Source organism: Galendromus occidentalis, unplaced genomic scaffold (genome assembly GCF_000255335.2).
Source record: "Galendromus occidentalis unplaced genomic scaffold, Mocc_1.1 scf7180000077497, whole genome shotgun sequence".
Classification (NCBI taxonomy): Eukaryota; Metazoa; Arthropoda; class Arachnida; order Mesostigmata; family Phytoseiidae; genus Galendromus; species Galendromus occidentalis.
The window spans coordinates 1868622-1940710 of NW_003805485.1; the positions used below are offsets into that span (position 1 = coordinate 1868622).

General features: G+C 51.5%; 2 protein-coding genes across 2 annotated transcripts in view; one reads left to right on the forward strand and one right to left on the reverse strand.

Annotated features, from left to right (window-relative positions):
- Window positions 1-9102: 9102 nt before the first annotated feature.
- LOC100905735 (homeobox protein SIX6-like) lies at window positions 9103-40946 on the forward strand. Its single transcript, XM_029112394.1, has 2 exons — window positions 9103-9929; window positions 40667-40946. Exons 1-2 carry the CDS (start codon window positions 9103-9105, stop codon window positions 40944-40946), a joined length of 1107 nt encoding a protein of 368 aa, XP_028968227.1.
- Window positions 40947-71954: 31008 nt separating this feature from the next.
- mRpL9 (mitochondrial ribosomal protein L9) overlaps window positions 71955-72089 on the reverse strand; it is a 1870-nt gene continuing 1735 nt past the window's right edge. Inside the window, exon 7 of the mRNA XM_003746580.1 lies at window positions 71955-72089. This exon is cut by the window's right edge and continues 60 nt beyond it. Within this exon, the coding sequence (XP_003746628.1) occupies window positions 71955-72089 (135 nt within the window).

Genomic DNA, 72089 nt, shown 5'->3' on the forward strand with positions numbered 1-72089 from the left:
TCATCAGATGATTGAGCAGTCCTCAATCTTGGCGCCTACGACGATGTGCGCCCAGCTGGAATATCGAACTTTCGCACCGGGAACCCCGAACGTTCGAATTATCGAGTGATTATTAAGGAATGAAAAATTCGTACAGGGAGAGCCCGTATGCAGTGAGACAAATACCGAAATTGCCTGCCACGAACTCATACCCGGTGATTGGTGTCAAATGCACTTCGGCTGGCTGAGCCATTAGTGCACCAGTTGGGGCAATTCCACCGCTTTGTCAAGTTCTGCAAAAGGCAGTCAAACGAGAGACTTCAGAGGCTTCTCCAGATTTGTCGAGGGGTAAATCCTGAGCGTGATTATATTTGCTCATCTCGCTTCGGTATTCATGATTGAAGTGGTGGGTAGGCACACGCGTCGCGCATAATCTGTGGATGTGTCCCAACAGTGTTAACTTTGTGACTGACGTGACACGCGACCATAGATTGAGTCTTCAAAATGCCGAGAGAGACAAATCCAGGAGCTTGGCACGAGTCGTTCGGCCCCCCTCGCGAGAGTCGACAGCATTGAACATGCTGCTGAGAACAGTAAGTCAAAATAGGAGAAGCATGTCTTCCAATCCTGGACACGCTCCCCGTGTCACAACTGTTGTGCTTCACCTTCCCCTTTGCGAAATTCGGCTCTCAGGGCACCCGCGTGTCGGCGCTCAACCAGACGAAGAATTCGCAGGCTAGAAACTAACACCGGTCGTACCAATCCAGGAAGCGATACTACGAAAAAGTTCCTGATGGAAGGCATTTCTCTGAGTTTTCCGCAAGCTCAAAACTGCGGGATCCACCTCTTCTTTCGAGTTCGCGCACTGGTACCTGACGGGAGCTTTGGGTGTATGCGCGAATGAACGATTCGAAGTCGATGAATTGTCAAACGAAGGTAAGTCAACTCGAAGTCCTCATACACGACGGCCGCTGTCTAAATGAGTGGCGAGCGGCGAGTGGTGGCGTTGGAGCGTTTTTCACTAACGAAGCCTCTTCTCATGTGTACACACGAATGAGTAATCAAGCCCCTGAGTCCATGTCACCGTCGTCGTCTGCCGCCGTGTGGTTTGCTTGCATGCTCGCCCGACGCTCACCACCATTCGTTCACTGAATCTCTCTGTCCGTCAGTGCGGTCCGTCGGAGCTGAAGGGCCCCTAATCTGCAATGTAGATTGACTGCTCCTGCTCCTCCTTAGCAAAGTGAAGCCAGCCAGGCAGGCAGCCACAGACAGTCAGTCAGGCGGGCAAGCTAGCTAATTGTCGACTCAACCGGCCGGAAAGGTGGACTTACTTCGGTCTTCAACATATGAGAAAAGGAAGCAGCTCTGCTAAACGGAAACTTCTCCTCCCCTCAACTTCCACCGGGTCGACGCGTCGACTCGGTAAATCGAATGTATACGGCAATACAGCTCCATCCGAGAGTTCGCTGATTCCGATCCCGAGTGCCGATGGTTTTCCAGGCAATGACGAGGAATGAAAGAGAATGTTAGATCGGAATACACTGGATTCGAGATACCGAAACCTTCCTCAGCGTGCAGCGCCGGCAGATCGGGGGAATACGCAAAGGACTCAGGGCAGACAAGGTGCTTCGGGGGTAGGTATTCAAGGCGGAGGAGGAACGCCCTATCAAATATATCCTAGCCCATTCGACACCGAATCCGCTTCCATCGGGAGCCAGAAAGATGTTCTCGGTCGCCGTACCCCGTCGCCTGACGAGGGTTCCGGACTTCAATTATCAATGACTAGCAGAGCCGAAGTGCCATTGCCTTCATGAGGGTTAAAAGTCGCGTCCACAGGTTCCTACAGAGAGAAACAGTAAAACAAAAACCGGCAAAACGCGGACTGACGAAGATCACGAATTTCGAAGGACTGAGTCTCTATGCATCCTCCATCCTGTCCTCGATCGCTGGTTGCCCCGCGAAAATCTTTTTTAACAGGCATCAATATGAACGTTTCGCATCAATATCCATCTCGCACGGCAGTCGATAGAAAAAAATACGAGAAAAGAAACCCGAGTCTTTTCCAGCACGCTGAGGGCTCCAAATGGAATCATGGATGACTCTTGAACAATTCATTATTACAACCGAGTCCCTGGACACTGCGATTCCCGTGCGTCAGTCGCTCCGTCAAAAGAGAGGAGGCGAAGCCGTATCCAAAAATCTGGAGCTGGAATCAGCGAGCGGATCGAGAACCCAAATCCATGTCATCATCATCATATTCGGAAAAGTTTTCAATTACGTATTCACAATCATCAATTTCCCCTAAAACTCCATGATTCTAGAGTTGGGTGAGAGTTCTGCTGCTGTTTTTTCCTCGAATGACCAGTCGACCAAACGGTGGATCTGTGAATAAATGAACAATCGGCGATTGGGAAATCCTACAATTTGTTGCAGAATGAGGGTCATGCCACAACTCAGAGCACCGATGATGATGTCGAGATGAGGGATCCGGTATGAATTGACAATAGCTCTGCGATGATGGCAGGCCTTCGTCGGCTACCCAGGTACCTAGCTGGTTTCCTGAATCGCGAGGGAGCAACGAAGCACAACGAAGGTTAATCATACAGAGTTGGAAGATGTGGTTTGTAGGAGGGGACAAAATTAACGAAACTTCTTCCTGCTCATAAGACAGGAAAATGTTTTCACTCTGTCGGTTCGTCGAGAACTGTCTTCTGATTTGGACCAGGCGAAGCCGCTCGGTTATCGTTCGGTGGCCTTATTAAATCATCGAGGGTCCGCTCGTGCCGATTCTCACATTGCTTGCTCTCAGGGTCCCCTCCGATGGATTCTTGGAGAGCGCCTATTCTCACATGAGAATCCTCCTGGATTGACAGAGCAGCGTGTGATCTCTACACTGAGGGAGCAGGAATATAGGTGATGAATGAAATGATAAACCCCAATTCTAGAGCTAAGAAGTTTAGGCACTAACGAACATAGAAGGAGGCAGGCAAGAAAGCGCGGAGAAAGACCGTATAAGGGGTCAAGTCAAATTGAGGCGAAAATGCCAGGCAGTGGACAAGCCGAATTTATTGGATAAAAGTCCGCAATATACCATTATTCACTCGGAATCTCTGGGATACGACCGCCCGAATGCCGGAATAGGCTCTTCAGTAACCCAGAGAACGTTTACGACAAATATGCTCGAAAAAAACAACTCAAAACGCAGGCCAAGGCGTTCATGGTCAAACGCCTAACCTTCCTAGATAAACTAGACTCATGACCAAGCCGATCATGTCTCCGGGCTTATGGCAGATGAAGATTTCCTTTTTCCCAGTATATTCTGACTGATATTCGTCTTAGAACAGATGAGATACCCTAAACTGCGAGCTTTCCGATTTGCGTATCTGCCCTCAAGCTTGGGATCCTTAGTGCCGTTGTTCATGATCCTTCCCGATTATGGCTTGTCTCTTGCACCGGCAGGCTTCGGAATGATCATGACTCCAAGAATCTATACTGAAACTTCTTTTCAGAATCCCCCTCGTACGGGCACGGGCGGGCTTCCCGTTGAGATGAGCCCAGCAATTCGAACAGCTCCAGGCGAAGCTTCGGATCGCGTCCGAGGAGGGCGCCACCGGATTCACCAGCTCCTTTTCCGGGGCGATTGAGAAGACTCTCCATACTCCCTGAGACGAATCGATCGCGGCGACGGGACCTCGCGGCAGCATTCGAGAGGGAAGACCAGTGATGGGAAGCCAAAAATAGTTCTATATCTCTGATTTTCATACGAGTGATTTCTATTGCGGCAGACAGCGAGATAATGGTGTTCCGATAATTGGCGTCGATGTGGCCGGATCCGGACGGCCGATAGAGTCAACATTTGGCTGAAGCTACTACAGGGCGAGATCCAGCGAAGCGTCGACTTCGAGGAGCAGATCCGATCAAAGTTTTCGCCCTACCAGAAACCTCCCTGATCTAGCAGCGACATTGTAACCGCAGTCGAAAAGGACTCTCGTAGATCTACATTCTACAACGGACTCCACTGGATTCTCTCGGTTGAAGCGGATTCGAAGTCCGCCGGTGTCGACCGCAAGGGAACGTCCTGACGATTAGCCGAGTAGATCATCGAATATCCGGTTTCCGTGCGGGAACTCCGATCCCGAGAGTCGGCAGAATACTCATTACTCGGGGCCCGTTCAGTCCCTGTGGATACGGTCGCTCTCCACTTCTGTGCCTGGGAGCGATATCCCGCGGAACACTGCCGTTCTGCTTCGAGGCCCAGCGGGGGAGAATGAATCGACTCCACATTTCTGCTTCTCGTCGCCCGGGCACACTCGAAAGCAGGAACCACGGAAATACTGTCTGCCATTCCTCCACGAATTTCTCTTTAAGAAATCACATGAGGGAAATTTCCCCGCAAGCCCAATGCGACATCGATCTCTTCAGAGCGTATCCGCAACTCAGTCATCGGATTCTCGAATTACGCAGCGTCAATCTCGGAGATGTCTGACAAGTACTGAATCTGGCTGAATGAGTTGAGCGTAACGTCCGGCGAGCGGCGGGACAGAGGTCCTTCTTACCACGGACAGGACTCCGACTACTCGGAGGGCATCGCGCGAGAGTTTTGGAACGGAATGATAGAGAGAGGGTTCGGGTAGGTGGCATCGAGTCTTGAGTCGAGTGAACGTCAGCGCAACGTAGGGGAGGAATTTCGTGGGATTCGGCGACATTGTGGTGTGAACATCACCGTCCTGGATCGGGATCGATCCCGCTGATGATGGGTCATGCAATGATGACGGGGAAGACCTCGATCTCGGATGAGCAGACTTTGAAAGTTCCTCCTTATCAGACTCATGGGCTCATGGGCGCAAAAGCGCCTTAAACTGATAGGAAAGCTAGTTTCTTATTCGCGCTCTATGTAGATTTCGCTCCGGTAGGGCGTCGCCTGCAACCTCTATTTACGGTCAGGAGCTTAAGATACTGTGGCCGGCCGATATTCCGAGCCCGACAAAACGGAGGGATGGGGAAACAAAAACACTCCCACCGATGGAGGTAGGGCTGACGAATGGCTCGTGTATCGCTTGGCTCTAAGGCGCGAGGATTTCGTCAGGGACCGCATGGGGACATCCGAGTGGAGTTTCCACCGAGACTTTTCGCTGTTCCATTTTGAGATACTTCGCGACAGAAACTTCTCAAAGCAAAGTCACTGAAGCTGGAGCTCGATCCTTGAGCGTCGCAGTCGAACTCCAGCGGGACGAAACTTTCTTTATCTGGACTCTGAGGACCAGAGAGCGGAGCGGCAGTGGGAGCGGCTGAATACCGATCCACAGTAATGATGCATGCGTCTATACGTACAGCAGATTCTGATGATCAATGAGTTTTCTCAACCGAACTATCGCTGCGAATCTGAGTCGGAGTCGCTAGTAAAGTACAGGACATTTCCGACAGACTTGACGACTTCTGGAAATTCGGGAGATCTCGAGATTCTCGGGGATTAAACGTTATAGCGGGTGTAGCGACCCGCTTGTGCTGCCACGGATCCCTGGCGAGTGCCAGTTTCGAGACTAACTATCTCATTCTGTCGAACGCAGATACCCGCCCTTCGCAGAGGAGAGCTCCCCGTGGACCGGCGTCGCCGTCTCACAGAGATAACGGGCCGTCCTCGATACCTGATTTTATCGAATCTCTCCTGCACTTCGTATCGATCTTCTTCCGCCCGTTCAGAATATCTCAGGGAGTTCCCTACTGGTTTTCGCTGAGGTGGTCAATTGAAGTTTCTTCGAGATCAAGACAGTCGGGCCGCAAGGCCTCATGCATCGCTAATGCCGATCCATCACCCATTTTCTCGAGCACTTCACCAATACAACATTGAAACGGATGGAGTTGTGTTCGACGGTGCCCGAATCCTCGCTCGAACCATCCGTGAATGGGGCAGCGTCGGGGGTCATTCTGTTAAGAAGATTCGGTCAAGTGGAATAATTCGCTGCTCCAGTGGAATTCGGATCGAATTCCGTTACCTTCCATGGAGCTCACTGACGGGCTCTCGAAACGGCTACCCTCCGCATTGCACTGAACCGATTTCCTCCAAAACAGGACGTTTGCCCAGAGCTCTGACGTGGCTCCAATATGAGAGCAGTCGAGCTCGAAGTTTTGCGTATGCCGAATCGTTCTAATAGATAATAAGTGATCAGTGATGAGTGATAAGCAGTAGTCAGGGGCGCAGAATACCCGGAGAACTACGTCGTGATCGGTAGACGAGTGTCGGACTTGTTCATAGCAGAAATATTATTTATGGATGGCTAAGAATTGAAATCTCCCATTTTTCGTGAAGACTGTGATCGAAGCTAGCGAGAAGTCTCTGATTTCCCATGATCAGTGCAGTCCGAACCCGTCTCAAACGGAAGAATTGGGCGAAATTGCAGTGGACTAACACCAAAAAATATTTTCAAGGGAAACCAAGCCGATGCTCAAGACGGTGGCGAAGCGTGTGAAATAATCTCCACCTCGTCTGCCTATTAGAGGACGGTCGGTCTTATCCAGAGGCCTCCTCGCGACTCGCGAGTCAGCGCTAGAATACTTCGTCTTTGGAGGATCCAGGATTCCGATTCCGACGCCCTAATTGGAATCGCAGACATTATCATAATGATCGGTATTCGCGATGATGCTCATTCCGAAACCGGAAACCACAAGTCAACTCGCGGTCGATGTCGCAGAGGGGGATATGTTCAGCTGATCTGGATATGACCGGAAAATCATTCTCCCGGGAACGATCGCGCTAGACTGCCTCCGAAAAACTCGGAGATCTCCTTCCCCTCGCTTCAAGCCCTCGGGCACACCGGTCCTCTTCAGAGTTCGGGATGGGAGATGGGAGTCGACATCAATGTTGGGACTTCGATTGTCTTCCGCTGTTTCTTCTCTCGGATCGGAAACGGGAGCCTCGAAGAGGAAAGTCTATCGAAGCTCCAACGATCCCCCGCCCCATAAAAAGCAAGAATACAAACTCGTCCGCCGGCGTTTCCTTCTCAATCGCCCAACCACCACTGGATGATATCGACGACGAAAAAAACCGGAGGGTTTGGGCCGGGCAGCGGGAAAGACTTGGGGGAACTTTGGCGATTATACGCCGATCGTTGCCTCCCTCCAATAGATACAATAATGTAATAATGGATGTCTGATGAATAGATGAATAATAAAATAAATATGGAAAAAAGTTCATGGAATGATACCGTTGTTGTGGCAGGGATCAGAATATCCTTCGTTATTGATCATTGCTGCCGAAGTTCTCACAGTCTCCAATTGCCATGTTTATTTGCTTCGAGGAGCTTTCGCGCTCGTAACTCTCCTCCCTCATCGCTCCCCTCCATCTGTAGGCAGGTAGTAGGTAGAAGAGGCTTTCACTGCCGCTGCGGTGTCGGTGATGTCGATAGACGTCGAGGGACGGATGGATAGATGGATGATGGCATCGGTGGTATGGTAGTGGCGGCGAGCGCAGCAGCAGCAGAAGAGGAAGAAGGAGCATCAGAAGAAGTAGCAGCAGCCACCGCGGTGGCGGCAGCGGCGGCGGCAGCAGCCAGGTTGAGTGTCTGCTGCTGAGCCAAGCGAGCGAGCCAGGAACGGGGTCCTTTCCCAGAGGCGGAGTTTGAGCTGCTTGCGCCATTGGCCGCTGCCGACTGGGCGGTCTCAGGGTGCAGCTATCATTGTGGGCCTATCGGATTGCCGTGTCTTTAATGCTGTTTTATCCTCCCTGTCTTGTGAGTGAGTGAGCGAGCGGGCGAACGACGAACGAGTGTGGTGTGGGTCTCCTGCGTCTGCTTTCCTGCCCGGCTGTGTATGAGAAGCGAGTCGGTCGGTCGCCGCTCTTTCGACGGACACACCGACGAACGGCCCGGCGGCTATAGATAGTTTTCATGCGGCTCCATTTCAACGGTGGTCGCTGGCCGAGCCGGCCATCCGCTCCTGCATAAGCCCAGCCGAGACCCACCAGCACCGGATCAGTGACCTAGCCAGTAACGGAGCTAGCCTATGCTTGCGACTAGAGCTCTCGAGAGCGACTCGGGAGAAAACTTCCTGCCGTGAACTACCGCCGTAGTGTCATCGCCCGCTACCGTCCCCACAGTGACTCGGAAGGTCCCGAAACAGTTCCGAGGGGAAACGTCTACGGAGTGGAACCGTCCTGTGTTTTCTCCTCGGACGTCCACAGACGGGGGACCTTTCGAGGTAAATTCGTAGTCGCGATCGCATCGCGTATGGCCAAGTGAGACCGCTGGTCTAGGTTGTGTAAACCGTCGGTACCGCGACGGACGTTCGAGAGGAACTGTCGAATTTCGTGCGCCCTCGCGGCAGAAAGAACGAAACTGCTTCGCGAGACTCTATGGGAGAAATCCGGGAGTGACTGTGCATCCGACAAAATAGTGCAACCGTGTCCCTAGCTGTTTGACAACGTCATTCCCTCACTGTTCCCACATCATCCGCACATATTGGAGCAGAAAAACCTCCGACCAACCCAACGCTCCGTCCGAAGTGTGACTTCTTCCCATCACCGTCATCGTCTAGAAGATCATTATCGTCCTCCAGCTCAGCGTCCAGGGAATCGTTCCCGATTCCCGTTCCATGAATTGATTGACCGTCACATGACTGATTCGCCTTCCCGCGGATCGATTCTGCGATCGGTCGGCTGAGCAATCCGATTGGTTGCATAATCAATCGCGGGCCGAGGCCGACTGTCCTCCCCTGGTCCCCCGCCCCCCTCCAGTCTCCCACGGGAGCAGACAGGGGTGAAATTGACTGAACGTCCTCGACCCGCCAAAGGAAAAATTCCCTGTGAAGGTCGTTCGGACTCTCTGCATTGCAGCGAACAACGTAACGGCGTCGCTGGCTCTCATCGATTCGTCGATTGACCGATAGATCGACGACAGAAAGAGCGAGAGTTCAGTCCATTGGTGGATGTTCGATTGAGCGGACAATCGCCCACGCACTCATCCGGGATCAGTCTCTAGCCGTGAGAACAATCAATCAATCAAGCAAGCTATTAAGAAGAGCGAATATCTGCTCGCGACGAGCACACGAGAAACTAGAACAAGCTATCGAAACTAGATGATGGAGCCACCCGCACGTAGTCCAAGTCGTCTTCTGTCGACAGTCCCTGGTATGGTCGTACCCTCGCAATTGAACCTGGCAAACGTAAATGCCATGATGTGCGCGGCCCTTCAGGGGTCCGCCACGCAGCTGGCCCTTGCGGCCCTGACCAACGCAAACGCCGTTAGCAACAACTCGAATAACAACAATCACAGCAGCAGCAACAACAACAACCACACTCACAACAGTGCGTCGAGTCCTCCGTCGACACCTCCGAACGCGCCCGCGTCCCCCGCCTCTAGGGCATCCCCTTCGTCTACGACGGGCGCCGCGGCCTTACCGACGTTGAACTTTTCCGTCCAGCAGGTGGCCGCGGTCTGCGAGACGCTCGAGGAAAGTGGAGATATCGAGAGACTCGGACGCTTCCTGTGGTCGCTTCCCGTGGCTCATCCGAACTGCGCGGAACTCAATCGCGACGAGAGTGTGCTAAGGGCCCGGGCCCTTGTGGCGTTTCACAGCGGCAATTTCCGCGAACTGTACGCGATCCTCGAGAGCCACCGCTTCACGAAGTCGTCGCACGCGAAACTGCAGGCAATGTGGCTAGAGGCACATTACCAGGAAGCCGAAAAGCTGCGTGGCAGACCTCTGGGGCCTGTGGACAAGTACCGGGTGCGCAAGAAGTTCCCATTGCCCAGAACGATCTGGGACGGCGAGCAAAAAACGCACTGCTTCAAGGAGCGCACCCGGAGCCTCTTGAGGGAGTGGTATCTGCAAGATCCATATCCAAACCCAACGAAAAAGCGAGAACTCGCCCAGGCAACTGGGCTCACCCCGACCCAGGTAGGGAACTGGTTCAAGAACCGTCGCCAAAGGGACCGAGCCGCCGCCGCCAAGAATCGGTGAGTACTGAGACAATAATCCTCACAATTATTCCTTCCTCTAGCCTTCGAGTTCCTATTCTTTTCGGGTCGGGGACTTGCAGTCCTCCCGCAGAAAAAAATCAGGTTCCAGATATCCACCGATATCGCATATCAAATGTTCGGTTAGACAATTCATCTAGGTACAAATATCAGCAATGGAAAATTTATTTTTCATTTTGTGCTTGTTCCAAGGGGGTTGAGTGGTTCGATATCGAATGGGAGCACAAAACGGATTCGTCAGTATGCATAACCTCTTTGCGAACAACGCATCGAGCGATCTGAGCAGCTGAAATGCTCAGATCACCGATACGCTCCGTTCGTTTATTCGTTGGCTCGCTCGGACGGTCGTTTGCTCGCTCGCTCGCTCGATAGGTTCAATTGCAAGCGGCCGCTAAAGTATACATGGCATTCAGGCTCGGTTTTGTTCAGTGCGTCCCTTTGGATCTCGATGAATGAAAGAGTGAATACCATCACGACGATTTAGCTCCTGTGATCATATTGACGAAGCAGATGATAGCATCTCAGTGGGGCACCTGAGCCAGAAGTTGCTCGCGATTGTAAGGACTTCGAAAACGGAATCAAAACGGGAACAAGACGACGAAGAGGATCGGATGTGAGTTTTTTCTCCATCTAATTGAATTTGAGACTTCCATTTGTTCGGCTGACCTGCTCGACGCGACCGACATGGTGGTCTAGTCAAAGTTTGTTTTCGGAGCGACCAGATGGACGTGATCGTCGTCCGACAATAATTCGTCACTGGGTCCTCTTTCCTCTGCCGCTCGAATAATCCATCTCGCCGATGGGAATCGCTGGGAAATTCTCAGACCTCCCCCTCCCCCCTACTCGGAGGAGTATCCCTCGCCTCTCGCGTCAGTTTCCCTCGATGGTCGATCAACTAGGTATGGACCTAGTTCCCTCCCGAACTCCCGAGTCGTCATCACGTCGCGACTTCGAGCTCCCAGTGAGCGAGGGAGCAGTCCGTCGACGCATTCGTCAAACTTGAACGTGACAAAAGGCCCATGTACGACGACGGTCCGCTGTCGTCGAGTTCGTCCGGCTGCGGTCGTTTTCGAGGGTCCAGCCCATCCAATCGAACCTTCCGGGGTGTTCCGTGATTGATGTCTATTTGAACGGTAGTCGGAGCGAGTTGCGAGATATCTCCTCGCGAACGAGACAAAGCCTTTGTAGACAGCAGCAGCAGCGGCAACGATGACAACGGTGGCGACTCATCACGAGAGTATCAGATCTCCTGCTTCTGGAGAAGTGAGTGCCTGCCGACCGACCTGATCCGTCTGATGCCAGCTGCGCATTCAGTTCAGAATCATGGTCTTGTTGCTCCTTGTTGTTGTCGCCGCGACGATCGCTGCTACTGTTGTTTCGGTGGCGGTGGTTGTTGTTGTCGGTGATGCTTCCGTCGTTGTCGGTAGGAAATTGTTGTTAGCTGATCTTCTGCAATGAAAAAGAAGATGCGATCAGCACCGAACAAGTCGGACTGAATCAGACGAACGGGCGGACACACCGACCGGTCGTCCGTGTGTCTGTGTAAGGACGAAGTGATTTTAAAATGGCGTGATGTGTTCGTTATCCGCGTCAACTAGCAGTGAGACTACGAGAGGAAAAAGAGCCATTCTTTCATCATTCCGTTCTCGTCTGCCGTGTTCTGGCGCGGCGACTTCAGTCGCGCTTCGAGAAAACAGCAACGAACCCATATTGAGACATCGTGGAATCATTCGCGAACCTGAATTATCATGAAACCGACGCCTTTCCCCTCACCAGAGCTTAGTACCTATATGGGAGACGGGAGTGGAGGGAAAAAGCGAATACCTGCCTCTGACGAGGGCAGCGGTTCAAGACATGACCCTGAAGAGACTGAGAAGTTTTCGGCTGATGCTCGGACTCGGCGAAAAGTCAGAGGCGCCATGCGTCACGCTCGTTGGCTGCTTTTCCGAATTCTGTTGAGCAGCTCGGGGACCGAAGGGAGCTCTGGATGAACGAGTGAATCCATGAATGGAGGAGGGCACGTCTGATTACAGAGCGAAAAGATGCGTATGGGGATGTTGAGAAAAAGTTTGCGCTGGCCCATAGCGTTCCGCCTTTTCTCCAGAGTGCTAGTTCCCGCAAACACGGGCGCGCGCGCGCACATCCGCACAAAAACACACAAATGCACACTTCAATGAACGTGAGGTCGAAGAAGAATGCGGCATTATTTGATGACTGTATTGTCTTCTTTGTGGTCAGTCAGTCAGCCAGTGCCCGGCCTGTGAGTCCGTTCTGAGGACCGATCAGAAGAATGGATTTGGTCGTGGCTTACCGTGCGAACTGAAGAATGCTCTTCGCACTTGTACATGCTAATTCGATTTCGCGCTTTTCGACAACCCGCAACAGCCATGTCACACAAGACAAGAGCCGCGATAGAACACTTCGCCGTTCTCTCACACTCCACTTGAAGAACGAGCGCGACACTAGAAGCACGATGACGACAAACGCGCAAAAACTTGTTTTTAACAATCGTTCCTTTTTCATTCGCGCCCATTCGGAATCGACGGTTGAGTCCATTAACCCGGAACGCTCGGAGTAGTTGAGGAGGAATCGCAGTCGTCTAACGGTTCCGAGGACGCTTTGTGGAAAACTCAAGAGCTGCGAAGAGACTCCGGACCGACTCTGAATCCGTGAGCTCATTGGTCTCCATGATTGTCTTGAGAGATCCTGGACGGTCCTCGAGGTCGTGACTCCCCTGCCCTGCTGTTCTGCTTCGCTGTCCCCGAGCGCTTCAGCGAGGTGTAGAGCTGAGCTCCGAGATCGCGGTTCATGTCGCCGGCCGACGACGCCGGCTCTACCGAGTAACAATCGATTGGGGATCATATCATTTTCGGTCTGCTGGTCACCATTAAATGGTGCAAAGTGTGAAACCAACACCATCCTAAATGGAGCGAGAGTGTTTGTATACTGTAGACGAGTAGGTGCCTGTTCTCATGCTCGCCTGCGTGAGTGGGTATCACGAGCGGTTTTGGGACGATTATCATGCGATGGACAGAACCAACGGAGCGCGCGATCGATCGCAAGGTCGAGCCACTCTTTCAGAGGTTCACTTCGGAGGCGTTAATCTAGTGATAATCCGGATGTCGTTGTTCCCTACCACTCAGATGTTCACAATGTACCAGTCGGACACGCAGGCAGCCATCAGCCATGCTGCCAGCCAGCCATCCAGTCAGTCATTCAGTCAGCCAACTCATCTAGTAACAAAAGCCGACTGAAGTGGTTGCAAACGACAAACCGAGGGAGGGAGGCGGTTTCAAAGCAATTTCTAAAGCTCGAAACGAGTCGTCGGATAAATTCGAAGCGCCTTGTTGCTGCATCTATGGGAAAAACGCTGTGACAATCTGAGCGGGTTCGAAAACCTCGCTCGAGTACCTGAACCGCGTACTCCGGATGAGTAACACGGATGCAATACTTCGGGCGGACCTCCGATCATGAATTCACTTGAAGACTCGGCTCCATCACACCGGAGCTGAGTGCGTCAGGTGCTGTTCTGTACGGAAAATGATGGACCGAGAACGTTGAAATTGGTTCCAGGTGGGTGACTCAAATAGATTTTTCTCCTGTTGAGAGCGGGAGCGGAGGAAGAGGCCAGACCGAGAGTTGAACAAGAACATCGAGACCATAGAGCTTCTGAGAACTTGTGGAAAGCGCCGGCACTTGTTACGCTCCCGTGGGAATTCGCACCCTTTCGATCTATTATTCGGGACTTTTTTCCATTGAGCTCGATTCGAGGGATACGATGCTCATCGGGCGAGTATGGAAAAATTCTCGGTCGGAGCTTGAGTTCCGAGAGGGATCGCATCGATTCGGCGGTATGGAAATGGAATGGATCAGAGACTTGATCACGCCTATTGATGACGACTAATTCAAATTCAGATACTCGTTCGCGTTTCCTCCGTCTCGACCGTACTCCGATCTCTGAACAATGGGTTAGGAGGCGGCCCGGCACGAAATGAATCCGAGAGGTGTCGGGTGAAATGAGTAGTGGCCGTTCCACTCGAGCGATTGCTGGGACGTCACGGAGAGGATGACGGAGCAGGAGTAATTCAAAGAGCTCGGTCGAGAGACTGAGCCAAGCCTTTGAAGTGTTGCTGAACAATATGGCACAAATATTCATTCCTTTCGACGGCCGCCGCTCAAAGTCTTGCCCGACGACGTTCGGGATTCTTCGAAATCCTCGTGGATTTCACTCGTCAGCCTCTTCCGTAGATTTAACGTCCGCTGAAACATCGACGACGAGGTAAAGAAACTAAAATCAAAGATCCGATCCGACCGAGAAAAAAAGAAAAGGCCACACCGCCTGTGCAAACAACGCATAACGCCGCCGCGGAGCGTCAGACGACGACGCAACACTGGCTTTCATTTTAAGATGAAACGAGAGAAGTGTTCGTCATCTGCACCGGCACTGTTGACTTCAAGTTGGGCTTCTTCATGTGTCAGATGTATTCCGACTTCAGACGAACGGAAGACCCTCGAAACCATCGACGGAGGAATCATCGAAGAGGCAAGCGGAACACCGGTGAGCGACCAAAACCAAAGCAACTGCCGGATTCTGAGACCAACGCGCAACGTCTCTGAGGACGAGGTCTCTCTCTCTCTGTGGAGGGTTTCCATGGCGTAGATTCCGTACGATACTGGTTTCACGAAAGTCCTTGAACAGGAATCGAAGCTCTTTGTTCTTTGTTTGATCTAATTATCGCCCAGGTACATCCGTTCGACACGGCGTTTCAGGGCTCTCGTTGACGTCGACAACGATGACGTCGTCGTCCATCGAGGCTCGCAATATAGAATCGTTGAAACGGCTGTCAGTAGACGGGAGATATATTACGACGTCTCAATCTTCCAAATGTGCTGAATAGAACCGTGCTGATGCTGTTGCAGCCGCCGTCGCTGTTGATTGGAATATTAAATCTCGGCCGATGACAACTTAACGAACTCGACGAAATATACGGCCTCCCGGACGTTTCCTCAACTATAAACGTGTTGTTCTCGTCGTCGGAGAGCTCGTACACGGACACCCACCTAAGCTCGAAGCCTGGGAACAAAGAATGGTCGCAGTTCCTCCGATCGGCGTCTAGAGCGCCGAAATTCTGCGGGCTGGAGAGTTTTGGCTGAATTGGGAAGGTCTTCTTGCGCGAAAATCCCAATCTGTTGGTCACATCGAGCGGGGAGATCGAATTCATAGACGTTAAGTGGAGCTTCAAGTCCGGTACCGTGTCGGAACACCAGCGAAGTCCCGACGGTACTCGATTCATCGACGGGGAAAACGTTTGAGAAGAAAATCCAACCCAAGCAGTAGTTCGAAAAGAGAAAAAGAAGAAGTTTCGTAGGCAAGAAACGTCGTCTCAGACGAGCGATGATCCACCCGCTGCGTCTTCGAAGCGAAGCGCATCTTGGCAGCGCATCTTCCTGTGGTTTTGGAGGAACGAAGAAACACTTTGAATTCGCTCTCGGTCACGCTACGTTCACTGTGTGTTCGATCAATCACAATTCAGCTGTGGCCATTTAAAAACGAGCAACGATCGCATGCAACCTCCACCCTACCCTCATTCCCCTGTGAAGTGTTTCCTGGCTCACCCAGATTTCGAGCCTACGCGAGTGAGTGTTCGCTTCCCTCGGTTTCCCGCGAGTTCTCAAAAGCCCCTAACGGCGTTCCCACTTGCTATCCATGGCGAAACTCAAGCTCGACAGTGCCGTCGTGTGGCGCCGGGGAGGACGCTCACTGTTCTTTGCTCACAAGCTCGAAGAGGGTGAGCGAGCGAGCGATCGATCATTTCGAGAATTGAATACCATACCACACTTCAAGAGCGTACAAGGATGCGGATCATGCAGTCGGTGATTGTGCAGATGCTTCTCATGATTTCACAGGTAGCGGCAACGCCGACCGTTTTCGAAGGATATAATATTTCGAGCAGAAAATTATCATATAGTGGAATGGATTCCACCTCACACGAAGAGAGGTGTTGCCACGGATGACCTGTTCCACTCTGGAGCGGTCAGCGACTCGGGACGATGATCGTACAGGTGGTAATAGAGAATAATGAACAATGATCGGCCTGCGTGACACATATAAGAGGAAAGTAGGAGTCCCGCAAGATATAGGAACACAATCGGTAACAAAAGCCAGTTCGCTGGCTGGATAGCTTCTCGCGTCGGAGCGACCCAAACCTGGTCAGAGCGAGGTCGGACTGAAATCATCTTAGCTTCGGGGAGGAAGTAGTCGAATGAAGAAATGAAATATCGAAGTCATTATCGGACGGGACATCTCGAAACTAGCCCAGAGGATTCATCTCGAGGAAAGATGTCTCCGCGACAGCACGCTGGCAGAAACGTCGATTTTCGCGGGTGTCCGTGATCCGGTCGATGCTGATATTTCATTTTCTCGCGTCAAACGTTCAGTGTCTTCAAACCCAATAGATTCGATCGCTCGACAAACGACCATGGCGGAAGGTATACCCAAGTCAAACACACGATTATGCGAACGCTTGGGAATCGGATGCGGGTAGGCAGACCGATGGACGGACGAGCGGGCGGGCGGTCGGTCGGTTAGCCGAGCGAACGGCGATCCCGGCCGAAAGTTCCTGCGCACGTCCCTCGTGTCTCGACGGGCGCGCCGTTCAGAAGCCGCCGACCGCCGGTTGACGAGGAAGGGTATTTCATTTTTTGATCTTCTGGTCCCTCGCTTTCTCAGAGCCAAGTATGAAATTACAACAGTCTTCATACGTCTTCTGGCTCGAGTCCCTCGATTGAAAATTCGATGAAGCGTCGACAGTTCGAGTTTCTCCGTCTTTCCGTCATTCCCAAGATCGGATAAGCGGGTTGATATCTCGCGTCCAGCATGGGAGCGAATCGAGGATTGAGACTCTGAAGAATCGCGTCGAAACTGCGAAGGAGGTTCGACCGTGGAAACGGTGGCAGGTCGCACTCGGAGTCGTTGACCCGGGCCGAAATTCGCAGGTCGGGGCTCGAGGTGCCCACCATCTGAGTTTTAACGGATCCGTAATGCCCCGTCGTGACGCGGTCCAAGAAGATCGCGGATGTATGCTCCAATGTCGATGATTGTCTCTATAATAATTGGTCTCATCTACTCTCGCTTTAGCCTGTATTCTTTTTCCGGACTGAGTTTTTCGCGCGAAAAAAATTGTCCGGAAAGAGAACGTGACTCAAGCGAATCGTTCTCGTCCGTGTCGGGCGCGAGCGAACCCGGAAATATATTCGAAAGCGGCATTATCGTCAGTTGCAATGCTGATACACATTGGATATGATTCAATAAGCCATTGTACAGTAGAGCACTCGGCAGTCATCCGGACCAGCTCGAATAAGAGGAAGGCAGACCCAAAGAGGAGGGACTCTATGAAGATTCCTGCACTATCGCCCGACTCGCTGCTTGCTGGCTGGCTGGCAGGCAGCCCGCCGGGCCAGCTAGCTTGCCGACTGACTCCCATATCAAAGCTATAGAAAGCACTTAGGGCTGCTGACGACAACACCACTCTCTTTGTTCTAGCGAGAGGTGGATGTCGGGCAGGGCGGAAAAGGTGACAAATGAGATTTACTTTCAGACTCTCACATCGACAGAAAGCCCGGCGGCCGACTGGTCGCACAGACGGGAAAATAGAGCGCGGGTGCGCGCCCTCGACTCCGTTTGAACTGTTCGGAGTTGAGGTGAAGTGAAACGAAGGAAGAGGGGAACAAGAGCAAGGGAGTAATAGCGGGACTCGAAGTCAGGGGTGAAAAAAAGAGAGGCTGTAGCGGCGCGGAAGAGATTGTGCTCCGGAGGAGAGCCGGCGGACAAAGCGGAATGGAAGAGAAAATAGGGAGGCGTCTCTCGATCCCTTTCAGGCACCACGGCGACACTTTTCCTACCGAAGAAGCTCATCGGGACAAGAATAGCGGGATATTAGGTTTATCTCTGATGAGTTGACTGTGAAGTTGAAATCGATGTGATCTCTCATCAGTGGGAACAGAGGAAGCGGAGACCCCAGAGCGCCTTGATTTGTTCCTCCTCCCCTGGCCCCATATTCCAGGCTCAGAAAGTTCTCTGGAGTGGCGGCTGGCACGGTGTCGTGACATAGTCTCACCTCTCAGAGTCGGTCGCTACACGGAGCTGTCCGTACGATGATCAGAGATGCCCCCACTCTATCTCTTTTCTGATTCTCTTCTCCCTCTCCTCGTCCAAACCAGTGCTCTCTTCTCTGGAACCGACTCCGGCACCTCCTTTGGGAGGGGAACGTTCACGAGAGCTCCTGTAGATATTAAGCTCCTTCTGAACTCCCGTGTCTCGCTGCTCTCCGGTGAACGGAGAGAAGAATCAAGAAGCATTCGACCCACTATTCCAGTGAGGGATATCCGATGCAACAGCTAGATGAATAGACCATGCTCCGATTTCGTAGAGGGCTTTACAACGGGAACCCGAATGAGTGACTCAGTTGGTTAGTTGTTGGCCCTGCTCGCCAGATCGGCTGTTCCTGAGTGGGTGGGCGTCAAGATTCTCCCCGCTTCTTCTTTTTTCAATCTGTCGAGTTGGACAGAATTCCTCTTCTGAAGAAACCAGAGCCCTGTGAAGCCATCACATTGTTACGAAAGTTCAGCCTCGCCGGTGATCATGTCTGCTCCTGCGAGTCAACAGGATTCCGTGATTTGTTCGGAGTTTCACGAGCCGGCAGTGTTTCGCTCGTCATATGAGCCCGCTAGTGTTTCACCTCCATTCAGCGATTGCACGGTATCCGTGGGACTGGAAGAAGCAGCGAGACCAGGGCTCGGACCTGAGATCCCGAGGGGAAAAGGATGAAGGCTCCACGAAGCTCCATGATCCAAACCCATTTTCAGGAATCGAGTCTTCTAAAATCTCGATCCACTCTGCCTGCAGAACATATCGGGCGTTCACACACTGGAAATGAAAAAAAACAACAGATGAAATCCCTTCAAACAGTGGATCCAAACAGGAGATAGACGTACCTACATATTATGAACGCAGTGGGGACTAGGCGGTGCCGTATTGTGAAATCGAATGGCGTGTTTGTTCGCCGCCTGATTTTTCACTCTGATTTGGCGTTTCGACGCGGCGTAAGGCTCTGATTTGCAATCATCCGCATCTGTAGAGGTCTATCGATAGAGCCTTCAACGACGTAGCATGCGCGTTTGTCTTCAGGCGTCCGTACGCGGCTCCTCGTCGGTGAGTGTGTTGGGTTACGTAACTAGAAATACAGCATACGGCTGCTCCCGACTCCAGTCAGGCAAACCGAGATGGGCAATGAAACAGGCATCGAAACGTTCTATCTTCCTTTCTCTCGTGACTCCTCACCGTGCAGCGCAGGCTCACTCACGCACACACAGGTGAAAACTGTTCAAAGTCACAGAATATCTCAATTACTGAAGGCATTTTTCATCTCAAATCGTCGATGTCGTACAGCGTCCGTCCGAGCGATAGAGAGCGAGAGGCTCGGTGCGTTCGGCTCAGCAGGAGTTTCAACACGATCATTGGCTTCCTCCGAAGCATCACTTTTCTCCGAGTCCCCTCTCGTTTCGATTTTCAAATTGTGCTCTTTCGCCGAGCTCATTCGATCATCGACGAGAATTTCGACCGATCACATGACAACTTACCACGAGTCCCGGTCGGAGAGCCAAACCTGTGCGTCCGAGCGCTCCAGATGGGGCAGAGCCCAAGACCGAGAAATTAGAGATTTAGCGACGCGAGAATGTGATCCAGATCCCATGATATCGATTGAGTGAGTGAAATTCCGACCAAGATCACACAAAGAGAAAAAGCGGAGCTCCAAAACGGGGGAGAGTTGAGAGCAACCGATGAAAACCCCTTGAGAGATGAGAGGACACTCATGATACGACTCTGTATGGTAATTCGATTAGAAACAGCGACAGCGAACTCTTTTCGTTCAAGTGATCGCCTATTCTCGAGTTACAAACTCGCAATATGTTTGTTGTCGATGCTGATTCCGGCGTTCTCGAGAGAGAGAGCCGGGGAGCCACAATGTGAACGAATGGCACAGATTGGTGAGGTATGGCGCGCAACTCCAGGCTCTTTGTACGCCGCTCAACACCGTTGCCATGTGGTGCCCGCTGATTCAGAGTGTCATCATCCGATCGCATCCGCTGAAACGACAGAATGTCCACGACCATGGGTCTAATCGACCTTGTCGCGGAGCCTGTTGAAGTCCGTACAGTCTCTCCCCGTGCTCCGAGTAATTTACTCGGGTTTCAAGCATGGATCCAGCATAATTTGAGATGCCGTTCAAGCTTGCCCGAGGAATGCATACCGATTTCCCGATCGGATCGCTGCGAAGTCTCTGAGAGATACTCGCAGCCAGTGCTCGAGATATTTTCCTCCAGAAGCCTCTACTTTAGAACTAATGAACGTCAGCTCCGAGTAAAGCTTCATGAATTCGTTTTGAAAAGCACAATGGTCGCTGCGGTCGGGGGCATCGGAAACGCTAGGATCTGGACAGCGGAGGATGATCGAGACACGATTATGTCTTTGTTCGATCGCAATTCAATAAAGTCGAATCGACCCGACGGAAGATCTTAGCGGTGAGCTCTCTGACGTGGACGGTCTCGATGAGCATTGCAGCCGAGGCGCCCCGGACCAGAATCGCGCGCGACGCGTCGATGCGATAATCTAATAATCCTGAAAGATCTTATTTATTCTTATACGAAGGCAAGCTCCTTGAAAAATTGTTCTCTCCGCCGAACGAACCGACACCACTCTCCGCCTATTGTTTAATTTGAGAGATTTGTCCTGCATGCTCAAGTCTCTTCATACCGCTCGATTGTGGATTGGGGACGCTTTCCCCCTGAGCGGAGTTATTCCAGCGGACAGGATCCGAGGTGTGCACTTGCAGTGAGAGGGGCGCAATGAGGATCGTCGACCGCTGCATCCGAATGAGAAATGTATCGGTGTAAACGATCGCAGGTGCGTCTCCGTAAATTCCGCTCCGAAGCAGAAAATAAGGAATAACATCTTAATCGACTCCTGCTCTACTGTTATGTCCGCCGATCGATTGGCAATCGACAACTCGTGTCGATCTCGTGGTGAGATCTAGGGAACACTGAAGTTGACGGACGGACTGACTGACTGGCTGGGGCATCCTCGACACTCAGTTTTCTACTGGCTCGGCTGGCTCACTCACTCGCGCGCTCGCTTAGTGGTCGGCTGGCTGGCTGGATAGCCAGCTCGCTAGCTAGCTATCGAAAGTCGCTCATGACCGCTTGTGGCGTGATTTATAGTTGTGAAACATTGAAGCTCGGCAGAAGAAATACGGCAACACAGATACACATACACCGATGCGGTCGGATCCACAGACAGACCGAAAAACGCGAACACATTCGAATTAGCGATCGTTCGGCTCCAGGCGATGTCTCAATCCTGATCGGCAACGACTTCATCCGTATATAAGTGCACTCGACTTTGTTCTGTTTCGCTTGTTTCGTCTGAAATCATTCGCCTCATCCCTTCATTTAATTCATGTCCGATCTGACGTACGTTCTACATTATCCATGTTTTGACTCCCAGTCGTCAGGACGACTATTCGACGCCGACAATGGTTCCAACTCCACTAAAAAGATTTCCTTTTCCACCATCCCGCGGCTAACCAGGTTACGGAGAGGGTCTGTTTGTCTGTGTGTATATGTGAACGTGTAAGTAAGCGTTCTTGTGAGTGTGTGTATTCAGTCAAAAGACAGTGCAATTGTTGGGATTCCCATGAGCATTACGATGGCTGACAGACGAGCGGGCGCGCGGTCGAACGAGCTCGCACCGGGACCAGCCGAATCCTGAAGGAGCGAAACAACTGTTGGCTTTGCGAGTTACCCCATTGCTTCTTTGACATCATCATCAACATCATTTCCTTCTTTCCTTCGTTGGTCGGCAGCTTGGTTGGCTGGCCGGCTGGCTGGCTGGCTCGATTGGTGGGGGCGTATTTCAATGAGAGAAGAGGTTGGTCGAAGCCTTTTATTCGAAGTCTTAATCGTGTTATCTTGTTCGCTCCGTTCACGCTCGCTACCTCATCCACCCACATGCTCACTCTACTTATCTCTTGCCGAATCTCACGCAGTCCTGCTCGGTGGCTCGACTCAGGGTCGGCCCGTGAGGTCCGGAGTCTGTCGAGTGAGAGACTATTTTGGACAAGGAGTCTCCTGGGACAGCACTGTTTACATCGGATGAGTTCAGGATGTTATTTCATTCCATCGTGAGGCAGCTCCGGAGTCAGCGACTCTGTATACGGCTGCTCACCTCGCAGATAACCAGTGGCCGAATGTGACTGATTGAACTCTCTCAGGGCCATTATGCTCGTTTTTCTGATTCGAAATATCGTATCGTGCCTTTCCGGAATCGTTCAGGTGGTAATTGGGTACCACGATCGTGCTGGAGACGATGCTATACCACTTGGGGTTGGATCCCCATGTTTGTGTGGGCAGAGAGCAACGATTGTTGTTTCTCCGCTCGATGAACGTACATATGCATGCATGCATGCATGTATCGCGTTCAATTGTCCTTCGTTCGTTCGCTCGTTCACTCACTCAATCACCGGCTTTCTTCGTCAAGTATCCTTCAAGGTTGAATCTTCATCTATTTATCCGACAAAGAGTGTGTATGTACACACGCGGTACCCACCGACAGATAGGTCTATCCGAGTTCCTGCCGGAGTGTCCGTTTGTCTTCGGCTTGGCTGGCGGTCAATGGAGTATGTAGTCTCACGAGCTGCGGAGCGAGCAGCTACTACTGTTGAACGAGTTGATCGCGGCTGGAGTCCACTTGTGCGAGAGCACAGGACGAGCGGGTGCTTGTCTGTCCGTTTGTGTCTCTCGCTCCAGAATCAGTTGTTCGTCAGTCGATGTATGCATGCATGTGGCCGCTGACGCCGCCTCTCGCCAGTGACAGTCACAACATCGTTCCGCTTGTTGAGGACCAAATGGTTCGCGAAATGAGTACCTGACTGACTGGCTGACTAGCTGAGCTGCCGACGGAGTAATTTATTTATTCGGTGATGAGGAGCACACTCGTGAGGAGAGTACAAACAAGAAATCACCTAAAACAATGACAGAGCTACGTCGGCTCCCTAAATATCCTTCGGAAGACAGAGATGTTCAGGAACGGACGGGGGGAAGAAGGGTCTAGCTCTCCGGCAACAGGGATCAATTTCCTGGTTTCCCGTGAAAAATAGGTGAGCTCAACTCGGATTCTCGCAGACCCGGATAGGGAGATCATCCCTTCTGCCGTGTACTGTCTCGAGAAGTACTTGGACCTCCGATCCTAAGAAGTCCCGAGATGTGCTCATGCGGATCCCATGCCTCCGACAGCTCGCTTCGACAACGTCGGACGACTAATCTCTCGAGCATATTATCACAACAATTCTTTCCTGGAACGAGCTGGTCCACGTCTATCACAGAGAAGCGACGCTTCACAACTATTTCTGATTTGATGGGTCGTTGCGCCGCGCCGCTCGCTCGGTCGAGAGCTGAATGACTGACAAACAGATCGCGGAACAGACAAGCGGGGCTGGCTAGCATTCAAGCGTCTTGCCAGTTTAAAGCTATGAACCTTGGTCCGAACGTTCGAGCTCGAGGTTCACAAGCCCTCGGTCCAGGCTGCAAACTGAAGCTCGACAGTGGAGTCTATCGGAAGCCCGAATTCCGGACTTCCCCTCTCCGGATCTCCGCGAGCTTCGACTGATTCCGCTGTCGTGCGTCGTACATGATTCGAGTCAACAGAGTCGGAACAAAGGCGAATCGCGTCTAACTACATTTCGAGAAGTGACTTCTCGACGGAAGAAGCGTCCACGACGCGGCTCTTTGTTTGAGACTTGCGTTCTGAGTGTCGATAACCAGCCATGATAATACCTAAGCTGCGTGTCGCATCATATTATTGTCAGGTCGTCAGAACATGTCGCCAACGACGGTGAGGAATTTCGGCTTCGGCCGCTGACAGCGGCTGGCGCCGATGATCGCCGAGAAGAGCCAGCGCAGAACATGGTCGCGGAAGGTGAGCGGCGGCCTTGCCAGCTTTTACCCACCAAGCGCAATGCTACGTCTTCGGAAGAGTGACAACGAGTTGTCGCTGATCATGAAGAAGAACAACGGCACCGAGCCCGAAGACGAAGACCAGGAGAACCGAAGAAAAAACGTCGCCGCTGACGTATTTTCCGCCGACGGAACTTGGTTCCCAGCACGCAACACCGTCTAACTCTGTTGGCTCGCTCGTTCGTCCGTCGCTCTGCTGACTGGATGTGTTTTTGTGACAATAGCCTATTACTTCGCAGGCTTGATTCCCTTCATTCGGGCATCGTGAAAACGTGTCGTCGCAAAAGCGGTCGTCCGGCAATCTATTCATAACGCAAGCCATTAATTCAAGTCCTCGTTCCAGTCATGTCCGAGCCGGTGCGCAATGTGGAACCGTTCCTGTGTACTAGAGATTATGTCGTTCTTGACTGCACTTCGTTCACGCAAAAATCATTTTGGGGAAAAATACGCATCGTCGAGACCTCCTTCCATCTCCTCGGTCTACATTGATCCGTCACCCATTCCTCTACACAGATGAGAACTATTGGGAGCGCCCTCGACTCCGAAAGATTTCTCAGGGGATCTCATCGGGCTGGAGTCCATGAGTCGCGGCCAGCGAAATGGACAGCCCTCATGGAGAAGCTAACTGCCGGGTCGTCATCCGCCCCCTGATGTCTCAGATGTGCTCTGCGGAACTACGCAAGTCGCCTCCCGGACCCGCCCGTCAGACTCTATCCGATCGGCGCCAACAATCGATTCGCCTGCAATGTTCACATCCTTGCCATATCGACTATCTCGCGATATCTTCCCCTCCCCCTTCCTGAGCTCATGAATAGATCCCCTGCTCGCCAGAAAATCATAATGCCTCCCGGCCGTTAAAACATTGACTACATGTCTCATGATCCACGTCTTCGCGTCCGTCTCCATCTTCAACAGACTCATGGATTCCTTTTCCGAGTTGGACATTCGCAAATTTTTTTTTTCATTCGGTCACTCCTTCTAGCCTCCCTCGGCTCATTCTGTCTCGGCATACCTCGCGGGTGTGGAAGCGAGCCTGAGACCTGAGTGTTTTGACCCTCGTTAAGCGCGTCGGACCTTTGTCACCTTTTCGGTGAGAATCTGATACGAGCCGCCGTTTTCGACGTCAACGCGTTCATCGCACTTCTCGATGATGAATACGCTGAAATGGATGATGAATCTGAAGACGACGGCTACGGAGGAGCAGAAACACAGAATGAATACGAGGCCGACCGAGCGGGTCGGCCGACACGAATGCTCGACTGAACAAATACAGCTGCTAATTGAAACTCGCACGAAGAGATCGGCCGCCGAAGATTGATCATACCCGGTGGTAAATGGTTGACTCGATTCGTAGAAGAACAACTTCGAATGTATACAGCCTGCGTCCGACTCCGTATCGACGATTTAGCGACGCTCGGATCCGGCCGTCGAAGTTTCTGTTTCCGACGCATTGTGTGTTTCCCGAAATCCCGATGAGTCGCTCACTTTACCTTGATCATGGGCTCGTTGACGGCTTTATTTGAGCTCACCCATTAGGCTTCAGCACTTACGGACAACACTTACCGCGTCGCAGAGGTTCGAGTGTACGAATGTGTTCTCAAATGTCTGTATGAGCAGAGCTCCTTGATTGAGTTACCTCTTTCATCGCATCGAATGCTCGCTCACTCTCTACACCCTTATCCGGGGACCGTAATTGTGATTGAGAGCGAACACAGGGCCGGGATTCGCTCCTGAACGGCCTGTGCACGGCAGCGGCGACCATCGCGAGGTCTACAATGACAGCGAGCCGTGCGATCGAGCCCCGGCTAAGTTTAGACTTAAACTGAAAAGTTTCAGAGCGGAGCAAACGAAGCAGCGGCGGCCACGCGAGCAGCGCACGAAGCGACTTATTCCACGGCGGAGAGGGGTCGAGTTTCGGGATGCGGTTACTACCTCAAATTAAACTTCGGAAATCAAAAGGTTCAGATATCTTCCCCGATCTCCACTATCGGAGGGCTCCAACTAGCGGGGTCGGGACTCCGACTAATCGCCCATCTGACAAGAGTGTACTCCCGACTCGGTCAGAACCTTGACCTGCGGGTATTTTAGGATAACTCCGACTCCCGAAAAAATCAGACTCGAGCCCTCGAACGGGTGATCGTTAACGTATTCACCGAGGGTACCGAGGAACTTTTCGCACCCTCGACGGAGTTTCGCAGAGAGAATCGACCAGCCCAGAGAATTCACGCGAAGGTCAAGAGGTTGAAAAACGAGAACACGTCTCGGATATTGCGCTTTCTGCCAACTGGAAAAGCTGATTAGGGAAGACGGGGGACGGAACGAGGCTGGAACGAGAGAAAATTCGAACATGAGAGGCGAGAAAGACAAGAGAGCGAGAGGAACAGCGCGAGAGGACGGAGGGCATGGGCTGGCTCGTTGAACATGAAGTCTGACACGCTCACGTGAAACGCCGATCACGTCTGTTCAGTTGACAATGCCGTCACTGAAGCCCAGAACCACACACGGCCATATCATATTATTGTGTATACAGAGACCAACTAGCAATGTTGCTGCTGCCGCTGCCGCCGCTCCTTGGCAGCGGCGGAGTCGAAGAAAAAAAACTCCCATGCCTAGCTGACTATGGACTACCTGACGCCGCACCGCCGCCGCAGCCCGCCAGACGGACTGAATGTGAACTCACGCCATTTATCAATTGGCGCCTACCTGAGTGGATTGTAGCACTACCGAAGTCATGACCACTAGTCCGTTCGGGCTGACCATCCGTCAGTTTGTCTGCCAGAGCTCGTTCGTTGGGTGTTCGTTCGCTCATTCGTTTGTCCGTTCGTCATGTCTCTTGGAGGAGAGAAGAAAAAACGAGAACCTATTGCCGCCGCTTTTTATGGGGTGGGCAGAGACTGACGCCCGTCACGATAGGTCGGAATAACGATACCCGATCTTCCACTCCTGATGCGATTACGACACAATGCTCCTCTTGACTACATCGGTGTCATTGAGACCGTCACAGGCAAATGGGGGAATCGTTCGCGCTACGCCTGAAGCGGAAACGCGAAGAGCCCACTACGGCGGATAATTGAGGTCGGCGATCTCTCTGCCCAGCCCTCCTCGTCCTTGTTAGCACCTGATCTCAGCAAGACTGTCGTCGGGAGTGTCGTGGATACAGCAACAAAGCTCACCGTACAACTGGATCGATAAGCTCCCGCTCTCGTGCGCTCTTCAATGTCGAAACAATCTGCTCGACAAGTCTGCTAAGTGCTCCACTAAGCCCGGTCGGCGCCATATGGATGAATGAGTGGAAATGGATGAATTGGTTGATGGTGGGTAGATTAAGGAAAAGATGAACGACTCGGATGCTGCAAGCAAGGTTAGATGCGTGCAATCGTTCTCGGAGCACTTACTCCCCAGCTGGGACCCTCCCCAGCCCAGTCAGTCACTCTCGCGAACGGGCGGGCTCGTGCGGACACGGGGAATCAGTCGCCAATCAAACACCAAAGTAAATGTAATAATCCGCTTGTTCAAAACCTGCTGTTTAATGCAAATCCCCTGTCACACTTTTTGAACTCTATGCCGTTCTCATCCTCTCCTCCGAGTAAGTTGGTGGCTTTGATTTGTAACTTCTTCTTCCAATTGAGGACCAGTGCCGAATGTCTGATGAAGATTTGGGAGCCCCGCTCCTCCGAGGTTTACGATCGCGATGCCCGAAAGTTATGATGTTCTCGTGGCACCGACAAAGCCCCTCCTTTCATCCTCATATCTCTCACCGTTACGTAATTGGATGGGATGGAATTTCCGTCAAAAAACTTGGAAAGAATACAAGGAGTATTCGAGAGAAACAATTCGAGAATGAGATCGCTGGACGATGCCTGGATCTACAAAGAGATGTAATTCCTCAAGCGTGCTCTGCGATTCGAGAGGCCATCCGTTGAAGGAGGTAAAAAACCCTCGATACGGCGATCCAGATGCGCCGCGTTGCAGACACGCCACGCGACAGAGGTCAAGTGAACACTTGACTCCTCAGTTCGACGATAGACGATGAATTCGAAGTCGAATTCTGAACAACAACATGCGCTCCGGGACCTCAGGACTCCGAGGACATGGGCTACCCAGGACGCGATCGCCGAGAGCCCGTCCTACGATTAAACCAATAGAGGGACGGAACTAATTCCGAGTGCTCTGAACGCGCATCGACTCTGGTCGAGCCTTCACGCCTCACTTGTAGTGTTCGATGGTAAATGATTCGCTTGCGGATCCGTTACGGATAAATCAGGCGGTCAGTCGATAACAGAGCTCGCGACACGACCGACGAGAGCTACGGACGAGTCGAAGAGACAAACTTTGGTCAGAGACTCGTCGCCGCCGCCGCCGCTGGCGCTCCGGCCGACGCGGCTGCTGCTGCACATGTCGAACCGAACAAGAGTGATGCTGAGAGCTCGCTGACTACGCGTTTCTATGCGCAGGATGATTTTCGGTTGATCCACGAAGGCGACGATAGCATCTCACTTTTCGTAATGATTGCTAGACATGCGACATTCGCCGCGACCCCCAGCCATGAGCCTCTTCAGACAACAACGGCGGTGGCGGCGGCGGCAACAAGCCAAATACAAATTGGATTACGGCCAGAAGAACATTGTTCTCTCGACGAACATCGACGTTGACGAAAAACGTCCGTTTTGACGCCGACAAGTGATCCTGTCGCAGAGAGGACAAAGAAGCGTTCGATGATTTTCAGCAGCCCATGGAATTCTTGCGCGGAGCCCGAGCGACTTTCGACGGAATCATCCCGAAATTCCGTAGAGGGTCTCCCGCGACAAACAAAAATCGGTCGCGCGAGCATCAAAACGGAACTCACTCGAATCTTCGGGTACTCTCCCGGCTATCCGGGGCCTTCCCGGAAGGTCCGGTTACGTCAGGAGGATGTATACAGTCGAAAATGTCGATCTCTCATGGTGGACCGGGTCTTCTGGTCAGAATTGCTTTCAGCCAGCTATAGACGACTTGTCGTTGATATAGTCCCGATTGTATCTGATCCAGATGATCCGCAGTTGCGTGACAAGAGTCAATGTTGTATCATCGTTCTTAATGAAGATAGTGTAAGTTTACTTACACACATCTCGAACACTTATCCTCTTGGTATGAGTATCCGTTTGTCTTCGCCCAGTCAGCAGGTGATTCCATCGGTCTAGTCGTCCGCTTCCAGGGGAGAGCGGGAGCCTCGCTGCCGAACGGTGATCCTCGTCGACGGTTACGTCTCTCCCTCCTGTCTTCTGAACGTCATCTCGATTTGGGGCTTTTACTATCGGTAGTCACTACATTCGAGCTTGAGATTTTCTCCGTCATGATATCCCTTCACGGAGGTTCAAGGCAAAGTGTTCCCACTCCGCTCTCGCGCGCTCGGCCCCGAAAAATTCTTACCGCTTTTCTATCGGAACGGGTGCCACTGCCTGCTCGAATGAGGCGGAGCGGTGGGTGAACGAGCGAGTTAGTGAACCACTAAGCCAGACAGGGTGAGTGAATGTCGAAGCGGCGGCCGAACAACCAGTGAGCACATCATCACCATAGTCGTCCTGTTACAAGTTTGCGGTCGGTGTGCCGCTCCCCGATGGAGGTAGCTTCGAATTTTAATGAGTTGTCGTGGTCGATTGTAATCCCTTTAAAATTTGTCATCTATGACAGCGAGTCCCGCATCGGCAACAAGCAGCCGAAAGCATTCGTTCACTCACCCATTAATCCTTCATTTATTCAAACATCAATCTATCCCTCTGAATTATCCTTCAAACCCCTCGTCGTTTTAGTCGCAGCGATCCTGTCAGTCAGAGTCATTGAAAAAGAGGAAGCAAACACCGGCGGCATCCAGTCAGTTTGGCAAGCAGGTTGGCAAGCCAGCCCGCTGGCTGGCTCGCTCGCCCGCCCGCCAGGCCGCCAGCAAGCAACGCACCTCGGTTCACTCGCTCCGCGTCGGGTCGCCTCGGAGCTATAATCGAATCTCGCTTCTTTGTTGAAGACTATTTGTTGTACAATGCATATTAAGTGGGTGCGATGTGTCATCTCATCATCGTCTTCGTCTTTGTCGTCGTCGTCGCTGCTGTCTCGCTCTTAATTCCAACACGGAGCGATCTCGAACAGCGCCACGCGGAGTCTCTGAGCGTGCGGCCAGCACCTGTCGACTCCGGGACGCTCTCGGCCGTCCCGGGAATTCGGGATACGCACAGAGAGGAGGATATGCGTCCGCCGCCCATGGAGACATTCGGCGGAGGACAACCACCGAAACCTTCGGCGGTGGCGTATACCGAACTTGTTGCCGAGAGAGATTTATTCGACGATTTATTGCTGTTGTATCGTTGCTGTCGTCCAATTTCTCCGTCGTCGCCGTCGACTTCTCGTCCTGTTCGCCGTTGCCGTTAAGCGGCTCTGTGTGAGTTGTTTTGGCAAAGTCTGACCCAGCAGGAGCCGCGCTTGCCTTCTTCTTGTTGTTTGCTTGTTTGGTATGCTGAATGGCTTGATGAACCATACGACGAGATACCGGTCGTGTGGTACCAGTTTGACTCCGTTCGTACCACCGGTCTCCGGTACTCCGCTGTTCAGAACTGAGAACGGAAGACCGAGCGTTCTCGTCGGAGAATAGACCGACCGCGGTTCGAGGAGCGTCGGTCGATCCAAGATGGGAAAGAGATCTGGCGAGACATGCCACCGACAACCTTTGTTGCCTCGAGCGAGTTGTTGCCCATCAAAGCCTCGTTGTCAAATTGCCCTGATCGCTTCGCTCAGTCAGTGGCCTGGTCTCTCTCTCTCCCTCCCGGCCGCCGCTACCGCCCTCGGTGGTTGGAATGGTTGAGCGGGCGCAGCACCCTCGACTAGCTTTGCATAGGTTTTAAAATGAGGGCGTTCAAGCGCTCAACAGATGTACCGCCGACTGTCACCCCCACTTACCCTGCGGAGCCGAACCCCCACCCCCTTCGATGAGGGCAGCGTGACACAGTGGCAGGGTGACAGGTGCCGCTCGCGGGGCTAGACGACGGGAAACACGAGCGAGAGCGGGCGGGAGTCCGGGTGAACTGTCACCAGTTAGAGACAAAGATGACAAGCTCAAGCACCTCGGATTCCCGAAGTTCGACAAGATGGAGACAAAGATTCGAAGACAGCGGGATGTGAGGAGCGAGAGGGATTAGGGTTTTTCGGCTTTCATAGTTTCGGCCCGATTTGGCTTCCGAACGATTCTGTTGATTTTCCCTGCGTCGACGACAGAGAAAGCCGCCGAGATTCCGTCTGCCCCGTTTCTCGTCTTCCGACTCACACGGGGCAGCGATAATTAGACAAAGCTATCCGGTCGGAATGTCGGCATTCCACCGCCGTGCAGCTCCTCGCCAAGCCCACCGTTGGTCAGCTGATCACTATGCTCGAGACCTATGAGACCTAGACGGGTCGATCGGTTCCGATTGCGGACGAAAAGTGGCATGACATGAGATGACAACATGATGCTGAACAAGTGAGTGTTCGAGTGAGAAACGAGCGAGCATAGGAAAACCCAAACTCGCTGTTCGACGCACCTGAGAGAAAGAAAGAGAGTTTCGGGCTGAGTTCGGTGGGTTCGCGCTGCCTGCCTGCACGCAATATCGCGATCCTGCTTAGTCATCCCAATAGACAGAACAAGACGTCTATTTCGCTGCCACCGCTATTGCTACTTGCCTGGTCGTCGTCGTTGCTCGCTGTGTGAGTGTGTGCTCTTGAGAACCTAACAGACAGATGGATGGCTACCTGAAATGCCACTTTGTCCAACAGCATACTTAATCCCGTTCCTCAACCGGTCTTTTGTTTCGCTAATCGGAGAATTATCCCCCGATTCTTCTGATTTTTCTTCTGTTCGGCCCTCAGATCGTTCAATTGGACCTTCACCAGCGTACCTGATATATCCACCTGAAACGCGTTCCGAAACGAAAGACTCTGATACTCATCGATTTCTGTTGTCGCGTCTCGACGTTTGCAAATCCATCAATTACCAGCGTGCATACGAGTTCCTGCCTCTCGACCAATCGATAGAGAGCTCGGAAAGACGTTTCTTCTCGGGAACCAAGTTTTCAACCCCTTCCCATTTCGTCCGCGAAACCAGTTTGTGACAAACCCGTCCAGCCCTCGAATCGCGTTGGGTCTGTCGAGTATCTCGTAAGAGGACTTCCTCTCGATGGATGGAGGGCGGATAATGCGCATAATTGGCTACTCATTATGTTATGCCGCCCTACGCCGACGATAACGCTTGATTGTAGAAAAAAACATCTCCCAGCTTCGAGTAATGACCAGAAGGCTCCTGATACGTGTTCGGGAGTATGAATCAGGAATGTACAAGCCAGAGATGTCGGAAATTCGTGTTGATTCGCTCCCTGAGCTGCGCCTGATAATGAGGCGTCAATTTGGATTCGTTCTAAGAAACAGCCGGGTGAGCTCCGGATGAGCGCCGGCAACTTACACAGGACACGCATCGACCACCCGTGATAATTTGTTTAGGCTCGAGATCTCCGTTCGAATAAGGAAGAAACACTTGTTCGACCGTACGACGTCCGTGTCGCTCATGATGGTGATGTGATTAGCGGTCGTTGAACAAATAGTATCGCAGTATCAGTACCGGATCAATGAGGGCTCCGAGTGACAAGGGAACATGAGGCGCGAACTTCTTCAAACACCTCCGAAAACCACTATGCGGGCTTCGTGAGAGACTTCGACGTCCGCTGGCGTCGTCGTTCGTCACCCGAGTCGGCCGATTATTGTTTTGTGTATTTTGTTAAGGACACTGGGGACGGCTCCACACAAACGGATTTGTTATGCGGGTAGCCCGTCGATCTTGTTCTCACCTGTTGCTGCGTGGCGTGTTTTTTTTTTTTCTGGCTCATACAGAGGAGTGCGCTTCGCATCATTGATACTATCGGCCGACCAGGATTTTTGTCGTCCTGCATTTCCGCTCGGCTCGCGTTCGGGATAGATCAATACCATGCAATGTCTGTACTCCACGCAGAAGCGGGGCTTCCCGGGATGACCGAGCATTTTTCTCACTCTCCATCCGAAGAAGGGGAAGGGGAGGGTGGGCTCTCGAAGCATACTCTTGATTGAAATATAGTCTCGAGGAATTTCCTGCTCCGGGGAAGGGCCTCGCAGGGAAGTTGGAGAATGTCGTGTTTCCCTAAGGCCCGACGATCGCAAGGTGATTTGTTTGATCTTGGGACAGTAACGCCCCCCGACTCGAGGCACCTCAAGAACCCGACGCAGGGTGTGAGGATTCAGAGCACACATCTGAGCGCGTGAACGATTCGGCGATGGACACCAGTCACTAAGGAACGTACACCTTTCGGAGGCTAATTGCTGTCCGACATGAAATCGAACCTCTGAGCTCGATGGGTGGCTGCTCGGCTCATCTCCCGACAGTGAGGCCACTGTGGAGGTGAGGGCGCCGAAAAGAGCTTCAGGAGCGTAGATCTTCGTGCTGGAATCCATCAAAAACCATAGCAGCTCGCGAGGGATTCCTGTGAGGAGATGCATACGGGTATTAAGTATGCCCATTTAGAACTCCCTCGCTTTTGCCAGGTCTCGTTCGAGTCTGCTCATCCGTTTTTATTCATCGGGAAGCGAATCAAGGGTGTCTCAAGGCCTCGCATCGATGCGGGGACTCAGAGTACTACGAGTAGAAAATCATCGACCGATTGAAGTTCCTCAGACAGGATACCAAGGCGGACCGAGCGGAGCGGAGAAAACGCGCACACGAAAACACAAGTAAATTTTCAATCGAGCTCCCTTCGAATCCATTATCGCCGCCGGATATGGCTCGTTTTCTGTCGCTTTCACGCACCCTGGAGGCGGCGCGGACGCTAAAGACGGACTCTGGAGAACAAAATATCAACAGCACAGAACGAGGCGGGAAGGTACGCTCTTGGGGTCCCCGGCAGTAAAGTGGCAACGGAATTCGTCACAGGAGAACTGGGCTGGTCATCTTTCAGGGCGCGAGAAGCCCAAAGTAAGTTGCGATATTTTAACAGAGTGAAATCCATGCACGACCACAGATGGCCGAAGGCCATAGTGGATATGATGGATCAGTGCGGAGTTAGGACAAAGGCATATCGGAGACTGCAGGAGCTGGAGCGTGAATTCAAGTGTGACGACATCACGTTAACTTTCACGCAAGAAGGAAAACCGCTCCACGGAATTCTCGACAGAGCGATTAAAGGAAGAATTCGCGAGGTTGAAACAAGCAAGTGGAAAGACTCGATGAGACTGAAAACTAGCTTGGCCCGATACAGGACAAATGCGACGGAACGAGGGGTAGCTAAGAACCCCTATGACAACAGCAGAGGGTCCGCCTTACTGGCACTTAGTCGAGCAGGGATGCTGAGGACGAGGAACAACAGATCTTACTCCGAGCCGGGACTTGAATCCACATGTGTCAGATGTGGAATGGTACCGGAAACCATAGGCCACGTCATCTGCGAATGCAACGAAGCATTCTTCGAGGAAGAGGAGATACTGAAACGACTGGGACTTGACAGAGATCCCTCCTCGAGGATGATACGCCACACCAAGAGACTCCTACAGCAGTGGGAGGAAGAAACTAACAATATCCGCTGAGACTACTCGCCACTGAAGTGAAAGTGTCATTTAAAGAAACTTAAATGAGGATAAATAAATACCAATACCAATACCAATACCAATAGTCAAAGCTCGGAGACCACCCATATGATGAATATTTCGGTTCGGCTTTTCGTTGTCGTTCCGTTCGACTCCACGGACACGTCTCCGTGTGGGTAGGCATCTGCGCGCCCAAACAGCTGTAGGCCACTCGGTGGCGGACGGGCGCGCTAACGAACTGGCGGGGCGGCAGGCAGGCAGACAAGCAACTCGGCAGGTTGGGAGCTGCGTGTTGTCGACCATTTAGTACGATATGAATCTCTCCTACTTGGCATGCTACGTGAATTACGTATGTGCTATTTGCTCAACATGCACAACGACTGCGGCGACTATGGGTACGAGGACTACCACCGCCACGATGAGGCCTCCCTTCGATGGCGGTCCGGAAGAGGCGGACGATTAGATTATTATTGTTCTGACGTGCTGCTGCTGCTGCCGCCGCCGCCACTGCCGTCGATGTTGTTACCCCCTCCATCCTAGATGCGGAAAGGACTGCGTACCCTCGACCGTCCTCTTCAAGCTCACTGCGCGCTCCCGCGTAACTGCAATACTCTGAGGCCTGCTCACATCGCCTCGAGCTCCCCGGAACATCACGATATGGGATTCGAGCTTCGAGGGTGCTGCACCCCGCCCGAAGACTTCAACAACAGCCCGTCGCTCCTTCCTATCTGTGAATCAGAAACATTGCGATGCGCGAAAACAATCGGATCGGTCTTACAACTCCGAGCGATTTTTTAAGCTCGGTACGATTTGTTGTTCCTCGATTCTCTCGAACGCGTTAATAAGTCGTTCAATGGCAAGCCCATAAATCTTGAGAAGCACCAGCAACGAGCTAGACCGCGGCAGGGCGGGCGCGTGAGTGCGATCGGTGATCTAGTCACTCAACCACCAGACGGAACACTTGCTTATATTACACAGCGACTGCTTCTCGGCTTATATTTATGACCCTTCATTTATGCCGCAGTAGCTCTGTGCACCGTATGTCTGAACGCGTCTCATTCTTTCTCCATCGTCTTTGCCACCATTCGCATCGAGCCAGCCGGCGGGCAACAAAACCGGCGGGCGGGCGGGCGGTCGGTCCGTCGGTCGGTATGACGAATATAATGTGCTAACCGCCCACTTATCTCGACGCACAACAACGACTGCGGTAGCGATGGCGATAACGGCAAGGACGACAAAACTCTACCCTTAGCCCATCCCGACCTGCTTCGCGAGGATCACGGATTCCCAAAGGCGATTTCGGGAACTCTACCAGAATCTTCCCCTGAGAAGAGCGCGAGTCCTCGAAGGAGGTGATCTCGATACGGACGCGGAAGATCTGATGGAAAAACGACGTGAGCTACTCGCCTGGGAAAATACCAAGCTTCCAACACGTGTCACGGTGTTATTGCTTCTCCCCAGTTCTCCCGTCCCGTTTCTCGTCCGCTCCGAATATGATAGCGTGATCGTTTCGCCTGCTCGTTTGCTTCGGAGGCTCCAATGAAAGCTGACCGCTAAACATTCCGTGATACTTTTTTTTGAATAGATCACGAAGCGAGAAGGATCCATTGAAACTTACCGCTGGAAACTTGCGAGTATGATTGAAACAAGCCGAGCCGTTGAAGAGCTCTCCGGGGCTCGCTGCGTCACACCGTAAGCAGCGTCAAAGCGTCTGCCGCTGCTCGCCCCGATTTCCTTGATTTTCGCAAAGAAAAAATTCATCTCGAATCGGTTCTCCTTCCATGAGAACGACGTAGTATCACCAGTGCGCTCCTGAGATCTGATCCTCGGTCGCGAATTTCGTTGGGAGTTTTTCACCTCAGGTGAATGATAACTTTTGTCTAGGAATTTAGCAACACTCTCTCATGAATTTCTTGCGGTGTGGGAATCGGCGCATATGCTTTCGGATGGACAAGCTCTTCTTGGGAGGTGAACGTACGACGACGAAAACATTCGGTCGGAGTCCCGTCTATCAAAACGAATCTTCTCGCTCCGTGAATCGTTTGCGCCGCTCAGCACGTTGCGCGTTTCTTAAGCAATTATTGGAAAAGCAATACGGATCAGGCGTGTGATAGAGACCACCGGCATCGGTACAGTCGAGCAAATGATGCATTCGAGCAACAACAAGAGTTTTCCAATGGCAAAGTTCTATGTAGGCGGAATGAGAATCTCGTCTCTCGATAGAGTTGTCTATATCTCTGCTCGGCAAAGCGGAATCGTTAGTGATCAGTCATCTAGGTGGGAGGTGGTAGAGCAGATAAGCGAACAATCGCTCGAATAAGCGGGACATGGAGAACACGTCGGCAAATAGGTGGGAGAATCGCCTCCTATGTTAGCCGGCAGATGCTTCTCGCGAAACCATAACCACCCTCTGTAATGGGGGAAGTGTACTGAACGAGTTATGCTCATGTTCCTGCCGAGGATTCTTTCCGCTGCGATGTTCACGAAAGCTCAATGAGAAGCGAGATCGCCCAGATACGGTCATCCGAATCATCGTCGACGGATAGCCGAACCCCTATTCCTTTCCTCTCTTCTCCGTCATGGAATCTTCGCGTCAAACGCACATCCCCGTATGACGTGCGTGCCGGGAAGAAAGGAAGATTTCCCGAGCGAGGAACGAGACTCGTTCAGATTACCTCGCCGTCGTCTGCCTGTATTCATCCCTGGGCTCGGACCCTGATGAATATCACCTCGCGGATTCAGCTACGAGTTGAGGAGAAACCGGAGCGGGTGACATCATTACGAGTCGCTCGTGGCTTTGTCAGAGGATGATCCGATCTTCCTTCGGATACGCTACCTCGACTGCTCGTTCGGTGTCGTCCCAATCTTGTATTAGATGCCGGCGACGAGGAAGCATATGACTGCTGGGGATTCTCTCGGACATCCGTGACTGAGTCCTATCTGTTCCCCTGTCTGATCCGGGAGCTATCATCGAACTCTATTCGGACCTGACTGCTGCGAACTCTTTCCTTAGGCGATGCCAGCAGTGGCCGCGTCCGCAATATATCCATGTCTGAGACATGGACTGGGCGTGAGGCTGCTCGTGGGATAGCGAGGACGCGAGTGCCAACCAGCGAGGAATAGAGGGAGTAGACCAGTCTGTATGTATGTAATAGAGCCATTCGCAGCGGCGGATCAATATGAATCGAAGCGCTGCGTTGAGTAGCGAGCAATTGAGCATGTAGCTACTCAACTCGGTCGCCCGGTTTGTGAATTCACTCGTGTCACAGGGCAATGCTAATATACTCATTGAACGACGCTGGAGTCGTCGACTCCTCAGCTGGAGTGGTCGTGTGCGATAAAGTGCACGGCTAGAGGACTGCCTATTGATCTCTATCGTCCATATCCATCGGAGTCGTAGCCGCTACGCCTCCATGGAAGCGAAGCCTTAAATTGTTACTTTAACAATAAAGGCTTTATAATTGAGATGTGCTGTATTGAACGCATTCGACCCCAAGCACATGCGGTGACCAGCTCTGCGACTCCGCAGGAGCGACGGAGAAAGAGAGAGAGAGGAAGAACACGCATATTAGAGGGACGTCATGCTTTCAGTTCGAATAGCTTGACCTATAGCCTCCGGGCCTAGTCTGAAACTGTGTGCGGATCCTGAAGGGAACGGGCACTCGTTCGGTACCTCGCGAGATATTTCTGCCCCAAGTCGAACAGGAGAGCAGGCGATGCGCCATCGATGTGTGTCTGATAGTCTCGAGGTGGTGTACGGCCTCAAGCAGGCACCGGCAGAATGCTTGGCAGTGTTCAGATTCAATAAAAAGAGTTCCGGGCTCGGAACTACGGAAATTCGACGACGATAATTTCCCAGCTCGGGTAGAGGTGTTCGCAAGTGTTCGCGAGGGCAGACGGGCGGGGGGCAGGGGGCGGGCGTTCAGGCAGGCAGGCTAACTCGCAGCGGTGTGCTATGATAAGGTAGGGAATGGCGTGGCGTGGATATCTGTCCATATGCGTCCGTTCCCATAGTAATGATTTAAATCCATGAGCGGGACGGGCAGGCGTGCGGAATGTGTGAGTGACGACTGGCTGGCTGGCTATACCTATAAAATTATACATTGCGGCCTCTCTCTTAACGCCCCCTCGGAAGGCGCTTCGCGAGTTCAGGACTTTAAATCATCCGCGTCGGATTTCTCCGGTGGTGAAGACGAGGCTTTTAATTCTCGGAGTCGTACCCTATCTCCGAGAACGACGGTCCGGCGGAGAACATGCAGACCAAGTGCGAGCGGGAATCAAATCAGACGGGATCGTATATCGAGCCGAGAACTAAACGAGGAACTGAGAGAGTCCAGGAAACGGAAATGACCTCGTCCTGCGACTCCAGTTCGCAAGACAGCGAACGAGTGGAGCGCAGCCGCACCGCTAAATTGACGAATTTGACTGATTGACGGAATTGACCGTCTTGGAGCGCGCTCGGATAAAAGCAAAGCAGTCTGAGCCATTGGGATTAGACGGAGTTGATGGGAACATCGAGGAGCGGCGGGCGTGTTCCCCGTAGAAATATGAAGGCACCCATGTGTTCTCATTTCGGATCACATACAAGTCCTGATTGCGAATATTCGATTCTGGACGTCTTTTTCCGAATCCGGGACTCCGAGCCTTGAATGTATCGAATGATTGAGACGGCGCTGTCAGGCCGGATCACGAGCGCATATTATTCAACTCGTGTTTCCCTCTTGTATTCCAATTATCTCGACGCGTTCCGCGGGAATGAATGAAATATTTTTTTTGTCGATAAGATGAGGACAAGCGAACAGACGGATAAAAAAAGAACAAACAAGTAAAAATAAATAAGAAAGGAGAACCGCATTGAGCTAGCCAGTGTTGGAACGGTCCGATCTTGGATCACGACCGCGCGTCGCTGTGATGACGCTGGAAATGGTCGATTACGATCTGTGAAGGCGGTCCTCCATCGCCTGTGCTGCGTCCATGTTCTCTGCATTTGTCCATTCAAGTTTTTTTTCTCCCCCCTGGTAATAATAAGATCGTATGATAGTCTCTCCACGCACAAAGCCGCCTCGATATATCTTCGGAACATCTTTTCGCTTCGCAGTTCGCTCCCATTTTTTTTCCTGCCTGCATTGCGATGCTGTCGGCACACGAGCCCCCTTTCGCCTTCGAAGTTCTCTCTTCTATTTTCCTCCACCGTAAAAAAACGCGGGACTGTCAAGTGTTCGTAGCGGTCGTTTCTAACTTTCCGATTGTTCCCTTGCTCCGCCAGCTCAACTGGAGCAGATCAGAGATTCCGAAATGGCGATAAGTCGATGCTGCTTTCGAGTAATACTTCGAGGAGCTAGCAACAATGCAGATCCCATCACAGTCGTCGCGCATTCTGTTCTCGCTAGGCCGAGCTGATGCGCGTCGATAGCTACGCAAAAGTATCTGACCCGCATGGAATGCCGCTGCTTGAGTCGGGAACCGCTTATTCTCTCGACGATGGATCCCGGCTGGAATGAGCAAGGCAACCAATGGGGAAGCAATGGTGACTCTTCGAGAGATTTCCGAGTTCATGAATTTCGGATACTCAAAAATTCGATTTCAAAGAGGAAACCGACAGTCTAGCGGTCTATCGCCGCTCCGATCCGCGTTTGCTCAGGTAGATGACGATCGAAGAACGCCCAGTCGATTCCGGGAATCGGCAGATTCTATGTCGCTCGGGTTCGTAATTCGATCCGAGGATCGATTCGGGAGGTTTTCCTTTGGAAATCGTGATCACCATTGGCGAAATGGCGGATCAAGGCATCGGAACTCGGCAGCTGTACACAGTTTGGTCGCATGCGCGTCTCTAAGATCCTACCGGAAGCTTCATGTTTAATCTGCTCTCCGTAATTCGATTCGATCACTCAGATCCGACTCGTCGTCCTCATTCAAACAGAGAGACTTTTTGTGAGAATTTGATGATTATCCACGTCAGTCGACGGAGTTTCGGGGCAGAATGATAACGCTCGATTTAGAGATGTGGCTGGCAATATCTGACGCATTGCTATATTTCTCGCTTTCAGGCTCCTCCAACAACAGATCTCGCAGCATCAACTGGGCTCGTTGGGTGCATCAGGAGCTCCGAATGCCAAGTCTACGAATGGTGTGCTGAACAAGAGATCTCCCGCAGAATCGCTGGGTCTCCCGCCAGGATCTACTTCATTGGCTGATGACCAACTCTCATCGTGCGAAGGTTCGATGGAGGATACTTCACGTCCGACGTCTCCCTGCGAAGGTGCGTTGTCGTCGACCTCATCCGCGGGATCACCTCCTCCGTCAAGAAGTCCCAGTCCGGGTCCCTGACGGTCCGGGAGCCCTGCGCCGGCCGCGCAGGGTCTTCCCCGAGTCTCGGAAGCCGCAACCATGCCCTCGTTGGGGCTCGCGTTCGCCGCACCGACGCCACGTTTCCCTTCGCTTGCTTCGCCCTTCGCCGGGGTCACGGTCGCGGCCAGCGATTCGTCGTCGCTGGTCCCCTCGTTCGAGCAATACCTGCAATATTTATTCATGTCGCTCCCGCCTCCCCCCGGTGTCACGGTGCCGCCTTCGTTGGGCGGAGGTCTGCACCACCACCACCATCATCACCATCTTCCTTCGCATTTAAGCAGCAACAATAAGTTTTTGCCAACGTCGCTGTCCATAACACCTGTAGGACCCCAGTCGGATACGTCGGAGCGGAGTCTGGACTCGAAAAGTCCTCCGGACAGTACGACTGCGCCGCAAACGATGATTTCGCCGTCCGAAACGACCAAGGTTGAAGACGACAACGACATCGTGCAATAGAGAAATCCAATTCTATCTGAAAGAGCGATCCCGGCGGAGCGTAAGGTGGTGGTCTGCCGAGTGCGGCCGAAATCTTCGGAGACCTGTCGAGGCCATGGATCGAGTTGTCTCTAGAGGACCGACTCCGTCATATGATCCAACCGTCAGCTGAGCAAACGGTTCCCGAGTCTCGATCGAAGGATCGAGCACAGGCCTTGGATGGTAGGAATCGACTGAACTTGTCTCCGATCGAGCGGGTGCTCGAGCCCAAATATCCAACCGGTCGGAAATTCCTCGGTCGACCCAATGACGAGACCATCCCCCCGATACTAATGAGTTTCGTCGATCCCGTAAGCAGTGCTGTAAATTTTGTGAGCGACATCTTGGAGAGGAAACTCGCCTCTTGCGAAGGTTGTCCACCGATGGGAAGGAATAATTGAGGAACAGAATCGAGGGAAGCGGTCCGAGCGAGTATATGCATATCTATTGATCCGGAGAACCACGACAAAACTTTTCGAGTTCACTAAGGAGGAGAGAAACGATTTCGGGAGCGAAAAAAGTTGAAAGTAATAGGAGCTGGAAGAGATTGTGTTTACCCTCTAGTCGCATCTTCTAAGCAAGAAAAATGTGTTAATCACACACAATCACGTCTCCGTTGTCGCTAGCCGGACTCTTTTGAACTGTGTAGGTCGAGAGGAGTTTCTTGAACGTACGAAATGCTTTGCGTCGAAGTCTCCGGCTTGCCACGAGCCGATAAAGGATCCGAGCACGGACCATCACTTCGGCCTTTTCTGTGTACATATGCAATAAAAAGAGTTACAACAACACTTGCTTGAAATAGAGTGGAGAGCCTGATGGAATCCACGACGACGGGAATCGAAGGACTTACTGTCATAAGTATCACATTTGAAATTGGATCCGACGCCCCGTGAAAGCTCTTTCCTCGGAAGGAGTGGCGAACCTGTTGATGGCGACGAGAATCGCTCGGCAGCGCGAGTAGCCCTTCGAATTAGGGGAATTTCCCCGAGGGATCAATCGAAGCCTCCAGAGACCATCTTTCTCTCGATACCTCGCCACCATCGTCATCAGCAGGATCACGAGCTTCGGACACCGGAGCGACAAGTTCCACGAAGCCCTGTCACCCTTATCCCTTCTACGACACTTTGTCAACGAGGAATGGACCTAAGTAAACCACCTCAACAATTTCTTGATGGATTCCGAGTGCGTGCCCCTACCAAGGGGAAGCGATCTTCGATTCCATTGTAATTCTTAGATCCTGTAGAATACCATATACAATTGTGTATCAATATTGAGCTGAGTGAGCATGATGAAGATGACGAACCTTATATAGACGACGACAATGATGATTATTATGATGCGAATTTCGATGGGATATAGTCATGATGACGACGACGACTTTTGCCTCCTCCCATCACTTGCCCTGCTGTCCCAGTGATGACGTGCGCCACTTTCGACCTTTTTAGCGAAAAGTAACGAAGGAATGAAACGAAAGACGAGAGAGGGGAGAGTTGAGGCTTTGGAAGAAAGGAAATCAATAAATAGAAACACTAGAGTTGAACTCACCAACCAGCCTTCGATTTCATTCTGTGGCACAGTTCCAGGTTCCAGATGAGCTTCCGCTGAGCCCGGTCGCATACGGACCTCCGATGCGCCGGAGGCGGCGACAGCTCGAGAAATCTGCGGCCTCTCCATGCGAACTCCAATTCGAGTCGATCCAGGATCCGAATTCGGGTCGTTAGTTAATACTTTTCGAACAAGATATGTTTCAGAAAAGCGACGCGAACTCCATCTATCCATTGAGCTGCTCGTCGCATATCCGCGGTTCGGAGTGACGCGAGGGTGGCCGCGACATTTATTTGTCTGATATTTTATTTATTTGTCACCCCGGGGAGGAGATGTCATCTCTGCGGATTTTCGCTCCTTTCTGCTCTTTTAGCGAAGCTTGACCGTTTTCTCAATGAGGCTCTGAACGCCTCTCCCGAGACATGGCGTCGCTTGTTGTTCGACTCAGACTTCAGGGAAGGATCTCAGACCTACTTCGACCATGAGAAAATGATGCCGATATAGTCGGACTGTGAGCGCGTCCAACACTCGCTGAAGGGATTTCGAGAGACCAAGTCGAGACCCGAACCATCGGACTTCGGCTATTGGCCTGGCTCCTGCGGTGCGAACAGGAAGGAAGGAATATCTTCAGCTTTGAGCTCCTGTTACGATGATTTTCAGATCTTCCTCGCGTAAAATCACTTCCAGTGAGTCGAATGAACGCCCGGAGATGCCTTCCCATCCAGCCATACAGCGATCGATTTTTCCGCACAGCAGGCGTGCACCCGAGGTGCGGCTGGCAAAAGGGTATTTTATTCTTCCACTTCTGTTCCTTGTTCTTCTCCTCAATCGCCTCTTTGACCGCTGCTGTCATCATCGTCATCATCGATGATTGCGTTGACATCAGTCTCACCGTAGATGTCAGTGCAGCCGGTATTCAACGCTTGATTCTAATCTGTGGCGCACGTGAGACTTCGTTGATTCTTCTGCTGACGAAGCCACCGATCGAGTTCATCGGTCTTCGATATATTCATGGACGTTCGCCAGAACCAGATGACATGGAAACTGCGACACAGTCGAGGGAAACGCAAAGCCGAATGAGCAGTCACCAGCGGCGGTCACTTGTATGCATTTGGGTGCTGGTCATCAAATGGGCATCTTGAGCAAAACTCACGACATTTATGAATCCGCTGAGTGACGATTTTTCCCACGGCACCACCTCTTAGTACATCAACCCTTCAACCGAATTTCCTCCGCAAACGATCAATCTCACTCGGGGACTCGTTCGCTCGCTCGTTCGCTCAATCCCTTGCCGACGTCCAAGCTCCACTTACTCGCTTTCTTGATTTCATTCTCACACTTTGTTGCAGTTCAGCTCGTTGGATCGGACGGATTCAACGATTTCAATCGCAACTCTCTTTCAAGTGTTGCTACAGAGTCATCATTTTCCACAGACCGATTCATTGGTAACTAAGTAAGTGTTGAATTCTATTCGAGGAGGAGGAACGGATGGGCGGTTGGCTGAATGCTTGCTCCGCTGAATGATCGATCATCACAGGTGGACGATGCAGACGGCGGTCTCCAATCCGAAACGGGAATCTTTTCAGTATGGTCGCCGTGCCGAGTCGTAGCAAGCTCAAGTTGCTTCTCGGAGGGATCGGTGCCGTACTTCCCCGATTGCGATTGGAATCGGTGGAAGACGTTCCCGCTTTCGACGGGCTTCGGTCTGGGCAAGCTCCGATATCCAGATTCTTGGGACCGCGTTCCCCGACATTCGGTTTCAGGTGGACTCGACACGACCGTGGACTCCGTGTTCCTTAGGGACGCCCCGAAACCCGCAAGTGAAGGGACGCAGGCTTGACATATTCCTCCCGCAGCCCAATTCTCCACTTCCGCATTCTATCTCTTGCCTGTCTGCAATTTTTAGGGGATGGTTTCCCTTTCGAGATACTATGCTTTAGGCGGAATTCAAAGCATAACGGGGCGCCAGTCGATTTGCTGGAGGGAAGCGCGGCGCAAGCAACGACGAGGGAAATGGTGGGGGAGCGGAGGTGGAGCTTCAGCGGAAAATAATCAATTCCCCCATCCACAAGAAGAATTGAGTTCGCTGGCTCGAGGTGGGGTGAGATGAACTCCGATGGGACGCGAAGAAAGGAAAGAATGGGGAGAGGCTCACCCGGTCCTATCGAGCAAACGTTTACCCGTCGACTTTTATGTGTTTAGTTACATCAGCACGGAGTCGGGCAGATAAATAAGAGCATAAGAGCGACAGTTGGGGATCCGATCACAATGAAACAAGACAACAAATGTTTCTTTCATGGTCGCTGTTTCACTCATCTCGAACTCGGTCTCCGAACCTGCGACGGGCAATTTCTTCGGGTCACGGGAAATTGAAAAACGTGTTTCACTATTCGCGCACTAGAGACGAGTCTTCACGTATCCGGTCGTACACGGTCAGCGCTTTGAACTCCGTATTTGAAGTTTTGGAGATAAATAGTATTAAGATGTCTTTCGTTCGGCGAAGATCAGCCAGATGTCTGCAGAGCAATTTGTCGCCGCTCGGCTCGCATTTTGTTTGCTGAGACGCAATTCTAAGAGAAGACACGGCTTCGATTTCTTTGTTCGCTTTCTGTTGACGTGTGAACATTTTGATGAGTCTCCGGCTTCTACTGATTCGTCGTCGCCGTCGCGGTGTTCGTCGTTGTTGTAACTGTTCACGCAGTCACTGACATCTTTTTTCTTTGCTGGTCGGATGTCGGAGCGCAGATACGGCGCCCGGTCCGGCGCCGACGGCTCAAGCGATTGTACACAGATAGATAGCCGACAATTTCTTTTTCGTTCCGAGAGTCTCAGGCGCGACTGCGTCATTCATTGTCCGTCGGCAAATCGATTAGTTCTTCGTAGTCAGGTGGCCCGATTCTATTCCGACTTGAGCGTGAGCTCCAGGTTCCACTCCACGTCTCCGACTGCCCATTCCCCGTGCGGAGCGATTCGTGGGATGGAATTGAAGTTCGAAATGGGTGACTCTGCGACGTTGAGTCGGACGCCGCGAAACTGACGCTCGAGGGAAAGTGAATCGAGCAGTTTTGGCCTGACAGAGACCCTTATCAGCGAACAGGAGTCCAAAGATGAGGATCACGAGAGGAGAATGAAGTTATCCGTACTTTTTTTTTCGAAAATTGTATGTTCGATGAATGCTTCGGTCTCATTGAAATTTCTTTCAGTTTAGAGCTAACAGGAGGGACTTCAGGTGCTCTCTCTTGATTCTTCGTCTGTATGTATCGCGAAAAGAGCCAGGACACCGTCGAGAATAGAATCGCACTAATCGTGCCGCACCGTCCACAGAAATGAAGTTATGAAGCTGTCGGTGGGAATGATGAACTCGCGCTCTTTCACGGGGTCTCTGTCACTCGATGGCTCTCTTTTATCACTCACTCACGCACGCGCTCGCTCGCTGACTGGCAAAAAGAGCGCACTCGAGCGGCTCAATCAGTCAATGCCGTCGTTGCGGCTGATCGTCGTCATGATGATCCGTCATGCGAATACCATCATGCGAGCATACGCTCCTACAAGTCCTTCAGAGCTCTTGTCCCATTCTCTTCTCTTCGATGGCCTCCGATGTCTGCCTCAGCTCACTCCCTCCCGCACCTCATGCGTTCTGCTCGGAGCCACGGTGACAGACGCACCCGAGTAGCGCTGCGTCGGAGCTAGTCGAGGTCGGACGCGATGCTCTTCGGTTCTCCCGTCTTTCCGGGCCTCTAAAATTCCAGACTCCAGACCAATTTCTCCGACTCATACAGGATATGATTCGCCGAAGATGCAGCCCCCGAATCGCGCAGGGGAAGTGATGGATTTCAGAAATATGGTCGAATTCCAGGACGAGGCATGCGCCGATGGAGGCTCCACGAAAGCAGGACGCAATTCCGTAGGATTGCTCCACGTTCCACGGTTTTCTTTCCTCCGAGTCGACGCGACTAGTGGTGGATGTCGTTGTTGTTGGTTGGCGTTAAATTTCTTCAGTGGTCACCCGCAGTGGAGTTGATCGATCGATCGCTCGATCGATGGATCTACTTGCGCTTGATTCTTGCCTGCCCGGCTATCCTGCCTCGTTGTGCGCTTGTTCATACGATCGAGAGAACAAGATCCCGAAAAAGAGACGACGACAACGTACAGAAAAAGGAAACCATCGCGGCGGGCGACTGGACACGTTTTGCGCTACGGCTGCTGGCGTTTCCCGATCTGCTGTACGTTCATACGCCCGACTCCATAAGCTCCGAGCTAGCTTGGCCGCTGTATGGTGTGGCGGCGTCAGCAGCAGCAGCAACGACGTGAACGATTGAGTGAGCACATGATCCATTTTAGAAGATCCTCGCTCGACATGCGACCCAAGCAATCGGCAGGCAACAAGCGACAATTGTTCGACGCCGACTTCTTCAAAAGATGAAGAAGAAGATTATCATCATCATACGGCACCAGCAGCAACACCACGGCAGGAGTCTCATAATCCGAGAGGGCCGAGCCAATGGAAAACGAAATAAAGCAATCATCATGACCAACCGACGCCATTACGATCCATCAAAATGGCGCGCAACCATTAACACCATGCCTGCCGCTGCTGCGTAGCATAGAATTCGTTTTTGTTATCCAACAAGAACAAGTTGACAGGCCAACAAACCGTTCCTTCGGCTCTCCTATCGCGCATTGTGCGCAGCTGATGCTTAATCCGGTCGCGTACAGGATTCGCGCAAGCACCAAGGGTTAACCCGTGGCAAGGGAACCGTGACCTAATAGCTCCCGGCAGTCCGTCCAGGAATCCAGACACGCGAGCCCGGTGGGGACTCTGGACCGGAGTTCCATCATCGAGGATTTCCGAATGCCGATTCCGGCTCGGACATCCTACGGAAAGCGAGTGCGTTGCTGCATCAAAATAATTGTAAGATGTCTGATCATTCAAGGGCGGCTCGATCAAGCGACGGCTAGCCCTTGGACGCGCTTGGCTCGCGACGGAGACACGAACAAACCCTTCCGGAGATATCCTCAATTAGGGTAGGATGGCACGTCCGGATGGTGGGATCATTTTCAAAGAGCCGCCCCCCACGGACTGCTTGACAGGCAAGCGACGAGAAATGCAATATGATAGCGGCCGATAATACCCGAGACAGAAAAATAGCCTCTGTTTTGCTTCGCTCAATGGCCGTGTCCTTCAGGTGGTAGTTAGGCTAACAAGCAAAACACCGTCGATACATACGATCCTCGAAGAGTATCAGGAGAACCCTTCCGCGACGGGATCTGATCCTGATGCTTTTCGTTGCTTCGCTGTCTTCAACGCTTCGTGGGCCGCATCCCTGTACATATTGATTGGAGCATACCGCGGCTGAGTGCTCCCCACCGCCCCCGGGAATATCTCTTGTGCTCAGGTAGCTGACAACTAGCGCTCCCTGATCATCTTCCTGGTAATCGTCAGAATCATTTTCCGCCTCGAATTTTCCTGATCGGTCGATTCCCTGATCGATTCGCTCAGCTTCCTCCCAGCGATGGAAACTTCTTGGGACTCTCTTCACGGATCGGCTCGAGAACTCTTCGAGAGAATCCTTAATGATTAAGCAATATTGAGTGAAGCTTTCAAAGAAAAGAAATGTCGGTCTCAGAGGCGACATTTCATGAGATACGTGGGATATATATAAATTTTTGGAGCCTCAGGAAAAATACCTTGGCTTTCCGAACGGGACTGAGATCACTCGAGGTGCCCGATTCCGAGATGGACCTGCATACTGTCTCGAATCCCAAAGACGCAGCCCACATGTAAGTTCCGACAGACCTGGGGAAGCTAATATAATCTCCGGCATGTAACTTCGCTGGCGATGCGTAGTAGCCGAGCTTCGAGACAAACGATCAAATAAGAGAGGAAGGCCATAGAGAGACTTTCAATTCTTTCCGTGGTTATCCGATCAAGCCCTCGAGACCAGTTTAGAAGGAGAGACTTTAGAACGAGTTCTTCGAGCGAGCTCTAAGCACGCGATTATGTTCTCACTTAGAGATGACTAGATTCGGCGGGGGAGACTCCGATCGTGTTCCCGAGACCCATCGAGACGACATTGAATACCCAGAGACGTTCGTGGAAGAGTGCGAAGGATGCGGCCGCACAGAACCGAACGCTGCGTGGAGTCCCAGCCATGCGAAAACCCTCCGAGAGAGAGGAGCATTGTTTCGCCTTTTTACAAGAGCACATGTTTTATGTGCTTGAGCCGCCGCACATCAAAATCACATCAAAAGCTAAGTCTGTTGCTGCACGATGGATCAGCGATTGTGTATCATCGTTGTATCCAGTAGCATCCCGGAGCATCCATGTGTCTCTTCGAACACAATTCATTTCAACGAGAGCGGAAGAGATGACATGACAGCGACCGCGACGACAAGCAAACTCGACTCACCAGGACAATGTCAACGTTCTGCTTCGGTTCGGGAGTTAACGAGTTTCTGATGAGAATATGCTCGGACCCTGAGGAGTCATTCTCGTACGGAATATATCGATCCCAGTTCTTATATAAGCCATGTGTATAACGAGCTTTCAGATGCGAAGCCAGAGCGAGCTCGAATATGATGGGGAATCGAGAATCCTGGGCTCCCGCTGAAGAACGTCATCGGCTGAGTCCGATTTCCCGAAATATAATTCGAGATAACATCTGCGTTCCGCGGATGATGGGCGCGAAGGGTCAGGTGCGATCCGATGCTCATCCACACCAGACTCCAGATTCATAGAACGTCTACCCCGGCACGCAAAATTTAGAAACTCCCAGCGTTGAGGAACCCGATTTATCGACTCAGACGCTCCTCCGCTGGGATGCGCCCGAATGGCGCATTCTTTGCTAAGCGATTCAGAGCCGCGCGCGGAATTTTTCTGTTTTGTCTTTGCCTCGAGGATATGTATGAATTGTATCAATGCCCCTTTCGGAAACAAATTCAGAATCAGGGCGCCATCAGAGTACCAGAAACGAATTTCCTGGGGTAAAAAAACGTATCTATTCGATGGTCGCACGTCCCGATGGGTCGGCATAAATTGTCAACATCAGACATTCTGACGCTCCTTTGCAGCAGAATAAACGCCATGGGAGCATCGATTGAGGTCTTCAATTACATATATATCCGGAGCTCGATACTTCCGTCGTTCCGCCGGGCATTCTTCATTCCAATGCATGGAAAGACCAGGGTGATCCTCCTGGCATGGAAGAGCGCACTGCCAGGATTGTTCAACATTTTCCCGGAACGCTCCCTGCTATTTACCGTTCACGAGAGGCCGCCATGATTCCTCGTCCCCTCGAAGCTAAGGATTGGCGATCGAAACAGCGTATCACGCAGAGGGGTTATGAATGGGTGAGGAGCAAAGCATTCCCGAAGCCACGGATGGAATCCTGTCCTGCTTGAGACAGGTGAATCCGAGCTCTGTATCGGAAGCGACTCGTCATGCTGTGAGGGAGATATTCACCGAAGCGCGACCTTTGGTCACACTCTTTTCGATTTACAGTCTCTCCGCTGGTTCAAAAAGCGCCACGAAGTTGCTTTCGGCGATCTGCGCCTAAGAGGTATTCAAGCTGATTCTGAGTGAGCCGGCCCTGATTCCGATAAGGCTCCGCATCTCTTCCCAACACCCCAACAGATAATGAATGATTCTCCATGAGGAACACACCGAAGGTTCTTTATGTGGAGTCACAAGCTCTGCGGCGAATCATCGCCCTTTCGCCGACATTCAAACCAACTCGAGACTAACAGTGCGGACTCCCTTCCCTGGAACGCTTCGCGATCGCCATCGGGAAAATTTGCTAAGCGAAAGCATTCTCTCGAGGAGCCGCCTCCCTCTAAAGCGCGCTCAGTCGAGAATTTGGATAGTCAACTCGTTCCGAGTCGGTCTCTTTCGGAAGACAATCTCGGCTGATCACATTCGAGTCGATGCGAGCATTGACTTTCTCGTGACACTAGGACTTCTCCGTCGAGCCTAATAGCTCAGTTCCGGCCTCCGGATCTGATGGCGAGCGGAGATTTATTTTGACAGACCAGCAGGATCGTTGAATTCTTATTGATCCCTAGCGCGACTATTGGCCAAATCGCTCGGATAGCAGCGTTTTCAAGCTATGAAGTATTTGATTGCTTCATTTTTGATCGTACAACTCGTTCACATAAATTGTTCTCGTGCTCCTAATCGGAACAATTTTTACGTAAGTGTCCTCGCATGGAGATTGATCACATTGGGGCCTACGAAACCGTACTTCCGCGATTGTGAAACGTAAAATTGAAGAAAAACGCTCCCTGAGCTGTGCCTATTAGGGAATTCCCTCGTTAGAGCCGGAAGTGATCATCGAACGACGCCGTGTGCTCTCGAATGTATACTAGGGGTCCCTCGTGACGTATAAATACAATCGAGTCTAATTTCACGCAGGCACAAAACATTTCAGTCTTCAAACCCCGACGAAGACGGTCCTTCGAATGAAGTTCTCTTGCGTATGCTGAGACACGCAATCGATGTGCTCACCGATGGCAAAGAACTCCTCGAGGACATTCTGCGGGATCCCGGGAGCCTGATGCGGCCGCGAGTGATCGTGAAGCCCTCGCAGTGCTACGCTGATTGTCGACCATCCGATCGCGATCTGAATAGAGGTAACGGACTTCCTAGAGACCTTGGCCCACCTCGGTATCCCAGGGACCCTGATTCTCCACGGTATTCCGGAGACCGTTATCCGAGAGATCGCGATTTGCCACGTCCACCACCGAGGCGAAGTCCGAGCGAAGCCGCGAGAATCACCCTCCACAGCGGCAAAAAACAGGACGATATTCTTCGAGACCTCGACGTCCTCCCGAGCATGGACATCCAAGCTAACACGGTCCCTCTGAAGAATCGTGACCAAGGGCGATCTTCGATGGCTCCGCGGAGACAGGCGTTCTCGCCGCGTAAGCTGTTGAAGGAAGTTCTCTTCGATATTTGATCGGAATGGTCCATCGGGAGATAAACTCGATACGGAAGAAGACAACAGGCAAAACGTAGAATTGAACTCGTTAGCGAGAGGACATTGTACTCCACAATAAAAAGAGATTGAAAAACACGAACTAAGGTTTGACTTCATGAGGTTTATCCATCAGTTATTCGTGTATTCGAGTCTTTCTTGAAAAATCCCAATATGCTCTGTTCAATGAAGCCTTGTTCTCACTTAGGAATTGGAGCAAATGTTATTATTTTCATTAGCCGCACACTCCAGCTCAATTTTCCTCTCTTCTAGATAGTGCGTCAATGCATTTTTTCCTATGGCTCTTTTACCTTTCCCTCCCATCTTCCCTCAGTCCCCTCCCCTTTTCACGCTCGCAGTTCTTTTTGGGGATTATTGGGTCACCCCTTCGCGAGGTGCTTCACCAAAAAAAGAAGAAAAAAAGGAAATGTGGGCAGGGTTTTTCGCTCCGCTTTTTTCATTCCCGGCTGCAACTCAACTCACCTCCGATTCCGTTCGAATCTTCGATGAGTCTGAGGGTCCTATGATCTTCTGTTCTGGTACCTCTTCCCCGCTCGACGACCCTTACGGATGTTCCTTACAGAATGTACATGTGTGTACATTCAGACCGATGCACAGGCTACCCACCGGTTGGACTCGGAGAGTCGGACTCGATCCGCGAGACGCTTCAACATGACGACGACAACATTTCGCGCCAGATATATAACTCAACCCCCCATAAGTCAATTCCGGGCGCTTGTTCGTTCTGGACATAAGCAGGGATGGTCGTTTTATTTACATTGCGGAGAGTACGAATCCAGTCTTTGCCTGAGTACTGAATTGTATGAAAACGAATTTTCTCCGGATCCGCTATCGATGGAGTTTGCATTGAAGTTGAGCCGTGGCGATCTGTCGACGCCGAGAATGGAGTAAAAACCAGAATCGAAGGGGTGGAGGCACCGCGGAAATAGTCGCGACATTCGTCGAGGATCATCCTTGTCACAAGAATGATCCTAATTGCCCGTGATCGCGCTTTCAAATAAGATAACTTGATCGCAACGACTGCATCAGGCCTCCGAACAGAAGAGCGCCAAGCGTGTCGCCTGCTTCCATGAGTTTTTGTCTAATCCTCGCGCGAAGGGCACCAGAAACTATTCTATCACTTTCGCAAAGGTATTCCCCGATGTTTTTTCATGACGTCGCTCGCACGCATTTCTGATATAGCGGCAGGACTCTCCCGATTCCGGTGAATTCATCACGGAACAGTTTCGCGCAGATAGAAAATGATGTTAAGGAGCGCCAGACTACTGTGATTGACTCTTCGTCGCATCGGAAATGCGCAGGCGGCTTACGGAGAGTCACAGAGCAGAGGTATGCACTCTCTGATATCCCTGAGATGTCCGAGGATCTACCTCGCCAGGATTGTACGTGAATGCAAGAGAATCAGGAGGAGCATCAGCCTCAGTCCGACATTATTTCAGAACTTTTACCGTGACGTCACAATGGGTGAATTTCATTCAGTGAGATAGTCTTCCAGAAGAAACACCGCGCTGTCTCAATCTTATCAGACGGAAAATCTTAGGACCGGCTTTTGAGAATCTTCTTTCGGTAATCGCATGCATGATTTATCCCTATTCCATAGTTTTTCACTTTATGTGTGCATTGTCACCGACGCCACTCAGCGAGGACGGGGAATACACGATTGAGCGCAAGTCCGATGCGACAGAGCTGGTATTTATTGTATTTTCGAATATCAAGTTGAATCCAATAAAGATATCGCAGGAATCCGCGCATCCGCATCGATTCTCAAGCACCGAATCAGCACTGAAGCTCTTCGTCCGGAGAATGCTCTCAAACCACGATTCGATTTCAATCCAGCCATCGCATCGGTGGCGAAGACGAGTCAGGAGGGCTGAGGGCGCACATAGAAGAGACCTGGAGGGGCCCAGGCCCCTGGGTACCGAGCTGCGGCGGCCAAGCAACCCTAACCCATCGGACTGGCTTTGCATACCCTCGCTGCGTAGGCCCATGAGCCAGGCGGATTTTCCTGGAAGTCCTGGAAGGGTGATCTCGTCCTCGTGTGAAGATTCCGATAGAAGACTCGACGGAGAGTTTTCCACAATTCAGGAGGCGTCAATGGATTCCCGAAAAGCCTCAGGGGAACTTCCTTCTTTTTCTTGGGGATCGCAATATTTCCACCAAAAATCTCGAATATTGTGCTCAATTTCCCGAGTCGTCCGCTTCGGGGAAGCAGAGTGATACTCCCTGCGCTGAGGAAGCGCGTGTCGGATTGCTGACTTCTGAAGCATTTCGGCATATCGGTCAGTACAGAGAAAATTGGTGTTGCGGAGCGGCCAGACCGGGCTAGGAAAGCTACATCACGATTGGCATTTGGGAATTCGAGTTGAGACTCACGAAAAGCACAGAAACTTCTCCCGTATTGTACTTTATACAGATGATGAAGGAGCGTTCCCTCCGGTTGTGATTTTCTCGAGCGGATCGCCCGACCGATATCCACGTCTAACGGTATTTCCCCGTGCAGCCCCCGCGCGTCGGTCGATGGCGGAGGCCACACCAGAAGCGTCACTGGCGCCGGTATTTCCAGCGCGGCATCGTCCCTATCGTTGAAGACGACCTTCGTTCCGGCCGCTCTCCGGTAGCCCTCTCTCCGAGGTGAGAGATCTCACCGTCTATAAACAACCAGCTCTTTTCCAACTAGTTCGTCTATCAAAGCTACAGTCGGTTTTCGAGTGCGTAAATCTGAGAGAATCTGTCGGGAATTGTGAAGTCGCGAAGCTGGGTGAAAATTCCAAGTCAGAAGTGACGCGATGTTGCGCTCCGTGATAATTCTTCTGGCGCTCGCGTGCTCCCAACAAGTCCGCGCACGTCACGTATATCCGTTCCACTACCAAGGAGTAATGCCCAGCATGGTTCGGATGATCGACGATCCTCGTCAAGTGGGGACCGAGGATGAGATCATCATTCCACCTCGTTACACGTCCCGTAACGGAATTTTGAAGACGCATGATTTCTACCCTCAGGACGATTCCCCGGTCCTGTCGAACCGAGGAGTCGGGGCTCTCCTACCGCCACCGGCTCGAGTGTCGTTCCAGAACCCGAACTTGAGACCTGTGCAAGCCGCCGCGATACCAGTCTTCAATCAGGATACTGAGAACATCTACCCGGATTACTCACTCGTGGGCCAGTTAGATTGCACGAGCGTAGGTTCAAACAAGAACGAGGCAATGGACCAATGGTGCGTTCTCAACTGCAACCACGTCCCGTCGTTCTGCCCGCCTTCGCATTGTATCTGCGAGGGTGACTCGAAAAAGAAGAAGAAGAAGTGATCGACGTAATCACAGGGGTCTCCGGATTCGCCGTGGAAAGCAGCAGTAACCCGTCCCGCGACCAGGATAGGAGGAACTCATTCGGGACGGGGGAATTCTCACAGAACATTTTTGCAATCGGTGGATCATCTATCGATGAAGCTAGTTGCTAGTTTTCATTGAATCCAGCCCATCACTTCCAGCTCCCAGCTAATGCTCGCTTCATGGTGAATTCCCGGAGCCGACGATCCAAAGCGATGCGGAAAAGCGCATCTCCAAAGTTCCTGCAGAAACTTCGTTCATGGCAGGACATTTGGAAACGATGACCGTAGAGTGATACCTAGTCGTTTTCCATTGTTGTTCCGCCGCGTCTGATGTTGCCACCTCATCCAGTGATGATTAAGCCTCCTGTTTGGATACCGTATTCATGGGCAGAAATATGAATCGCTGCCGCCCCTATTTATTCGCCTCCGGGGTATTTCTCATGTGTTTTCGTTGCGTTCCTGTGGCGGTGTGTAGCAAGTAGCAAGCCAAACCCGTATTTTCCGCGTGCCTCGTATGGAGACAGCCGGAGCCGACACACACGCACAGTCTTTAATTTATTACGACATGAGAAACTTAGAGAAAGCATGGCAATAAAATAAGATCGATCATCCAAGGACCCTCGCGGTTTTTTTTTCTGGGGCCTCGTGAAGAAAGGGGGCTTTGTCGATAATATAAGTGTTCACCCTGTTCGGCAGCCCCATTTCACTTAGGATGAGATCCACCGTCTCGTTTTCGGGATAAATAATTATCGTCTATTTGCATGCAATAGCGTTGGCACAGTTTCATCAGGAAGCCAGTGCATAAGAAGATATTCGATGATCTAGATTGGCCTACGTATCGCGAAGTGGGTCATAGATACCTCTCATGCGACGAGAATATATTCAGCGAAGAGTCCAAACGTACCTTTCATCGAGGGGAGTCTCTTAGGCTCCCTTGACCTCAGACATCCCGCCCTCCCCCAGCCCCCGTCATGCCACCCGATCGAAGCGGAGATAAATGTCTCGCATCGGGAGTATCTCTCAAGTTTCCCCCCTCACTCGGGGGTCTGACCGTCCTGGAATTATTTGAAGTCTAGTGGTCCATAGTGAGTCAGTGGAGGCGTGGGCGGAACTCCACACCCTTCATCTAACACTAAGCACGGGATTTTTCTGAAGCGCTCTCCAAGAATGACTCATCAGTGGGCAACCGCGCAGCAGCGTGAAGTGTCGACTCTGTATTCCTTGAAGGTCTCCCTCCGTCAGCGAAGTAGTCCGATTGATAGAGGAGCTCCCACTGCCTCAAAGAATTCCGCTGGGTACCGCATCGATAGAGGGTCGGGTATAGGGCTCGATTATCTCATCGCAAAACTCGACTCTTGCTCCTGGTAGTTGCGCCAGCGCTAAGCTATGGCTCATCGCATGACTCGACTGCCGGCGCGAGTAAACGTCACTTATCACCGACGAGGGAGGCCACAACCGATACCATGAAACAATGCCCGAATCATGCCCACTGATCAAATGGTGCATTCAGACGTCAGCAATTATTATTGACGTCGCTTTGATCGAAACCCTAGCTTGCTCATCCGTTTCCGCGCATGACGCACGAAAGCGACTTCATCCTCGCGAGAATGCCTGCACTTTTGACTGCCAAATATGAAGCTCGAGGGCTATAGGTTACTCTCGTCTCTCGACGACGGGGAACTGTCTGGGCGAGTACGCTATTGAACGGTTACACCAGAAGAGGAAACTCCCGTTCCTTCCGAACGAGCCGTTCCGTCTCCCATATCGGTAGAATAGACTTCGCGTCCGAAATGGGTGGGAATTCCAGAACCCCGGTTCCGTGTTCAAGTTTTCAGGACAGCACTTATCCGCAGATCAGATCATTCCAAGCATTCAGGACGATCTTAGAAGTCCGCAGTCTGATCCCGGTCATATACCAGGTTAGGTATACAATCCTACCTCCCGCAAAGCCGCGCATCCATAGAGACACCCTCTAAGCGTTCCCGAATGAGGAGATACTCACGAATAATAATATTCTGTCTGCTCCCCGAGTATCGAGGAGAGGAAATATTCGTTGCGAAGAACGATACACAATACCTCGATGTGCAACGGTTGGTTGGCGAGATGAATCTTGACAAGAGGAGTCACGCGTGAGAAAAAAATCGGGTGAGGGACAGAAGAAATAAATACTCTCAAGAATTCCAATGGGATAACACCTGATGCTAAAAAGTTGGACTTCAAGGTCCGCGATACTGGTTGCAGTAACCTAGGGTACTTTCAATCTTTTCAAAATGGAAACGAGACGTTTCAATGTCGCCTTCGGTCGTTCTTCCCTCAGCGTTCGACTCGCTTGATCGATTCGGATACCGATAGCTTTTCTGCCACGTCGGTATCACGCATTTTTACAACTACGATACGCCAGGAGATAAAAAATAAATAGAAAATAAATAGAATAGTGCGAGGTGTTCTCTCACCAACTGCTTTCTCATCAATCGTGCCACTGAGTTCACGAGACTTTGACCACGAGCCGCAATTCTCCCCCGTGAGTCCTTTGCGTCCAATTGGAATGAGATGAAGACTTCATTCGGCGGAATATCCATCTCAGAATATTTTTTCTAGTCGATGAGATCCGCTCCTCGTGTCGCAGAAATGATGAGTTCTCCTATTTGGGAGATGTTCGGTTACGTGATCCGGCAACTCACATTTCCATCACGATGGGAGGAAGGATAATAATAAGTCGGAACCTAATATCAAACGTAACGTGGCGTGACCGATTGTGATTTGGAAAGGTATGTTTCTATTCAAGAGTGTCCCCTTCTCGCGTCGATTCGATGCAGAAGATCAGTCGTCGTCAGCAGTCGGAGGGACGGTCTGGCCCTCCGAACTCCAGTCGTTACTCGTGACCAGGGTCTGCGTCGGGTTGTTTCGACTGTCTTTGATTGAGATGGGACTGACTTTCTGAGCCTCGGTACGCGATGACGTCACCGTGATCCGATAGCGCAGAATGGCTCCCATGGACTGCAGCGCAGAAAATAGAAAAGGAAACACATTCAACTTCGGGAGCAAGTGGATGACGTCGATTGTGCTGGCCGTGGCGGCACGTAGCAGCTCTACGGCGGCCGGTGTGGCGGTGGCGGCCCTCCCAGTATCTCTGAGTGAAGCTTTTCGGAGCGAGAGAGAACGAACAAATTCTCAATCGGCAATGATCGATCTTCTCTGTGCGGAATCCCAATCCAACATCTTCGCACTTCGGTTAGCCTCAGCAAATTCTTCGACGTTCGACCTCACAGCTCTGATCGGCGTCCGTCGGAGCTCCGAATCGTTCAAGGCTCAACTTTTCAACCATACGACAGACAGATCGAATTCAGAGTTTCTGGCACGCACGAATCCGCCAAACATTCACTCAGTCAGTCGGCGATGACGACAGAACTGGACGATATACCCCACGTTTAGGAATGGATTCCTCTCTGTGGCATAACCGCGTCTATTGTGGACGATATGGTTTGTCCAAGGTATTTCCTGCTTGAGATTAGCACTTTCAATTTATTCTCCTCGTACACACCACGTATTCGACTTGAGGTGGACAAAGCATGGAAATGTATTTTCTGTTCTTCGCAATGCCTTTCATTATGCATTTAGCACGAAGAGAAGGTTCGCCGGAGAAGCAATGCCTCGTTCCGACTGATGCCAGCAAACTCAATGATGTCCTTCTGAGTAGAACGAGCGGAATATCACCGACGAAGATCGGGAAAATATCCACCTCCCAGCAGACGCCAGCAATCCATCCGCCCCGGATCGCGGATTCGACCGTCGGAGGACGAAAAGAGCTAGAAGGGTCTAATTGCTCTTCATCGTTCCGCTATAGAATACGGAGCGTGAATCATCCCGTGTCCCTCAACGTAAGAACGTGTCACACATTACTGGGATTCCCCGGACCTATCGCATTCCGACGCTCAACGAAGAGCGAAGCAGCCCGATAACTGTATGATGCGTATGCGTAAAACAATGAGCACTGAATCTACTTGCGTGATTCTCGTTCTGGGAAACGGCGGATGTTATCGTCGCGCATAGCCCGGATGATGAATGGCCAAAACGCCGCGCCCCGCTTTCGAGCAGAGAGATATTGGTGAAGCGGCGTAAGCGAAAAACTGAGCTCTCATGAGAGCTTGAGGTCCACTCAACTCGTCTAATCCATGACGTTGCGAATTCCTTGAATGAGTCGACCTCGGAGACGACGGGAGAGCGCGAGAAATTTCGGAAAACGACCGATGCCGATGCCACTCCGGGAATAGCTTCGAGAAAGAAATCTGCCGAGTTAAGTATTTGCGTGAGTTGACAAAGACGATGATTCAGCCTTGTTGTCAATGCGCTGTCGTTTTCGTGTTCGGAACAATTCATCTTGCTCGGGAGCGGTGATTCAAGATTCGCTGCGCTAACAATGACGGCGTTGCGGTCTTCCGCTCGAAATTTCCGATGGGGCAGGTATGCACAATTACTCCATCGCGCTTTTTGTCCTGCTGTTTTCGGAATTCAGCCCAAGGGTATTGGAGAACACCAGGGGTAGAACGAATATCGATTTCTAAATTCCTCAGGATCACCACTAATTTGTGTTTAGAACGGATTCGACTTCGTAAATTGCATAAGCTCTCTAGATCTTCCGCTATCTCGAGCGGAGATAGCCCGGCTCTGGGTGCCCCGTAGGATCTCGGTGTAACATCGTCAAGACCTTTCCGGGGCTTCCGGGGGATGCAGAGCCGGCAATCGAATGCACGATAGAAGATCAGATCGGAGGCAGGATGAGGAACACCACTGATCCGGAAAAGAGACAGACAAATGTAGCAACGCTCCGCGTGAAGGGAAACGTGACGATCGAGGTGGAATTCCTCGTCAGTTTTCGCGCAGGGAGAAGTTCCAGGACGACAACTCATCGCTTTTCGCCCGCTCCATGGGATCTCTCGCGCCAGCATTTGGTCCCCGGGATTAGATATCTTGATCGGGGGCATCGTGCCGTCGACCACACTTCTCACGCAGCCATGCGAAGTTATCTGCAGCGAGCCTAAACCTAGGACGTCTCTGCCGGTTTCTCTCATCGTCGGTACAACGCGAAGATGGTAATGGTCTGGGTCTGGAAGTTTATTAAAAACCCTATCACGAAAATCATGGGCCTCTCACGCTGAGCTTAATCCGAAAAGTCGACTCTTTGCCCTTGGAATTGACTTGTGAATACTGTGTGTCAGAGACTACAGCTCCGGGTGACACTTGAACTCTTCCAAGGGATGGCCTCGGCCTGGGCTCACCTGCTCCCCTGTTTTCATGGCCCTAGCTCTCTCGTAGCGTAGAAAAAAACGGATGTCGAGAACTGCGAAGAATCACAGAAAGAAATCGTGAATCGAAAAGTAGAGCCAATCCGAGGAGACGGACACTGAATACTGCATCCGGGATCCTCGTACCAGACTCACCCCGACCTAGGTGTTATCTTTTCTGTTGCAGATGATTCTCTCCGAGAGATCAGTGTGCACAAACTATGACCCGAGACAGCGAGCTCTGAAATTCGAAGAGCAGAGAAACCGTGCGCGGTCTGAGGGATACTGGAAATTGGTAGGTAGAATGAAGAGATACATACTCAAGGGTCGCTTCTCAGCGCGTGAATTCCCCAAGAGAAGTCGAGATTATCAGAAGAAGCATCCGTGGGGCTTCCGTCAAGACCTGCTTCTCGGTGTTCATGGGGCCGGAAAAAAGCGACGAGAGGAACCGTTGATGCGTGCATGGGGGATCCAGGGTCTCATCAGAGGCCGCTGATCTATACTGGAAGCCTCGATGGAGCCGATTCGGGAGCCTTCATATCGAAGCATTACAACAATCACAACAAGGGTCAACAATCACGGGACATTCCTAACTTCGTCCTGCATATTCTGACTTGGGATAATCGAATGTGGAGCGTTGTGACATGATGGGTGATCGAGCTGTCGGGGGAATGGAATGACCGTCCCCATTCATTGGTCTTTAAGAAGGTCTCATCTGTATTTCTAGCATTTCTGTGCTGTCTCAGTTAGTGTTGAGGTTTCCGTGCTGCTCCTCCGCTCCTTTCCTTCCCGCATGAGGTTAGCTCGGAAACCTGTGAGGACATTCCGGACGGAAACGAGGGGATTCCCAATTTCATCTCCAAAGCAATCTTATCGTGGAGTGAGTGGTGACAAAATAGTCTATGAACCTTGAACGCTCTCGGATTTCCAGCTCAATGTCCTCCACGTCTCCTAGATTGTTTATTCCGATAATGTTCATTCAGCTGGAATTCTCGGGCAGCATTTTGCTCTGGTTCTCTTCTCCGCCTCCAAATCGTGGGGACTCGCACATTGTCTCGGTCGACCGCCCCAGGCTTCCATGTTTTTACCATTCTCCCCTCTTCCGTCGTTCTGGTAGCATTCCAGCATTCGCATCATCAACAATCGACTGGCTTTTCATTTTCGAAAATTTCGACTTCCCCCTCAACATCGAAGCCGCCGATCATGGAACGCCAGCCAATAGGCCAAATGAGTCCGGCGGAGGAGTCGATTTCACAGGAATCACTTATATAAGAAAGCGTCTCTGATCGTGGTGAGCGGAGCCGTTTCTGTATTTTCTTCTCAGATCCAGATAGGAGGCGCCGTCGGAATGGAAGATTTCTGAATGGAAAAATAACTCGGATAATCAACCATAGACGGAAAAACAAAAACGATTTTCTTGCAACGCCTCTTTCGGCTGCGGAGCAATCGCGGATGACAAAATAAATATACCTACATCCAAATGCAATGACTTTTGTGTGACGACACAGCCTTGGCGAGGGGGTATGTTCGTTCCACTGGACTCTGGACAGTGGCTTGGATTCTCTCCGTGCCGCCCGGGGCGAAGCCGTTCCAGTTTTCGTGAAGACGATTCTCCTCGACCATGCTTCCTCCCACAATTTTCGTGCAGGGATCCCCGTGTCCGTCTAGATACCCCCGAATCTCGGATATGCTTGTAGCTAGCTGTGGATACGGACTCATTGGGATTAGCTCCGATCACGAGGATGAAGCTTGGCGAGCTCTCTGCCGGTGAGCCCGGAGACGTGGACAGAGTACCCCGCCTCCCCCCTTCGGTGAAGCTTCATCCGCTGCGGATAGTTAGGATGTAATTTTCGACGATCACTGTCCAACGTCGACGTATGTAACTTCCCCTCGGGGAGGAAGCGGCATTCACTTCAGGTGATTTTCTGATTGTCTCCTCCGATCGAGTTCAAATCGACGAAGTCGAAGAAAATGGCTTTCGTTTTGTATCCCCATTCGCCAGCTCCGGACAGGAGGAAAATTGGTACATTAGGCACGTACGCCAACCGATGCCAAAACTCTTTGACGGACTCACTCCCGATTCTCCGACACACACACCAGATTCGCGACAGTTCCGCAGAAAATTTCGCTTCCAGCGGAAACTTCCTGCTTCTAGAAAAATCGAATATTTCGTGGTAGTGGGACGATATCTGTGAACCGATCTGAACATCGAGTCTGTGAGGAATCGCAACGATGCCAGCATTGAGCCGACGAGCGTACTCGCGAAATCGTTGATGGAATCTACCGTCCCGAAACAGCTAGAAGTGAGATCGAGGGGATTATGCGTGGAGTGCGTTAGTTGCAAGAGGACTGGTTTCTCCTTCATTGGTTTCTCTCGCCCGAGGTGAGACGCGCGAGCGAGCGAACGAACGAACAAAACTCCGCTCTGTGCTAACCTGCGATATTGCGAGCCCGAGGCGATGACGCTCGACAGCCTCGGTACAATAGCCATTCAGTCAGTCGTTGAGAGGACCGAGCGGTCGAGCGGGCGGGCGGGCCGGCCGGTCGACGAACGACACGGTGAATCAGTCAGTCACCCACCCAACGAGCTCTCTATGCACAGCCTGCTCAGTTTGACAAAACACAGCCGATTGCTCGCTGTTAAGAGGGTGGAAATAATTCCCCACCGCTAGAGAAAATGAGCAACGACATAATAGACCCTCACCCTTCTTCTGCGTTCCTTTTTTTCGGACTATATTCGGACGGGAAAACACGCTGACATTCCGCTGGAAATTTGAGGAAACCGGTACATTGATCCTCAGGATCATGGGGAATCCGTTTCGTTCAAAAGACCCGACCCGGCGATTTAGCCCGATTCCAACTCGAGCTTCAATCCAGTGGCGTGCAGAAGATTGAAGTTGTCTAGAACTCCCGTCGATCGTAGGAGTCTCTTAGTGGAGCGAAGTGACGAGAGTAGAAAGGAAACGTTTTCGTTGTTGGCAGCGTTACTCTACTTTGTCGGAAGACGCAAGTTCTTCGTTGAGTTTTGACTTCCGCTCGGAACAAACAGCTTTGTGTCACTTTAGGCGTTACTTCACCCAGGACAAGCACCGCTCTCCTCCGCCGTCTCGTACTCCTTTTTGTTCTCCTGCCGTGTGTTCCCGGCCAGTGTTCTCTATTTTAGTCTTCTGAAGTGCTCCTGCAAGCTCAGTCTCTTCTCCATCCTCCGACCTAGCTCAGGACCATTGTTTTTGACATGGATTCCTGCCCCCCCCCCCTCCCCACCACGAGTATCAGCCAGTCGACTTCTGGAACAGCGGATGAGTTCGTTATATCGAGCTAGTCAAAGCACCTTTGATTTCCTGACTCGCACTGGAAGCGTAACTGAGACTGGGCCTGGAGTTCTGAAACGATGCGTTCCTCGAATCCATTGTAGAAGTTAACTCATGGTATCCCTTTATTCGGAAAGAAGGGCATTCTCTGCCTGCTGGCCCTGACGCCGCGGTCAAAAGAGGAGCTTACCGACACGAAGTTGACAAGACTCGCTCGTGCTGTGCTGCTGGAACTCCTCTTCGCCGAAAAAGCCCTCCATCTAGGATTCAAGCGTTGGCGGAAAATTACTTTCCTTTGACCACGGACTTTCTGTCAGGCGATACAATGCCCGCTGTCAGCGCTCCACGAACATGCATCCGACTGGAAACTGATAGTCGGATAAAACCACTGCGGTCACAGAATGAATTTCAATGCACTTCGTAGACAATGACGTCGAAACTCTTCAACCCGGACCCACTGTCCACAGCCCTCTGAATTGACCGAGAGAGTGACTTCATCTCCAATGGTTCCTTTCATTTGATGTTTTCCCTCCTGAATCACGGATTGATCAGGCTGGGTCTCGGATTGTCCCATCCAGGAGAGCAAGGTATCGGAATAGCAGAAAAAAACCATAGAGGAAACATTTTCTCCAGATCAAAGCGTTTCCGATAAGCGTTCGTAAATCTTGCGGAGTTGCGACTTCTGGAACGAGAAAGTCATCTTAGCGTGACGGTATCTTACTTGCTTGGCTTGCTTACGGAAAGAGACAATGGCGAGCGCACGAACGCAGAAGCAAAACACAGAAGTCTCTTGGAAGTGTAGAAGAAAGCCATACACATGAACTAGTGAAATTATCTGACCAATAGAAATGCTGGGAGACGGAACCAAACAAATCAGATCCAAAGCAACCCGCCAAAAACGTGGGGGGTTCCCAAGAAAAACGGAACACTAAAGACTTCCTTCATAGCCCCGATCGTCAAGTGCTGAAGCCACATCGGATGAGAGCAGATTGTGCCCTCCATGGAAATTCCATGAACGGAAGGCGCGAAACAAGGTAACACTATATGTGAATCAGTCGGACTTCGATGATAGTATGAATTACATTGGAGGTTGAGCATGCTCATCTACATCCAACCGATTACTACGACGGGCTTCCAGCCCTTCGGAGCATTCCTGAACGCTCCGAAATGCATTTCTGAATGGTCTGGATCTTCGGCTTGAGGTGGTTTGGGGCATTTCACGCGCTGTGCGCTGCTCTGCTTCGGAACTGAGCTTAACTCTGAAAGTCTAGCCAGACACTCGACCGGCTCCGCGTGACTCGGAGAGCAAATTGCTCTTCAGATAAAGCCCTAGGTACTTCTCCGAAAATAAAGCCTCGAGCCAGAACTCATCATACCTTCACTGAAACTCGTCCGGACAGATATCTGTCTCGCCCGGCATATAATTGTAGCTCCGCATCTGCTGCATACTCAGGCGGGCGAGATGCCGGCGTTCGCCCGGAACGCCATTCACTTGTATATGTAATGGGAAAGCAGTCTGCTCGATGAAAAAAAAATTGGTACACGTGACGGCAAGAAATTTAGGAGAACAATCAGTCCGAAGTATGATCACAAGAATGGGGAGTTTCCTTCAGTCCAGCGGAAGCGTCGTACTTGCGACTGTTCGGTGACAGCAAGGAATACTTCGCACCCGAGATGATGCGAAAAAAACATGAAACGGCCTATTGGAGCGCAGTGGGGGGAAGGGAAGAAAAGTGAGCTCGCTCCGAGAATTATGTTCCTCTGGTGCAGATGATTTCGAAATTAAGTCTGAATTCAAGGAAAAAGTCGAAGATCTTGAGAAATCTCGGAGGTGTGAATTTGTCCGCGGTGTCGAAGAGGAGAAATAAAACTGATGCGAACGTCGACCTCTGACGGATCGCGTTCTTAGATCAATAGAAGCGTATCCACTCACTCCACCCGGTCCGACCGATCGGCGCTTAGATGCTGCCCGACCGACTGACAGACGAGCAGACGAAGAGACCGGGTGATTGACTGGCCGACTGGATTGCCGACGTCGATTGAGCCATCGGATTCGATCCGTTCCGAGACATTGGCCGACCAGACGACGGCAACTTTGAAGTTGTCAATTGCTCGAGAGTTTGTAGCGCCGATCCTAGGCGGGAAATATTTGATCATCCCTACGCTCTCAATTCATCTTTGACTGCAGATATTTGAAGTTGATCCGTGAAACCCTGGCTGGGTGTGGGGGTCGATCGAGCCCCTCTCGCTTCAAGGTTTTTCTTGTTCCTCATCATCAGCAAGGTGCACTAGGCTTCCTATTAGTTCATGAAATGCCCCCGAGAGGAGAAATTGAATCGCCGAAGCGCTGCCGGACACCAAGGCTGGGTCCTTCGCGTTAGCGTCAGCTCAGAGAAAACACCCCTGTTGTACTTCGATATATCTCGGGATATCTGTCAGAATGTCTCCAAGACAGAAAACCCACTTTCTGTTAGAGCTAGTCCGACGTGAACGATCTTTACGGAAACTAGGAGCGGGATTTCTAACTCAAATATCACTGCTTACGATTAATTCGACAGGCGAAAAGAATGAGGAAACAGCAGTTCGAAACGGAGAGCGGGGAATAATGACCAAAACCTGAGCTCTTTAGGAAGTCGAACGATTACCTTCCCAGCTTCGTGCTTCCGGGCAGAGAAGTCTCGACACCAAGCGTATCCCACCGAAGCGGAATCGCCGGAAGAACGGGCTCAGGCGCAAAAAAGGGGAAAATAGCTTCTGCTTTGAGCGTAGACGCATCTTCGGCTTCTCGAGAATTCAACATCTGAGCCCAAGACCAGTCATAGAGGAATCATGAGAATAATAATCATAGAGAACCTGCCTGTGACCGGGTTGGGATCAGAATTCCCACTTTGTTTGGGAGTTTGCAGAATAAACCTCCCAAAAGATGGTCAAAATGTCCTCTCCGCATCCCCAGCTGACTTGAGAGGGGTAAAAGACGAAAGAACTCGACACTCCCATTGCATCATGCCCGGCCGAGAAGCGAGGGTGAACGGACATACTGATGATCCGCGATCGGGACGGAACCTTTGTTTGGCGAGCTGTCTAAGAAAATCATTAACAATGAATATCCCCAACACAGAGAGGACCACGCGGGAGAGAATCGCATCCACCAAAAGTCGCCCTTGACGCCGATGAACTCTGACGAAGACATCTCTTCGAGAAAGAGACGAATTCTTCTGGCCCTCGAACAACCCGAGTTTCGATAGCTTAAAATTCTTTGTTCATTGCCTCACTCATTGCCAAGCTTGTTGCTGCTGCTGCTGTTGCCGGTAGCAATGATATCTACGAAGGCATTCCGGCAAGTCGAACGGGATTGGGAGTGTTCGCAGATCGAAGTGGCCGCAGTGCCCCTCAGTGCCTTTAATTCGGAGTTTTTCCCTCTCGTAGCAGCAGTCGGTGTGAATCAGAGTGATTATTCTCATTGAACCGATTCATTCAGAACCTCTAAATGATTGAGAAGTACGCTTTTCGAAATCTAGCTAAAAAAGGACTCGCACCATCTGACTATCCCGGAGATGAGCTTGGGCGCTGAAGAAGCTCGTCGCCCCTCAAAGTCCGAATGGCTGAATTCAGGCCGTTGAATGAGCTCAGCCGGCGATTTCATCCGTCGGAGGATTTCGCTCTCGAGTTGCTCAGGGGCAGAATCCTTCATCTCCTGAACGTATCTCAAGCACCCAATTCTCCTCATTCACACATACCCACTCCGATAAATCCCTCGGAATCAGGGGGAAATTCCGGAAGGGTGAGGGAGGGCGAAATCTAAATCAACAGAGACCGAAATTCGAACTGATTTGCTGAAATGCGCGGTCAGGTTGATCGGCCGATAGCTGTGGGTGAAAGCTAGCGAGATGGAAACAGATGGAGGTGGTCTGACTGACCTCGGAGTTTCGCCTGGCAAGGCTTCCGATTCTCCGTACCGATTTGCTCCTGATGAGCTCGTATCAATCTTGCTAGCCAGCTAGCCAGCTAGCGGAACGGACAGATGCCGGAGTTCACACGCTAGACTCGCCACGGCCCGAGCGGGTGGAACCCACGAATCAAGAGGTAGAGCCGAGAAAACCCATACGGCACAGAAAAAGAGGAATCTATGCCGATAACTCGACTAACTTTCGATCGAGAGCATCGTTTGCGGTCGAGCGAGAGTATTCTCTTCATAATTTCCTCTCGAAAAACTCACCGCGCCCTTCCTTCTCCTTGCAGATCGAATTCCAGGAATACGGAGGTAGCAGACCTCAGGGTTCTCAAGTTTCACGAAATCACCCGGCGACGCACAGGGAGACACGTGGGTGGGAAGATTCTGATTCTCCAAGCCGTGAACTAGACACAGCTATCGTCTTCCGCTCGAAAGAGAAAATGTTACAACGTCACCCGACTTCTCGCCTGACCTTTTCACAAGAGCTCGCCTCGACTCGGACTTCTGAAAATAGCGTCCTCCCTCCCGATATTGGGTTATCAGTTTATTAGACGAATCTTCAACGAAACAAACTCGAGCCTCAATCTGCAGGTGTTCGAGCCGGGACTTTGCCCTGAAAACAGTCTCTCTGCCGTTCCTTCGCCCGAGTAGAATCCCCGGATGATTCTGATTTTTTCGTGCAATTGAGCGGTGCATCCGCTGAATTCAAGATAGTGCACTCCAGATTCTGGGTCCATCCTGCCTCCCTAACCTTTGCTCTCGAGTGATTCGGAAATATGCTGTATAGTTCGAGATCGAAATCATCCTGGGAACGGAGACCGACAACGATGATCCGCGTTCCCATGAAGACCATTAGGCTCGAGTTAATAACAGTATATATGGCCCGCGAGCTCCGCGTGCCGCCTCTCGATGCCCCTGTTTTCCGCTCTTGCCCCTAGAAAAAAAGGCATCTCAGCAGTTAGCCGGGACTCAGGCTGACCGCTCCCTCGTCTCGCACGAGAGAAAGATCGCGATGGGCACGGTGGAGGTTCCTCGCACTCTCCGAATCCCTAGGCTGGGAGGGACAATACAGACGAGATCCTCTCGCGAATAAGTTTAGGTGTTCCGCCGAGCTTGGAACAGGAAGGACCCTCCTATAAAGGGCCTCCCGAAGGCCGACGGACGCGCCGAGTTTTACGCGAAACCTTGACAGGAGGATGCGCGATGCTCCCGAAGAGCCAAACCATGAATGAATGCCTTCAATCCTTACCCTGTCGACTGACAATTAGCTCATTGCTCGCCTGCGGTTCATGAATGGATGGATTCGAGCACGCGATCTCGGGATGAGGGAGAAACTCGCTAAAAAATGAGGGAAAAGAACATTCGCCCGAGCGCTCCGTCGTGACCGGACGCATCATAATAATGGATTAACTCCGTTTCATTGATTTTTCACTCGCTGTTTCCACCGCGCCGCTCTCGCTGTTCCTCGTTCGTTGCCTCGTTCGAGTTGGATTTTCAACATTGAGTCTCGAGCTTTTTGTAGCGCTAGGAGCAGTGACTGTCGATATTGTTGATGCCACTGTCAGCGAGGCAGACAGATAGTCATTAGGTTGAGCAGGAATGTGCGTGCGAGCTCCCACAATGGCAGAAGCCTTCATCTTTCAACAAATGTGCTCGAGAAAACCAATTTCGATCATCTGTAAAAGTCCCGTGTCTCCTTGGGAGTTGCTCATTTCTCAGAGAGCGAAGCAAGCTCTGAAACCGATGTTCAATTAGAGCTCCCGAAGCTTTCCAGCCTCAAAGTGATCGGAAGCAGCGGGATTAGCGACCGCTCGAAATGGAAACAGCTTGCGTATATTTGAGATCTGTAGTCACGTCGGCGTCGCCGATATAGAATCACAGAGCGCCTTCAGTTGAACGGCCGATTCTAGAGGGTTCGGGAGGAGCGGATCGAATGCATTCTCGAAATTACCATGGCATCAATCTCGCTATTGATGATGTTGGAAACCCTACCGGACGATGAGCCCTCAATCGAACGTTTATCTCCGGAAATAACGGAGCTTCGAGCACCCTCGCTCAGCGAAGAGAATTATTGAGTATCCGAATGTGAGATATGACGTCTCATCACTTGAGCTGACAACGAGATCGATTCCGGGAACCTTTCCATCCTTTTATCTGCAAAAATGATGATGACACTTGCCCAAGGAATTATTGCTCGTTCTCGGCCCCGCCGATGGGTCCTCGACTCCCTCGATCGGTAATCGGTCCGATTACGCTCACGAGAGACAGCTAGTGAAGAGGAAAACAGAACGAATTGCGAATAGACCTGTGAATATCCTACAAAAATCGTCCAAGATATGAATTGAGGCTGAGCCTGGATGAGCCTTCCGTTTCATTGAAAAGCTGAGCTTTGACCCATCAGGAAAATATTTTTCGCGTGATGACTCTGCTTTCGGAAAGGTGTTCGTAGGCTTGAGAATTCAGCGCGGCCGCGCTGAAACGGTGAATGTCCACGGTATCTTCAGGTTTCCAGGTGATCCTCCATAAGAGGCTTTTGAGGGGCAAAAAAATTCGGGGAAAATGCCGTATATGATTCCCAGCATCAGATATTCGAATACGTTGTGGTCGATGGAACGTCATGATGGAGACCGATGATTCGAGCAACCTCGGCTGAGGGTGTCCTCTGGAGGCGCGCTGGCTCTGGAACACTAGGTTTCGATTCTTCGACCCACTCGTTTTCTTCTTAATAAATGGAATGTCACCCGTTTTCTTGCTTACCGTGAGCGATCTTAAGCTTCTTGGTGAATAATTCAAGGTTTTCGCGGAGTCTGATTTGTGGAGGCGAAATTGCCGCAACGACAGCTTCTAAGTCACGTAGCACTGAGAGTAAACTTCTGATCAGGACCACGGAATTGAATCGCCAGCAAAGCTGTTCATCTCCGGCTTATTGAAAAAGCTGCACAGACTCCACAGTCTGCGGTGCGCGAATGATGCCCGCTCTCGTCCGTGGAATTTTTGCAGCGTCAACTTTGGCATGGGTCGCGCTGTCAGACCCAATGTTCTTCATGAATGGATTTGAGCTGAAAAAGGTACGGTGAAGCTTCCGCGCATTCAAAGCCTCCTTGTCGACATTGTTTGATGATTATCGCAAGAGAAACTCTTACTGCTCGCCGCATGATGAGATCCGAGACGCTCAAATCCCATCCTCCCTCAAGATAATCTTAGAGAGACATTTTTCATTTTTTCTGAATGATCCCTGCAGTTAGCCAGAGGCCAGGTGTGGAAGGTAGACTCTTACACGAGCTCGGTATTCGGACTCGGTGCCAAATGTGCATTCATAAAATTCCGGGACGAGTATCAGCACTTCACTATGTACATGCTCTCCAACAATAGTTCGTGAGTAGCCGCGGCCAGCCGAAGTTCCAAGAGAAGATTCCGTCACTCTGAATTGGACGTCTGTGCGAACAGACACACTATGTAGCTATGTATGTGTGCACGTAGCTCTAGAACTTCATTCGATGTAAGATTCCATATTCCTGTCCACGGTGCATCCAGGGACGAAAGCTCGAGGATTGAGATGGCCGTGAAGGATGACGGCTCACTTGCGGCACGTCTTTTCCTCGAGAATCACGACTCCGAACTGTTCGAGGCGGCTGTCATAAGCTCCGACTACGAGAATTATACCTTGCTCTGGATGAAGGAAGACGAAGTGGGTGCGTTGCTCGCTGGGTTGGATGCCGATCACAGATACCTAAGCTTAGCAGTATGAGTTATTGTTGGACGTCGTGGTGTGTGTCTCAATGAATAGCCCCGTACGCTCACGTGCGCGCTCCCCTATGCTTTCCAGAATCATACATGATCCTGTTGACCGGGGACAGTCAGGCGCCTTTCGCTACGACGATTAAGCACGATCTGAAGAGACTAAAATTAGCGAAATCCGACTTCCTCAAGGTGGACAATCAATTTTGCGGGAACTCGACGCAAACATTCTGGTGAACTTGATCGGGAAATTATTCATGACATTCTTAGCTCGATTCCCTTCGGACGTCAAGAGCACATTAGGGGAAAAATTATTTATTTTTCAATAAAGAAGAATAACTAGCTCCGGAGGTGCTCCGAGTATCTAGAAAATGGCTCGTACGTTCAAATCGGCAATGGAGCGCAATCCCTCACTTCGGATAGCTTCGATTCGCTTCTGGAAGATTGCCATCACCTCGTCGTGCATTTGGTTGATCTCAGCGGCCTGGGACTCGAAGAG

Bases quoted from the DNA above. Each gene is read 5' to 3' on its own strand.
- LOC100905735 (XM_029112394.1), top strand. From the start codon at position 9,103: ATGGTCGTACCCTCGCAATTGAACCTGGCAAACGTAAATGCCATGATG. The intron at 9,930-40,666 runs GTGAGTACTGAG...TCTCGCTTTCAG, and splicing joins GCCGCCGCCGCCAAGAATCG to GCTCCTCCAACAACAGATCT.